Here is a 61,265-nt window from a genome sequence, read left to right on the forward strand (position 1 = left end):
AGTGTTAGTTGTGATATGAAATGAGGGGTGTGTGTGAAAGTGCATTGTAAATGTCTGAAGTCATTTCTTTTTTTTTCAGACAGAGTCTTGCTCTGTCACCCAGGCTGGAGTGCAGTGGCCGATCTCGGCTCACTGCAAGCTCCGCCTTCCAGGTTCACGCCATTCTCCTGCCTCAGCCTCCCAAGTAACTGGGACTACAGGAGCCCGCCACCATGCCCGGCTAATTTTTTGTATTTTCAGTTGAGACAGGGTTTCACCTTGTTAGCCAGGATGGTCTCGATCTCCTGACCTCGTAACCTGCCCGCCTCGACCTCCCAAAGTGCTGGGATTACAGGTGTGAGCCACCGTGTCTGGCCTGAAGTCATTTCTAAGTATGGTGTTGGGCAAGTTCTACCCTTAGGTTCAAATACTCAGTCTGGGTCACATGCAGAAAGAGAACAACATGAGAATTATTTATTTGGCCTCCCACTGTGTAAGGCATTATGTTAGGTCATTAATATTTATAAGCCATCTACCAAGTGTGGCATCTGGAAAGGTAAATAGGCATTTAGTAGGGGATAAGAAACAAGTTTCCCTGCTACCTTTTTTTTTTTTTTAGAGACAGGGTCTCACTGTGTTGCCCAGGCTGAAGTGCAGTGGCACCATCACAGCTCACTGCAGCCTCAAACTCCTAGACTCAAGAGATCCTCCTACCTCAGCCTCCCAAATAGCTGAGACTACAGGCATGTGTCACCACTCCTAGTTAATTTTAGTTATTCATTTATCATTATTATTATTATCATTTTTGAGATGGGCTCTTGCCCTGTCACCTAGGCTGGAGTGCAGCAGCACGATCATAGCTCACTGCAGCCTTGAACTTCTTGCCTCAAGCAGTCCTCCTGCCTTGGCCTCCCAAGTAGCTGGAACTACAGGCACAGGCCACCATACCCAGCTAATTAAAAAAAAAAAATTTTTTTTTCTGTAGAAACAGGGTCTGGCTATCACTTGAGGCCAGGCCTATTTCTAACTCCTGGCCTCAAGTGATCCTCCTGCCTCAGCCTCCCCAAGTGCTGGGATTATAGGCACAAGCCACTGTACCTGGCCAGAGACAAGTTCACAAACATCCTGAGGGTTCAGAGGGGCAGACCACTTCCAAATGTCTGGGTTTTTTGTTTTTTAAGTTGTGTAAAGTATTTTATTTTTAAACTATATTGATATGTTTCAGAAGAAAAAAAATGACCGTATTTATTTAGTCACTGATACATAATTGGTTGTCTTTCTTGGGGACAACATAGAATTTGTTTATTCTTTAGTGGCTTCATATTTACAAAATACCAGTAAAAATAGTAAGGAAAGGGTTCAATCCACACACACCATCACATATTGAATAACTAGCTGAATATTTATCTTCCAGAAATCTGGTAAGCACTGGTTTCTAAAAAACAGGATATGCCAAATTCTGGTTACTAGTGTCTTCATTCTTTATTGGATACATTTCTTTTGTTTAATTGATACATATTTGTACATATGATATTTTGTTACATGTATAGAATGGAATACTATTCAGCCATAAAAAAAGAATGAAATCCTGTCATTTGCAGCAACATGGATGGAAATGGAGATCATTATGTTAAGTGAAATATGCTAGGCATGGAAAGACATATATCACATGTCCTTTTCTTTTCATCCTCTCATTATTGAATATATCACACATTCTTACTCATATGTGGTAGTTAGAAAAGTTGATCTCAGGCCAAGCGCAGTGGCTCACGCCTGTAATCCCAGCACTTTGGGAGGCCAAGGTGGGTGGATCAATTGAGGTCAGGAGTTCGAGACCAACCTGGCCAATATGGTGAAATTCTGTTTCTACTAAAATATAAAAATTAGCTGGGCATGGTGGTGTGTTCCTGTAATCCCAGCTACTCAGGAGGCTGAAGCAGAAGAATTGCTTGAACCTGGGAGGCAGAAGTTGTGGTGAACCAAGATCCCACCACTGCGCTCCAACCTGGGCGACAAGAGTAAAACTCCATCTCAAAAAAAAAAGAGAGAAAAAAAAGTTGATCTCATAGAAGTAGAGAGTAGAATGATAGATACTAGAGGCTAGGAAAGGGGTGTGGGTGGGAGAGGGGAAGAACAGGTTGGTTAATGGGTACCAACATACAATTAGAAGGAAAAAGATCTAGTCACAGTAGGGTGACTATAGTTAACAACAATGTTTTGTATATTTCAACATAGGTAGAAGAGAGAACTTGAAATGTTTCCAACACATAGAAATGATAAATGCTTAGGGCAATGGATATCCTAAATACTCTGACTTGATCATTACCTGTTCTATGCAGATGTCTGGGTTTTATTCCGATGGAGGTGCCACTGGAGGTATTTCAGGCATTTGCACAGAAGTATCCCCCCACCATACCCCCATTCAGAGCTGCACTTTAGAAAGATGAATCTAACAGGGATATGCAAAGTTAAGTAGAAAACAGAGAAACCAGAAGCAGTTAAGAAAGCGTCCTAAGAATTCAGAGTGGAAAACCACCTAGATATCTTTTATGGGAGGTGCATCCTGGGGAGCATCTGGAGAATCTAGGAGGAGCACCCTTGAGGAGCACTCAGGAAGCACTCAAGGGGAACATCTATAACTGGCTGGAAATCGCAGGGAACATATTTTTGCAGACACAGTACGTGATTTGAGCAGGAGTGCTGAAGGAGAAATTGAAGGAGAAACCCCTCTAGTATCACATAGATAACACCTTTCTCCTGTGGAAGGAGCCAGTCTTCCAGAAGCCCCACTTGCGATATGGCAAAGCCAAAGCTCTCATGCAGGACATCTGGTATCATGAGGATCCCATTGGAGCAAATTTGTTTTTCTTTTTTTTTTAGATGAAGTTTCGCTCTTTTTCCCCAGGCTGGAGTGCCATGGCATGATCTCGGCTCACTGCAACCTCTGCCTCCCGGGTTCAAGTGAGTCTCCTGCCTCAGCCTCCTGAGTAGCTGGGATTACAGGCAAGCGCCACCACGCCCAGCTAATTTTTGTATTTTAGAGACAGGGTTTTGTCATGTTGGCCAGGCTGGTCTCGAACTCCTGACCTCAGGTGATCCGCCTGCCTTGGCCTCCCAAAGTGCTGGGATTACAGGTGTCGGTCATCACGTCCAGCCCATTGGAGCAAAATTCTATTCAGCCGACAAATCTGGTCAAAAGTTTTTGATCTGTTCAATCCAAGCTTCAAGTCTACCTGTTAATGCTTTGTGAAGTATATTGAGCTGCAGAAACTTAAAGAAACAGATGAAGAGAAGTTATTTGTAGAAATAGGGAAGGCTTTATTGGCAGAAAGTGTAATTTTAAGATGAGTCAGAGAAGCAAGGACTCAACAGGAAGGTAGTCACGTTTCCTGGACATCTGAACACATGATTTTCAGACTCCAAACTGCATGGAAAGAAAACCAGCCTCAGAAGGAAAGAAGTTCCATGGGACCAGCATTTGGAGGCACCTGAAGAACAGTCAAAAGATCTTGCAGCTCCGTGAAGGGTTTGTATACTGTGGATACTGACATACACACTCTACTCACTAGCTGAATGTTGAGCTGTTTCTAACAGTTGAATTACATAAACGTCTGTTGATCTTGAGGGCATATTTGCCTTCTCTTAGTCCTTACTTCTGAGTTGTCATAAAGCTCGGAATCATGGTTTGACAGAAGCAGTTATGACCTAGAGGATTTATATAAAAGAATAATGAAAACTGAAAAAAAAAAAAAAGAGTTATGTGAACTTTTATGTTAGGACATCATTAAATAAAGAACTCTGGGCCGGGCGCGGTGGCTCAAGCCTGTAATCCCAGCACTTTGGGAGGCCGAGACGGGCGGATCACGAGGTCAGGAGATTGAGACCATCCTGGCTAATACGGTGAAACCCCGTCTCTACTAAAAAATACAAAAAAACTAGCCGGGCGCGTTGGCGGGCGCCTGTAGTCCCAGCTACTTGGGAGGCTGAGGCAGGAGAATGGCGGGAACCCGGGAGGCGGAGCTTGCAGTGAGCTGAGATCCGGCCACTGCACTCCAGCCTGGGCGACAGAGCGAGACTCCGTCTCAAAAAAAAAAAAAAAAAAAAAAAGAACTCTGGGCCGGGCGCGGTGGTCAAGCCTGTAATCCCAGCACTTTGGGAGGCCGAGACGGCGGATCACGAGGTCAGGAGATCGAGACCATCCTGGCTAATACGGTGAAACCCCGTCTCTACTAAAAAATACAAAAAAACTAGCCGGGCGAGGTGGCGGGCGCCTGTAGTCCCAGCTACTTGGGAGGCTGAGGCAGGAGAATGGTGTAAACCCGGGGGCGGAGCTTGCAGTGAGCTGAGATCCGGCCATTGCACTCCAGCCCGGCGACAGAGCGAGACTCCGTCTCAAAAAAAAAAGAACTCTGGCTGGGCACGGTGGCTCATACCTGTAATCCCAGCACTTTGGGAGGCTGAGGTGGGTGGATCATGAGGTCAGGAGTTTGAAACCAGCCTGGCCAACATGGTGAAACCCCTTCTCTACTAAAAATACCAAAAATTAACTTGGTGTAGTGGCAGGCGCCTGTAATCCCAGCTGCTCAGGAGGCTGAGACAGGAGAATTGCCTGAACCTGGTAGGCGGAGGTTGCAGTGAGCCAAGATCACGCCATTGCATTCCAGCCTGGGGCAACAAGAGTGAAACTCCATCTCAAAAAAAAAAAAAAAAAAAGCAAGAAACAAAACAAAACAAAAAAATTAACCAGACGTAGTGGCATGTGCCTGTAATCCCAGTTACTCTGGAGGCTGAGGCAGGAGAATCACTTGAACCTGGGAGGCAGAGGTTGCAGTGATCGGAGATCATGCCACTGCTTTCTAGCCTGGGCAGCAGAGCAAGACTCCATCTAAAAAATAAATAAATAAATAATAATTCCCTAGATGCTTAAAAAAAAAAAAAAGAAAGGAAAAAAAAGAGGTGCATCTAACATCTAGGAAGAGCACGTAGGGGAGCACGTAGTGGGAGTATCTGGAGGAGCAACTCAAGGGCCGCTTGCAAGAGCCTCCGGGAAGCACAGAAGGCATGTGTGGGGAGAGATTGGTGGGGGTTGGGTGTTCTTACCCACTGAGTGGGTGGGCTAGAAGATCAAGAGGTGACAACCTGGAAGAGAAACGGGGCTAGAGACAGGCTGGCTGTGAGCCAGTGGTTGTCGAGGAGATAGCATCAGCCAGGGAAATGCCCCAGTGGGAGAGCCACCCTGAAAAGGGAGGAGGGTGTCTCTCCACTGTTGAGCCAGAGCCAGGAAGAGGGCTAACTGCCATAGAGTGTCCTTTCTTCCCAGCTATTATGTCGGCTCTGCAGGGACCCTCAGACTTGGTGAGTCAAGGGGCTTGTGCCTTCCTGAGCAGCCAGAGGGATCCCTGTCTGAGATCCTCAGACCTGCTCCTTACCTGGCCAGTGCCAGCCCTCTTCCCCCTCCTCACCAGGGGATGGCTGAAGCATGGAAAAGTGGCCCACAGCAGATGGGGGGGAGGGCATGGGGACTCAACGCCTTGGGGTTGCTGAGTCCTGTGAGACCTGTGGCCCCGAGACACCCCACCCCAGTCCTGAGCTCTCGGCAAGGATGCCGTGTGGAGCCCGTCAACTAGCACTCTCGCGCCCCCTGGTGGCCATTCCTGTTGAGGCGGATATCCAGTCAGAATTTGTGGCAATCCAGCAGTTCATGCCTACGTTCATTCATTCATTCGTTCTTGAAATATTTAGGGAGTACCTGCAGGCCTCCGAGGCTCTAGAGCTATGCTCTCCACTCTGGCACCCACATGCGCTCTGAGTACTTGAAGTGCAGCGAGTCCACTGGAGAAGTACAGTAAGTGTGAAGCGTACACTGGCTGTCAAAGACATAGTGCACACAATGTAAAATGTAGTATCGATCATTTTCATATTGATGATACATTGAAATTATAATGTTTTGGGTCTACCATTTTAAAAAATATATGATTACAATCAATTTCGCCTGTTTCTTTTTACTTTTATTATAATGTGGCTTCTAGAAAGTTTAAACTTCTTTATGTGGGTCAATTTATATTTCTATTGGATAGTGCTATTCTAGACCATCAGTTCCCAGACTTTGGGATTTCAAGGACAAGTAAAAGTCCCCCATATTTTTACTACCAACTTTCTACTTTCTTAAATAATGGTGTCTATTTGTCTCTTTCTTTTCTTTTCTCTTGTTTTCTTTTTTTGAGATGGAATTTTGCTCTTATTGTCCAGGCTGGAGTGCAGTGGAGCGATCTTGGCTCACTGCAACCTCCGCTTCCTGGATTCAAGTGATTCTCCTGCCTCAGTCTCTTGAGTAGCTGGGATTGCAGGCATGTGCCACCACGCCAAGCTAATTTTAAAAATATTTTTAGTAGAGATAGAAACCCCATGTTGGCCAGGCTGGTTTTGAACTCCTGACCTCAGGTTATCCACCTGCTTTGACCTCCCAAAGTGTTGGGATTACAGGCATGAGCCACCATGCCTGGCCTATTTATTTCTTTACGTTTTTCCTACTGCCTGTATAATTGCAGAAAGTAATGATGTTTTAAAAAGTAACACTCTCATCAGGAAAGGATGAAAGGGATGGTCATCTTAATACCAGAAATGCAGGAAGCCATGGTCGAAATGTAGATTTAAACAAAAAAACTCACCTTTCACCTTTTGATTATTTTTCCACAAATCATTGAGTGTTTGAGGAGACCCGAGTGCGAGTTCTCTAAGGAGCCTCTTAGGAGTGCATCCATATCTGCGGCTTCTCCCTTCCTGGCCTGCGATCATCTACAGGATAGCCCAGTGTTGACACAGGCTGTGTGCTGCTGCCTGCCAGGTACCAAGCTGAGAACTGTGGACACAGGAAAGGTGAGGGGGTGAGGGATGCATATTGTCTAGGACTGGAGCTGGCACCTTGCTGGTCCCTTTATATACTCGTTATCTTAATTTTCACACACAAATGTTGCTATTCATGTGGCCTGGTGGAGGGAACTTAAGTGTATGGTCACACAAACTGTAAGAGGGGTGGGGCGCTGTGGCTCATGCCTGTAGTCCCAGCACTTTGGGAGGCCGAGATGGGCGAATCACTTGAGATCAGCAATTTGAAACCAGCCTGGCCAACATGGTGAATCCCCATCTCTACTAAAAATATAAAAAAATTAGCCGGGCATGGTGGTGCATACCTGTAATCCCACCTACATAGGAGGCTGAGGCAGGAGAATTGCTTGCACCTGGGAGGCGGAGTTTGCAGTGAGCCGAGATCATGCCATTGCATTCCAGCCTGGGCAACAAGAGCGAAACTCCATTTCAAAAAAACAAAACAAAACAAAACTGTAAGAGGATACCCAGATGGCCAACATGCCTGAAAAGGTGCTCAACCTCATCAGCAATCAGGCAGAAGCAAATAAAAACACAAGGCTGGGTGCAGTGTCTCACACCTGTAATCCCAGCACTTTGGGAGGCTGAGGCAGGAAGATCGCTTGAGCCCAGGAGTTCAAGACCAGCCTGGACTAAATAGTGAGACCCCATCTCTAAAAAATATTTGAAAATTAGCTGGACATGGGGGCATACACCTGTAGTTCCAGATACTTGGGAGGCTATGGTGTGAGGATTGTTTGAGCCCAGAAGATGGAGGCTGCAGTGAGCTGTGATTGCACCACTTGCACTCCAGCCTAGGTGACAGAGTGAGACCCTGTTTCAAACACACACACACATGTGCATGTATCTACTAAAAATACAAAAAATTAACTGGGTGTGTGCCTGTAATCTCAGTTACTCTGGAGGCTGAGGCAGGAGAATCGCTTGAACCTGGGAGGCAGAGGTTGCAGTGAGCCAGGATTGTGCCACCATACTCCAGCCTGGGTGACAGAGCAAGACTCTCTCAAAAAAAATAAAAAATAAAAAATAAAAAAGACTTACTATAAAGCTACAGTATTGGTGAAAGAATAGACAATAGATCAGTGGAACACAATATAGAGCCCAGAAATAGACCCACACAAATACAGTCAACTGATCTTTGACACAGGAGCAAAGACAATATAATGGAGCAAAGAAGTCTTTTAAATAATTGGTGTTGGGGCGCGGTGGCCCACCCCTGTAATCCCAGCACTTTGGGAGGCCAAGGCGGGGGGATCACTTGAGGTCAGGAGTTTGAGACCAGACTGGCCAACATGACAAAACCCTGTCTCCACTAAAAATACAAAAATTAGTTGGGCGTGGTGGTGAGTGCTTGTAATCCCAGCAAGAGGCTGAGGTAGGAGAACCACTTGAACCTGGGAGGCAGAGGTTGCAGTGAGCCGAGATTGTGCCACTGCACTCCAGCATGGGTGACAGAGCGAGACTCCGTTTCAAAAAACAAACAAATAAACAATAACAAATGGTGTTAGAACAATTGGACATCCATATGCCAAAAAGAAAAAAAAAAAAAGAATCTAGACAGATAGACAGATATCTTATGCCTTTCACAAAAATTAACTCAAAATGAATCATAGACCTAAATATAAAACACAAAACTATAAAACTCCTAGATGATAACATGGGAGAAAACCCATATGACTTTGGGTGTGGTAATGATTCTTTAGATATAACACTGAAAGTATGAACCATGAAAGAAATAATTAATAAGCTGGACTTCATTAAAACTAAAAATATTTGCTCTGTGAAAGCCATTATTAAGAGAATGAAAAGACAAGCTTTACACTGGGAGAAAATATTTGCAAAACACATATTTGATAGAGGGCTTGTATCCAAAATATAGAAAGAACTTCTATAGAAATAAAATATAATATAGAAATATAACATAATAGGCTGGGAGCGGTGGCTCACGCCTGTCATCCCAGAACTTTTGGAGGCCGACGCGGGTAGATCACGAGGTCAGGAGATGGAGACCATCCTGGCTAACATGGTGAAACCCCGTCTCTACCAAAAAATACAAAAAATTAGCCGGGCGAGGTGGCGGGCGCCTGTAGTCCCAGCTACTCGGGAGGCTGAGGCAGGAGAATGGCGTGAATCCGGGAGGCGGAGCTTGCAGTGAGCTGAGATCCGGCCACTGCACTCCAGCCTGGGCGACAAGAGCAAAACTCTGTCTCAAAAAAAAAAAAAAAAGGAAAAAGATCCGGACACCTCACCAAGAAGATATACAGATGTCAAATAAGCATATGAAAAGATGCTTAACATCATATATCATTGGAGAGACGCAAATGGAAACAGCAATGATATACCACACACCCCGGTTAAAATGGGCAAAATCCAAAACACTGACAATACCAAATGATGATGAGGATGTGTAGCATCAAGAACTCTCATTCATTGCTAGTGGGAATGTGAAATGGGGCAGCCACATGGAAGACAGTTTGGCAGTTTCTTTAAAATCTAAACATATTCTTACCATATGTTCCAGCGACTGCGTTCCTCAGTATTTACCCAAATGAATTGAAAACTAGGTCTAGACACAAAAAACCTGCACACAAATGTTTATGGCAGCTTTATTCATAGTTGCCAAAGCCTGCAAGTAACCAAGTCATTCTTCAGTAGGTGAATGAATAAACAAACTGTGATACACCATAAAATGAAATATTATTCAACAATTAAAGATAAAAAAGAGCCACCAAGCCATGGCTCTTAATCAAGATCCATGATTAAACTTTTGATCACCCAAGAACCTGGCTGATCACGCCACTACACTCTAGCCTGAGTGACAGAGCAAGACCCTGTCTCAAAAAATTTTTTTAAGTTTTTATTTTGAAATAATTGTAGATGCACACGTAATTATAAGAAATAACACAAAGCCGGCCGGGCGCGGTGGCTCAAGCCTGTAATCCCAGCACTTTGGGAGGCCGAGACGGGCGGATCACGAGGTCAGGAGATCGAGACCATCCTGGCTAACCCGGTGAAACCCCGTCTCTACTAAAAAATACAAAAAATTAGCCGGGCGAGGTGGCGGACGCCTGTAGTCCCAGCTACTCGGAGGCTGAGGCAGGAGAATGGCGTGAACCCGGGAGGCGGAGCTTGCAGTGAGCTGAGATCCGGCCACTGCACTCCAGCCTGGGCAACAGAGTGAGACTCCGTCTCAAAAAAAAAAAAAAAAAAAAAAAAAAAATAACACAAAGCCATGAAAAGACATGGAGGAAACTTAAATGCATTTCGGTAATTGACAGGAACCAGTCTGAAAAGCCTACATACTGTATTATTCCAACAATATGACATTCTGGAAAAGGTAAAATTATAAGACATAGTGAAAAGATCACTCAGTGGTTGCCAGGGGTTTAGAAAGAAAAGGGGAGGGATGAATAGGTGGAATAAAAGGGATTTTTAGGGAAGTCAAGCTATTCTGTAGAACACTGTAATGGTGGGTACATGACATTATGTATTTGTTAAAACCCATGGAACCATACAACACAGAGTGAACCTTAATGTAAATTGTGAACTTTAGTCAATAATGTATCAATATTGGTTTATCAGTTGTAACAAATGTAGCACACTAATGCAAGATGTTAACAATAGGAAGCCATATGTATAGTAGGGAGAGGGAATACATGGGAAATCTGTACTACTTGCTCAATTTTTCTATAAACCTAAAACAGAAAATCTATTAACAAAATATCAGCTTGCCACTGTAGCTCATTCCTGTAATCTCAGTACTTTCCAAGGCTGAGGCTTGAAGGTTGCTTCAGTCCAGGTGTTTGAGGCTGCCATGAGCTATGGTCCCACCACTGCATTCCAGCCTGGGTGACAGAGCAAGATCTTGCTCAAAAAAAAAAAAAAAAAAAAAAAAAAAATTGTATTATCACCACCAACATATGAGAGTGCTTCTTTCCCAACAGCCTCACTGACAGAGTGCGCTGTCATATTTTTACGATTTTTTTTTTCTTTTGAGACAGAGCCTCACTCTGTTGCCCAGGCTGGAGTGCAGTGGCACAATCTCGGCTCACTGCAAGCTCCGCCTCCCGGGCTCACACCTTTCTCCTGCCTCAGCCTCTGGAGTAGCTGGGGCTACAGGCACCCGCCAGGACGCCTGGTTAATTTTTTTTGTATTTTTTGTAGACATGGGGTTTCACCGTGTTAGCCAGGATGGTCTCGATCTCCTGACTTCGTGATCCGCCCTCCTCGGCCTCCCAAAGTTCTGGGATTACAGGCGTGAGCCACCACACCAGGCCATTTTTACGATTTTTAATCTCATGTGTGAATGTAGTTTTCATTTGCAGTTATTTAATTTTGAATGATATCGAACATCTTTTCACATATTTATGGCTTTTTATCTATGTGTGGATTGTCTGTTTATAGCTTTTGCCCATTTTTCTATCAGACTGTTGGTCTTATTTTCTCCTTTTTTTCTGAGGCAGGGTCTCACTCTGTTGCCCAGGCTGCAGTGCAGTGGTGCAATCACAACTTATTGCAGCCTCAACCTCCTGGGCTCAAGCAATCCTCCCACCTCAGCCTCCTGAGTAGTTGGGCCCACAGGCATGCACCACCACACTTGGCTAATTTTTAAATTTTTTGTAGAGGCAGGATCTCCCTACGTTGCCCAAACTGGTCTTGAACTCCAGGGCTCAAGTTATCCTCCCGCCTTGGCCTCCCAAAGTACTGGGATTACAGGCCTGAGCCACCATGCTCAGCCCTACTTTTAAATTTTTAAATCAAGGGCGGGAGACTGGGCACAGCGGCTCACGCCTGTAATCCCAGCACTTTGGGAGGCCAAGGCGGGTGGATCACGAGGTCAGGAGATCGAGACCATCCTGGCTAACACAGTGAAACCCCATCTCTACTAAAAATACAAAAAATTAGGCGGGCGTGGTGGCAGGTGCCTGTAGTCCCAGCTACTGGGGAGGCTGAGGCAGGAGAATGGCGTGAACCCAGGAGGCGGAGCTTGCAGTGAGCTGAGATTGCACCACTGCACTCCAGCCTGGGCAACAGAGCTAGACTCCATCTCAAAAAAAAAATAAAAATAAAAATAAATTAATAAATAAAAATAAATTAAGTGGGGGACATAGTGGCTCATGTCTGTCATCCCAGCAATTTGGGAGGCCAAGGTGGAAGAATTGTTTGACCCCAGAAGGTTGAGACCAGCCTGGGTAACACAGGGAGACCCCATCTCTACAAAGATATTTAAAAATTAGCCAGGCATGGTGACACACGCCTGTGGTCCCAGTTACAGCTACTTGAGAGGCAGGGGTGAAAGGACTGCTTGAGCCCATCATGCGCGTGCACTCTAGCCTCGGTGACAGAGTGAAACCTGTCTCAAAAAGAATTTTTTAAATTAAACTTTTTACTTTGAAATAATTGTAGATTCACATGTAATTGTAAGAAATAACACAGACACATCCTATTGTCTTCTTTACTCTATTTCTGGCAATGGTAACTTTTTTTTGAGGTGGAGTCTCACTCTGTCACCCAGGCTGGAGTGCAGTGGCATGATCTTGGCTCACTGCAACCTCCGCCTCCTGGGTTCAAGTGACTCTCGTGCTTCAGCCTCCCGAGTTGTTGGGATTACAGGTGCGTGTCAACATACCCGGCTAATTTTTGTATTTTTAGTAGAGATGAGGTTTCACTATGTTGGCCAGGCTGGTCTCGAACTCCTGACCTCTTGTAGCTTCTCTTTTTCAGTGATTTCCTGGCTGTTGTTTCCTTCTAATTTTTCTATATGAACTTTAATATAACTTGTTTATATTCATAATTGGTGTTTTCACTGGAATTGTGTTATATTTGTAAATTTGCTTAGAGAAAACTGACATCATAATGATGTTGACTTGTCTGTCCAAGAACAAGGGACAAATGTCTTCCATTTATTCACACCTAGCCTTGTATCTTACAGGTTTATATAGGTTTTGCACATTTTATTTTATTGTATATTTATTTATTTATTTTTTGAGATGGAGTCTTGCTGTGTCACCCAGGCTGGAGTGCAGTGGTACAATCTTGGCTCATTGCAACCTCCGCCTCCCAGGTTCAAGTGATTCTCCTGCCTCAGCCTTCTGAGTAGCTGGGATTAGAGGTGCCCGCTACCACACCAGGCCAATTTTTGTATTTTTAGTAGAGACGGGTTTTGCCATGTTGGCCAGGCTGATCTCAAACTCCTGACCTCAAGTGAGCTGCCGGCCTCGGCCTCCCAAAGTGCCGGGATTACAGGCGTGAGCCACTGCACCCAGCCAGGTTTTGCACATTTTAGGTTTATTCCTAAGTATTTGACCTTTTTTTGTGCTGTTACATATAGAATGTTTGCTACCACTGTATACTCTGACTGGTTGAGATTTGTGTACATGTAGGGCGTTATTGATTCCTGTGTGTTAATTTTATTTATTTATTTTTAATGTTTTCCACTCTGTTTTATGGTACTGAACTGTGTGTTAATTTTATATCCCAGTTATGTTACTGAATTCTTTTGTCTCAGTAACTTTATCATTGACTCTCCAAACACAATTTTAATCCTAAACCTAACTTTCACTGTAATTCTAACCTAACAAGACCCTAACTAGCATCAACCCAAAAGCTAAGTCTGTCATTGATTTTAATCCTAACCCTATTTCTATCCCTAATCATAAATCTAACCATAACATTAAGCCTGACTCAAGCCTAATCTAACTTCTACCTTAAACCTAACCCTAGTCAAACATCAAAGTTAGCACCTATATTAAATAAAACATAACCTTACCAAAACAGAATACAAATCTTAATCCAAGAGCTCTCTCTAAACCTAACTCCCGACCCTAACAACAAATAGCTCTACTAATAAACTTTACCCTAATTCTAACAATGACCCACATCCTCACTCTAATCCTAATTCTGAATTTAACATAATCTGTCACTAACAGATTGGGTGTGTCACTCTAACCACACCCAATCCCCAAATTAGCATTAATTCTAAACCATAACACTAAGCCTAACCCAAATGTAATTTAATCCTAACCTGAACTTCAAACCTAAAACTAACCCTAACCTTAAATTGAACCCTAAACTAACTGTAACCCTAACTCTAACTCCAGCTCTGAGAATCAACTTTACCTCTACTCTACCCCATTAACCTAAACACTAATGATATCCTTAACTCCAATCCTAACTCTAAGTGTAATCCTCACGCCAACCAAATACTAAGCCTAATCATAATCATAAATATAATCATATTGCCAAAACTAATTCAAATTTAACTCTAACACTAAATTAAGCCGCAACCCAATACTAATTCTAACTCTAATATTTGAACTAACCCCAAATATTAACTTTACTATAGTAATGAACTTCACCACATTGCCAACTCTAATCCTAACTCCAACACTATGGTTAACTTTCAATTTAACTGTTAATAATATCACTAAACCTCAGCACTAACCTTTACCCTCATATTAACTCTATCATTAAACAAACCCCGGATTAACAAAACTCCTATGTAAACCCTTACTCTCATTCTGATTCTAACCCCAATTCTACAACTAAAAACAACTCTAGTCCTAATGCTTATTTTAATAACCCTAAGCCCAATGCCAACTCTAGCACTAAATTTATCCTGAAACCTAATACTAACCCCAACAAGAAACAGAACCCTAATTTAAATAAATAATCCAACTCGAAATCTGTCACTGTTTTTTTTCTTTTTTTGAGACAGAGTCTCGCCCTGTCACCCAGGCTGGAGTGCAATGGCTTGATCTTGGCTCACTGCAAGCTCCAACTCCCGGGTTCAAATGATTCTTCTGCCTCAGCCTCCCAAGTAGCTGGGATTACAGGTGCCTGGCACCACACCCAGCTATTTTTCATATTTTTAGTAGAGACAGTGTTTCACCATGTTGGTCAGGATGGTCTTGAACAGCCGACCTCGTGATCTGGCCTCTTTGGCCTCCCAAAGTGCTGGGATTACAGGAGTGAGCCACCGCACCCGGACACTGTTTTTTATATTCTACTGTCTAATCAGATTCAAAGAACTGTGTCATCTGACAGGCGTATTTACCCCTAATTTGCTATGAATGTTAAAATTCTAAAGAGAAATCACATGATGGCTTTCAGAGAGATTAATGTCTATTCCAGGAAGGCCCCTTCTCTGACACCTGGATCTCATTACCAGATCCTAGGCTGCTCCTTGTCATTTCTGGAACTTATCCTGAGTATTTGCAGAGTTGGTCAGACTTTGGGGGCGTAACTCATACTAACCCAAACCTATCGGACAAATGTACAATGCAAATCACCAATTTATTAATTTACTGGGTTATCTTTTGTAGAGCTGTATACAAAATAGACAACCAGCCATTTGTACAACTAGAACTCTGAAGCACAACCTGCAGCCACCTACCCAGGAAAACAACCTAACAACCTTTTTTTTCTTGAGACAGAGTCTTTTTTTTTTTTTTTTTTTTTTATAGATGAAGAAAATGAATAGCTATACTCAGAGGTCTTATATTCCAAAACACACATACCCATTTTATTGCACCTAAAGTTACAAAATGGCTCATTGTTGTGACCTGTTTAATGCCTCCATTTAAGATGTTTTGTTTGAATAAGGTTATTAAGACCCAGGGCACTAATAAGTGAGCGGCAGTAAACCCAGCTACCATCAAAGACACAGATGGAGGGGGAAGAAACCTGCTAAAATTCAACATGGATTCCACTTAGTAATAAACAGAGCAGTAACTCTATACAAGAGTGCATGTGAGGATTCCAGGTGAAATAGGGATAAAATGAAATCTGGGTGTGGTAAACAGGAAGGGCAAGTTAGGCATCACTAATGAATAAAGACAAAATTATATTATGAGCACACTTCACTTATCACAAAGTGTGGGACTAGAATTATCTTTGAAGCCAATCAATGCTTCTAACCCTGTGGTCTTAAAATAAATGCAACCTAATGGTCCTTTAATAGCAAAGTGATTTATAATACAACTGAAGAGATAGGAGATATGATTTCTTTTTTTTTTTTTTTATTATACTTTAAGTTCTAGGGTACATGTGCATGACGTTTATATCATGTATAACTCCCCAATGCAATCCCTCCCTCCTCCCCCCTCCCCATGATAGGCCCCAGTGTGTGATGTTCCCCTTCCCGAGTCCAAGTGATCTCATTGTTCAGTTCCCACCTATGAGTGAGAACATGCGGTGTTTGGTTTTCTCTCTTGTGATAGTTTGCTAAGAATGATGATTTCCAGCTGCATCCATGTCCCTACAAAGGACGCAAACTCATCCTTTTTGATGGCTGCATAGTATTCCATGGTGTATATGTGCCACATTTTCTTAATCCAGTCTGTCACAGATGGACATTTGGGTTGATTCCAAGTCTTTGCTATTGTGAATAGTGCCGCAATAAACAAACGTGTGCATGTGTCTTTGTAGTAGAGTATTTATAATCCTTTGGGTATATACCCAGTAGTGGGATGGCTGGGTCATATGGTACATCTAGTTCTAGATCCTTGAGGAATCGCCATACTGTTTTCCATAATGGTTGAACTAGTTTACAATCCCACCAACAGTGTAAAAGTGTTCCTATTTCTCCACATCCTCTCCAACACCTGTTGTTTCCTGACTTCTTAATGATTGCCATTCTAACTGGTGTGAGATGGTATCTCATTGTGGTTTTGATTTGCATTTCTCTGATGGCCAGTGATGATGAGCATTTTTTCATGTGTCTGTTGGCTGTATGGATGTCTTCTTTTGAGAAATGTCTGTTCATATCCTTTCCCCACTTTTTGATGGGGTTGTTTGCTTTTTTCTTGTATATTGTTTGAGTTCTTGGTAGATTCTGGATATTAGCCCTTTGTCAGATGAGTAGGTTGCAAAAATTTTTTCCCATTCTGTAGGTTGCCTGTTCACTCTGATGGTAGTTTCTTTGGCTGTGCAAAAGCTCTTTAGTTTAATTAGATCCCATGTGTCAATTTTTGCTTTTGCTGCCGTTGCTTTTGGTGTTTTAGACATGAAGTCCTTGCCCATGCCTATGTCCTGAATGGTACTACCTAGATTTTCTTCTAGGGTTTTTATGGTATTAGGTCTAACATTTAAGTCTCTAATCCATCTTGAATTAATTTTCGTATAAGGGGTAAGGAAAGGATCCAGTTTCAGCTTTCTACTTATGGCTAGCCAATTTTCCCAGCACCATTTATTAAATAGGGAATCCTTTCCCCATTTCTTGTTTCTCTCAGGTTTGTCAAAGATCAGATGGCTGTAGATGTGTGGTATTATTTCTGAGGACTCTGTTCTGTTCCATTGGTCTATATCTCTGTTGTGGTACCAGTACCATGCTGTTTTGGTTACTGTAGCCTTGTAGTATAGTTTGAAGTCAGGTAGCGTGACGCCTCCAGCTTTGTCCTTTTGACTTAGGATTGTCTTGGCAATGCGGGCTCTTTTTTGGTTCCATATGAACTTTAAAGCCGTTTTTTCCAATTCTGTGAAGAAAGTCATTGGTAGCTTGATGGGGATGGCATTGAATCTATAAATCACCTTGGGCAGTATGGCCATTTTCACGATATTGATTCTTCCTATCCATGAGCATGGTATGTTCTTCCATTTGTTTGTGTCCTCTTTGATTTCACTGAGCAGTGGTTTGTAGTTCTCCTTGAAGAGGTCCTTTACATCCCTTGTAAGCTGGATTCCTAGGTATTTGATTCTCTTTGAAGCAATTGTGAATGGAAGTTGATTCCTGATTTGGCTCTCTGCTTGTCTGTTACTGGTGTATAAGAATGCTTGTGATTTTTGCACATTAATTTTGTATCCTGAGACTTTGCTGAAGTTGCTTATCAGCTTAAGCAGATTTTGGGCTGAGACAATGGGGTTTTCTAAATATACAATCATGTCATCTGCAAACAGGGACAATTTGACTTCTTCTTTTCCTAACTGGATACCCTTGATTTCTTTCTCTTGCCTGATTGCCCTAGCCAGAACTTCCAACACTATGTTGAATAGGAGTGGTGAGAGAGGGCATCCCTGTCTTCTCACTCTTTTGCCCAGGCTGGAGTGCAGTGGCGCGATCTTGGCTCACTGCAACCTCCATCTCCCGGGTTCAAGCGATTCTCCTGCCTCAGGATCCTGAGTAGCTGGGATTACAGGTGTCCACCACCACGCCCAGCTAATTTTTGTATTTTTAGTAGAGATGGGGTTTCACCATGTTGGCCAGACTGGTCTTGAACTACTGGGCTTAAGTGATCCACCTGCCTCGACCTCCCAAAGTGCTGAGATTGCAGGCGTGAGGCACCGTGCCCAGCCACAACCTCTTTTATCTACGGTAACCAGTCCAGGGTGCCAGTCTGCTATAAGTCAAACTTGCAGGAAGCCAGGTGCTGTCTCTAGTGACAATCCAGGAAGCTAGTAATTGGCACGGTGGCTCACACCTGTAATCCAAGCACTTTGGGAGGCCGAGATGGAGGATCTCTTGAGACCAGGAGTTCAAGGCCAGCCTGGGCAACATAGCGAGACCCCATCTCCACAAAAAATTTAAAAATTAGCCAGGTGTGGTGGTGCTCATCTGTACTCCCAGCTACTGGGAAAGCTGAGGCAGGAGGATCACTTGAGCCCAGAAATTCAAGGTTACAGTAAGCTATGATTGTGCTACTGCACTCCAGCCTGGGCGACAGGACAAGCCCCTGTCTCAAAAAAAATTAGGATCTTAACAGTTTTCAAGTGCACAGTTCAGTGGTGTTAAGTACATTCACATTGGTGTGCAATCACTACATGCATCTCCAGAACTTTTTCATCTTCCCAAACTGAATCTCTGTCCCCATTAAACACTAACTCCCCTTTTCCCTTCCGCCAGCCCCTGGCAGTCACCATTCTACTTTCTGTCTGTATTAATTTGATGACTCTAGGTTCCTCATATAAGTGAAGTCAGACAGGATTTCTTTTTGTGACTGGCTTATTTCACTTAGCATAATGTCCTCAGGGTTCATCCGTATTGTAGCATGTGTCAGAATTTCATCCTTTTTAAGGCTGAATAATGTTCCACTCCACGTATATACCACATTTTGTTGGTCCATTCATCCATCAATGGACACTGGGCTTGCTTCCACTTTTTAACTATTGTGAATAATGCTGCTATAAGTATGGATATACAAATGTCTCCTCAAGATCCCTTTCAATTCTTTCATACATATACCCAGAATTGGGATTGCTGGATCATATGATAATTTTTAAATTTTTTTTGAGGAACTGACATACTGTATTCTATAGAGGCTACTGCCAAATTTTTATTTTTAACTCCTCTTTTTAAGATCTGTGAAGAGCTTCTGTCTTAGTCCATTTGTGCTGCTATAAAAGAATATCGCAGACTTCCAAACACAAAGAAAAGATAAATGTTTGAGGTGAAGAATACCCCAGTTACCCTGATTTGATGATTAATATTGTATACTTGGCTGGATGTGGTGGCTCGCGCCTGTAATCCCAACACTTTGGGAGGCGGAGGCAGGTGGATCACTTGAGGTCAAGAGTTTGAGACTAGCCTGCCAACATGGTGAAACCCCATCTCTACTGAAAATACAAAAATTAGGCAAGCGTGGTGGTGGGTGCCTGTAATCCCAGCTACTCAGGAGGCTGAGGCAGGAGAATCACCTGAGACAGGGAGGTGGAAGCTGCAGTGAGCCAAGATAGTGCAACTGCATTCCAGCTTGGGTAACAGAGTGAGACTCCACCTCAAAAAAAAAAAAAAAATTATATACATGTATCGAAATATCATACGTACCCTCCAAATATGTACAACTATGATATATCAATTTAAAAAAAGAATACCACAGACTAAATAATTTATAAAGAAAAGAAATTTATTTGTCACAGTTCTGAAGACTGGGAAGTCCAAGATCAAGTTGCCACCATCGGGTGAGGGCCCTCTGCTGTGCCATCTCATGGCAGAAGGCAAAAAGGCAAGCGAGCAAGCTAGCCAAGTGCTGCATGAAGCCTCTTTTATAAGAGCCTTAATCCCATTCACTTATTTATCCCATTTGTGTCTTCATCCCTCATTAGGAAGGAGCCCTCATGGCATAATCACCTCCTAAATATTCCATCTCTTAACCTCAGCACACTGGAAACGTCTGAATTTTGGAGAGGATACATCCAAATGATAGCATTCTGCTCCACACACCCCCACTTATGTCCTTGTCACATACAAAATGCATTCATTTCATTCCAGTAGCCCCTAAAGTCTTAACTCCTTCCAGAATCAACTCAAAAGTCTAAAATCAAAAGTCTCATGTAAATCAAATATGAGTGAGACTCAAGGTGTGATTCTTCCGGAGGCAAATTGTGCTCCAGTTGTGAATCTGTGGAATCAAACAAGTACATGTTTCCAAAATACAATAGTGGAATAGGCATAGCATAAACATTCTCATTCCAAAAGGGTGCAATAGGAAAGAAGGAAGGAGTAACAGGTCCCAAGTAAGTCTGAAACCCAACAGAATAAATAACATTAAATCTTAAGACTCAAGAATAATACTTGGCTAGGTGTGACAGCTCACCCCTGTAATCCCAGCATTTTGGAGGCCAAGGTGGGAGGATTTCTTGAGTCCAGGAGTTCAAGACCAGCCTGGGCAACATAGTGAGAACCCACTTCTACTTTAAAAATAAATAGGTTGTGTGCAGTGGCTCACACCTGTAATCCTAGCATTTTGGGAGGCCAAGGTGGGCAGATCACCTGAGGTTGGGAGTTCAAGCCCAGCCTCACCAACATGGAGAAACCCTGTCTCTACTAAAAATACAAAATTAGCAGGGCGTGGTGACGCATGCCCGTAATCTCAGCTACTCAGGAGACTGAGGCAGGAGAATCGCTTGAACCCAGGAAGTGAAGGTTGCGGTGAGCAGAGATCACACATTGCACCCCAGCCTGGGCAACAAGAGCAAAACTCTGTCACAAAACAAAACAAAACAGAACAAAATTAGCCAGTCATAGTGGTGGGTGCCTGCAATCTCAGCTACTCGGGAGGCTGAGGCAGGAGAATCGCTTGAGCCAGGGAGGTGGAGGTTGCAGTGAGCCGAGATGGTGCCATTGCACTCCAGCCTGGGCGACAGAGGGGAAACTCTGTTTCAAATAAAATTTTTAAAAAATAAATAAATACATAAATGTTAAGTAAAAAATAAATATATAATTTAAAAATATTTTTTAAAAATTAAAAAAGAATAATCATCTTCTTTGACTCCATGTCCTGCCATCTGAACACAGTGGGGCAGGGGTTGGGCTCCCAAGGCCTTGGGCAGCCCTGACTCCATGACTTTGCTGACCACAGAACACGTTCATGTTTCATGCATTGAATTTTCATGCTCTGCTGGTGACTTCACAGGTCTGAGATCTTGGGGGCAGCCCCACTCCTATGTCTCCATTAAGCATTGCCCTAGTGGATGCTCTCATCTGTGGCTCTCCTCCTGCAGCAAGTCATTGCCTGGACCCTGAGGCTGTTTGAGGCATCTTTTGGAATGTGGGTGGAGGTAGCTATGCTTCTACAGCTTGTGCACTCTGTGCACCTGCAGAGTTAGCACTATGTTGATGACACCAAGGCTTACTGCTTGTGTCCTCTTGAGTGGCAGCCCACTTGTGGTGTGGCAACTCAGCCACACCTGAGCCCACTTGAGCCACAGCTGGGGTGGCCAAAGACTGCTGTGCGAGAGTGGGGAACAGAGACCTGAGGTGGCCCTGGACAGCAAGCCCCAAGGTCCCTTGGGCATCTTGGACCCCTCCCTTGAAACTGTTCTGCCCTCAAGGCCTTATCACTCTAAGCCTGTGACGGGTATGGCAGCCCTGAAGATATCTGGAATGCCTTCAAAGTTACTCTCCCGTTGTCTGGATGAATAGCACCTGGCTTCCTTCTAGCCATACTAATCTCCTAATTAAATGGTTGCTTGGTCACACCCTTAGTTTTCTTTCTTAAACACACTTTTACCCTTAGTTTTCTTTCTTAAACACACATTTTTATTCTTTCTATTCTGACCAGGCTGAGAATTTTCCAAATCTTTACATTCTACTTCTCTTTTAATTAAAAACAGTGTCTTTCGACCGGGCGTGGTGACCCACGCCTGTAATCCCAGCACTTTGGGAGGCTGAGGCGGGCAGATCGCGAGGTCAGGAGATCGAGACCATCCTGGCTAACATGGTGAAACCACATCTCTACTACAAATACAAAACGTTAGCCGGGCGTGGTGGCGGGCACCTGTAGTCCCAGCTACTCAGGAGGTTGAGGCAGGAGAATGGCGTGGACCTGGGAGGCGGAGCTTGCAGTGAACTGAGATCGCGCCACTGCACTCCAGTCTGGGTGACCGAGTGAGACTCTGTCTCAAAAAAACAAACAAACAAACAAAAAAACTCTGTCTTTCATGTTTCTCTGTCTTTCTCTTATCTCACAGTTTACTATAAGCAGGTAAGAGAAGCCACGCATCATCCTAAACATTTTGCTGCCTAGAGATTTCTTCTGCCAAATACCTTAGTTCATAGCTCTCAAGTTCTGCTTTCCATGCATTAAGTCCTAGGACACAAACACAGTTCTGCAAAGTTCTTAGCAATTGTATAATAAGGATGGCCTTTCCTCCAATTTTTAAACAAATTTTTTATTTAAAAAAAATTTATTTTTGAGATGGAGTCTCGCTGTGTTTCCCAGGCTGGGGTGCAGTGGCATACTCTCAGCTCACTGCAGCCTCCGCCTCCTGGGTTCAAGTGATCCTGGGACTATAGGTGCACGCCACCACGCCTGGCTAATTTTTGTATTTTTAGTAGAGACAGGGTTTCACCATGGTGGCCAGGCTTGTCTTAAACTCCTGACCTCAAGTGATCTGCCTGCCTCAGCCTCTTGCTCTTGGTACCACCCCACTCTTGGTACCAATTTCTGCCTTAGTCCATTTGTGTTGCTATGACAGAATACCACAGGCTGGATAACTAATAAAGAAAATAAATTTACTTCTCATAGTTCTGGAGGCTAAGAAGTCCAAGATCAAGGTACCAGCATGTGGTAAGCGATTTCTTACCGTGTCATCTCATGGCAACAGATAGAAGGGCAAGAGAGCAAACCAGCCAAATGCTGCATGAAGCCTCTTTTGTAAGGGCCTTAATCCCATTAATACCGAAGAAGTCCTCATAGCATAATCACCTCTTTTTTTTTTTTTTTTTTAAGACAGAGTTTTGCTCTTGTTGCCCAGGCTGGAGTGCAATGGTGTGATCTTGACTCACTGTAGCCTCCACCTCCTGGGTTCAAGTGATTCTCCTGTCTCAGCCTCCTGAGTAGCTGGGATTACAGGCACCCACCACCACACCCGGCTAATTTTTTGTAGTTTTAGTAGAGATGATGTTGGTCAAGCTGGTCTTGAACTCCTTGCCTCAAGTAATCCCCCTGCCTTGGCCTCCCAAAGTGCTGGGATTACAGGTATGAGCCACTGCACCCGGCCAACCTCTTAAAGGCCTCACCTCTTAATACCAGCACATTGGCAACACCTGACTTTTGAAGGGAACATAGTCAAACCATGGCACTATCACTTTCTTAATAACACATATTTTCCAGACAAGTCCTGAACAGTTGGGTGGTCACAATCACCTAGACTGGCCTGGCCTTCCCAAGCCTCTGTGTCATTCTCTAGTGCTCAGCCTCTTACTCCACACTTGCTCCTGTCCCACCCATCCATGTGGCTTGTCACTAGCCTCATTCATGAGAGTAATGGGTTTTCTTTTTTTTTTTTTTTTTTTTTTGTTGAGACGGAGTCTTGCTCTGTCGCCCGGGCTGGAGTGCAGTGGCCGGATCTCAGCTCACTGCAAGCTCCGCCTCCCAGGTTTACGCCATTCTCCTGCCTCAGCCTCCGGAGTAGCTGGGACTACAGGCGCCTGCCACCTCGCCCGGCTAGTTTTTTGTATTTTTAGTAGAGACGGGGTTTCACCGTGTTCGCCAGCATGGTCTCGATCTCCTGACCTCGTGATCCGCCCGTCTCAGCCTCCCAGAGTGCTGGGATTACAGGCTTGAGCCACCGCGCCCCGCTGAGAGTAATGGGTTTTCACACCCAGAGGCTGCCTGCTGCCTCTGTGCTCTCACCTCCACACCCAGCCTGTCCTTGCAGCAGCTGTGGCCAATTCCTTTCTGCTCTGTCTCCCTCTGCTCAGGCTGGGGTCACAGCAGTGTGGTGGGGTCAGCCTTGTGTGGGGAGGAACACTCAGCATAGCTTATTGCTAAGGAAGAGCTGGGAGGTTTCTGTCCTGTTTTGTTCACTTGGAAAATGTATTGATTGCTTGGTGGCACATTTTTCTGATAAACAGGGCATGGATGGTGTATGGGAACTGGACCTGGGGAAGCTAACCCCACACTGCTATGATATGGACCCTGTGATGAGCAGCATTTCTCCATCTGCAGGATTATTCTTCTGTTTGCTCAGCTCAGTGAAGATTTAAACTGAACAGATGGTCATGTTCCTTCAGATTTTCTTTCTAGAATATTCTGACCTTTTTTAGCCTGTAAGGATTTTTTTTCTCCAAGCAAAAGTAAAAGCAAGAGTATATCTTGGTTGCATTGGGTGTTACAAAAGTGATCTCTGCAGGTCTCTGAGTCTTAGGACTTCTCCCAGCCCCTGCTCTGTGGGAGCCAGTACCCTTGGACTTCTCTACTAGCTGCTGGAGGTGGAGGCCTCACGTCACCGATGAGGCCTATTCCCACCCCATTATATGCATGTTGACCAAAGCCAGGTTAAATTTTCCAGGTCCAGCCTCAAAAAATACCATCTCCCAACTGACAGGGATGGAGGCAACTGTTTTGGTTAGCTTAAGGGGCAGGTAGGAGTCAACAGAAAGCTGCCTACCCCCACCCTGTGGCTTATCTTGGCCCTGAGTGGCCTTGGTCCAAGGCTGCTTATTTTAGTCCAGGATGGAGCTAGACTCACACCCTGATGAAATATTGCCCTCCTGCTGAGAGCTCAGCACATGGGGGAACCATGGGAGCACAGACAACCCCTGGCCTACAGCCACTCTGTGCCCTGCCACCGATAAACTGGCATGACTTGGCAGCATTCATTGTAGCAATTTGGGGGAAAATAGGAAAACACCTACAAAAACAGGGTAGAAACCCCCTGCAATACCACCAGCTGGACACAAAGCACTCTCAATGTTATATATTTTTTTCCTACCTACACAGAGAACGGATACTACGACAGTTTTGTTTCTGACTACCCTGGCCTGCAGCACCTCTCTCCAGCCCCTCCCAGCATCTTCCCTAGATCCATCTCATGCATCAAGGTGGGGTCTGGGCTCCTGGGAGGGACAGTGTGTCATAGGGCTCTCTGTGGCCTCCAGCTCAAGTATCTTGTGAGCCTGCAGCAGAGTGACAGCAAGCCAGGGGTTGCTGCTCCATCTGTTCTTCAGGAACTCCGGGGGCTGAGCATCATTTTAGACCAGGACAGAGCTTCCAGAAGACATGGCTGCATTCTAGGGGAGGGGCTGGTGTGGGCAAAGCTCTGTCCCTTCTAGGGCTCGGCAGCAGTTTTTGGAGAGGATGAGTTCGTCAGTGCCCACCTGTGGTGCATATGCACCCACATGGCTGTAGGACCTGCTGTCTGCCCAGAGCGCTTGCCCCTCCTCTCCCACACTGCCAGGCAGGGAGGGGGTCGCAACGGACAGAGGCCAAAGCCAGCTGTTCCCTGAATGGAAAAGGAGCACCCTGGTGACCACTGGAGAATGGCCCACAGTCCATGAATTAAAAAAAAAAAAGGGGGGTTGTTGTTTGGGGGAGGCTGGGTGTGATGGCTCATGCCTGTAATCCCAGCATATTGGGAGGCCAAGGCAGGTGGATTGCTTGAGGCCAGGAGTTCAAGACCAGCCCAGCCAACATGGTGAAACCCCGTCTCTGCTAAAAAATGTAAAAATTAGCTGAATGTGGTGGCACATGCCAGTAGACACAGCTGCTCGGGAGGCTGAGGTATGAGAATTGCTTGAACCTGGGAGGCAGAGGTTGCAGGAAGATATAGATTGCAGTGAGCCAAGATCGCACCACTGCATTCCAGCCTGGGCGACAGAGTAAGATTCTGTCCCAAAAAAAAAGAAAAAGAAAAAGAAAAAAAGAAAGAAAAGAAAAAGTGAGGCGGGGGCAAAGAATTTTGAATAAACATTCCTCCAAAGACGATATATGAATGGCCAATAAGCACACGAAAAATTGTCCAACATCATTCATTATTAGGGAAATGCACATCAAAACTGCAATTAGGTAAGACTTCACATCCTTTAGGATGGCTATTAAAAAACAAACAAACAAACAATAAAACCACTTTGGGAGGCCAAGGCGGGTAGATCACCTGAGGTCAGGAGTTCAAGACCAGCCTGACCAACATGGTGAAACCCCGTCTCTACTAAAAATACAAAAATTAGCCAGGCATGGTGGCGGGCACCTGTAATCCCAGCTACTTGGGAGGCTGAGGCAGGAGGATCGCTTGAACCCAGGAGGCAGAAGTTGCAGTGAGCCGAGACCACACCATTGCCCTCCAGCCTGGGCAACAGAGCAAAATACTGTCTCAGAAAAACAAAACAAAACAAAACAAAAACACCAAAACCTCAGAAAATAACATATTGGCATAGATGTAGAGAAGTTGGAACCCCATATATTAGTTGTGGGAATGTAAAATAGTGCAGCTACTTTGAAAAACCATCTGGTGGTTCCCCAGAAAGTTAAACATAGAATTACCATTTGGCAGCCGGACCCAGGGGCTCATGCCTGTAATCCTAGCACTTTGGGAGGCCGAGGTGGGCGAATCACCTGAGGACAGGAGTTCGAGACCAGCCTGACCAACATGGAGAAACTTCATCACTGCTAAAAATACAAAATTAGCCTGGTATGGTAGCACATGCCTGTAATTCTAGCTACTTGGGAGGCTGAAGCAGGAGAATCGCTTGAACCCAGGAGGCAGAGGTTGCAGTGAGCCGAGATTGTACCATTGCACTCCAGCCTGGGTAACAAGAGCAAAACTCTGTCTCAAAACAAAACAGAACAAAACAAAAAACAAACAAACAAAAAAAGAATTATCATTTGACCCAGAGGTTCTACTCCTAGATACATACCAAGAGAACTGGAAACATGTGTCCACACAAAAACTTATACGCAAATGTTCCTAGCACCACTGTTCATAATAGCCAACCCAGATGTCTATCACCTGATGAATGGATAAACAAAATGTGGTGTCTCCATACAGTGCAATATTATTTGTACATAGAAGAGTGAAGTACTGTCAGATGCTACATTATGGTTGAGCCTTGAAGACATTATGCTCAGTGAAAGAAGCCAGACAGATGAGGCCATATATTGTATGATCTCATTTATACTAAATGTCCAAAATAGGCATAACCAAAGAAACAGAAAGTACATTAGTGGTTTCCAAGGGCTGAGGGTAGGGGTAGGTAATTACTACCAGGTAATGAAGAGTGATTGCTGGTGGATATGGGTTTCATTTTGGGGTGATGAAAATGTTCTAAAATTAGACAATGGTGTTGGTTGGTTGCACAACCTTATGAATATACTAAAGATTACTGAATTGCATGTTTTCAAATGGTAAGTTTCATGGTGTGTAAATTACACTTCAATAAAGAAGCAGGAGTGTAAGTGAGGATAATTAAAACAATTACATCTAAGCATTTTTTGAGGGGAGACCAATTTAACTTTAAATGTAAAAAACAAAAAGAGAAAAGGTCACCTTTATGGTTCTGTTTCTTCATCTGCAAAACGGAGACAGTCACTCCTGCTCCCAGAGCTGCTGGGGGACTGGACGCTACAGTGAGGGAAGCCATCCCCCAAGCCCATGTGTAGGATCTCCTCTTCCCGCACCCTGGAATAAGGATCTCCTCTGTGTGCGTGTCATCGCATGCCATGTCATGTAGTCCTCGTACCAATTTGAGGGGAGGGTTCTAGTAAACTCGTTCTGTTGATAGGAAATGTGGATAGACTGGAACAAGTGGGTAGAAGGTGGACTCCAGTATAGGCGCTGTCCAACACAAGCCAATGATGCCATCCCAGTGCTTAGGCGTCACTCCCCATCTGCAAAGTGAGTATGTTGGTGCGACATGGAGGGCGTGTGCCTGCATGCGTGGTCACAAGTCCTGACCTCACCCCGCTCAGTGCCTCAGGCAAGTCATGGAACCTCTGTTTTCTCACCAGTAACTAGGCAATGATGGTAACTCTCACCTCAAAGGTATTGGGTGGGGGATTTTTGCAAAGTGCTAGAACTACGGTGCTTTGTGTTTCTATTCACTATAGTGAATGCTATGTATGGGTTTGTCAAAGTGGTGTGTGATGCATGTGAACCTTCTGTCACCTTCCCCTTCTTAGCATGTCATCCCATGTCTTGGGCTGGATCTCAGGACCCCAAGAACCACCTGTCAATTATGACTTTTCCCTTCGAGGCTGTGGGCATGAGCAGGCGAGTGCCCACCAGCAAGCTGGACCCCAAATGTGTCTCCCACTCTGGACTTGACAACCTGAAGTTGTCACTTGTCACTAAGGCCCTCCGCTCAGCCTGACAGTGGAGCTTCCTAAAGATCTGGGGGAGCTTTGGGCTCTCCTCTCACTCCCAGTGCACTAGGGAGGAGAATATGGACAGGAAGTGGGCAGATACTGCTGGGCTCTCTGATGAGGTGACCTGCAGAGGGCAGAGGACCCACCTAATGTCTAGGACTGTGTAGGATTGTGTGGTTGAAAGGTACCCTTCATGTCTGATTGCTCTGTGAGGGAGGTGCCTGGCCCATCCTGAATTCACTTAAGCCAGGGACAGACTCCGGAGTTGGCTGCGTGGAGGTTTCTGGGGGCTTTTGGGTTGGGCTAGGAGACAGCTGCCCTCCCCAGGGCAGGAGCAGCCAGACGTTGACCTGCAGGCCGGAGGTGACCCTGAGCCCCTGGCCATTCAACAGGAGAGGCCCCAGAAAGTACAGAGATTGGACGTCCCAAACTGTCACATGCCACACAAAGGCCCTGGTGGAAGACGCGACTCTGCCCACACAACAAAGTGGCAAATCAAGCCAGGGTGCTCTCTGAATTTAGGTTGACACATACGAAGGAGGAGAGCACAGCTCTGGGGGCACAGAGAACACCAACTGATGGAAAAGAGGAAGGAGCTAAAGGGCTGAGGGCTGAGGGGATTGAGGGGGCTGAGGCAGCTGAGGGGCTGAGGGCTGAGGGGCTGAAGGAGGCTGAGGACTGAGGGCTGAGGAGCTGAGGGGGCTGAGGGCTGAGGGGCTGAGGGCTGAGGGCTGAGGGGGCTGAGGCTGAGGGGCTGAAATAGGCTGAGGGCTGAGAGGCTGAGGGCTGAGGGGTTGAGGACTGAGGGGCCTGAGGGCTGAGGGGCTGAGGGGCTGAGGGGGGTGAGGGGCTGAGGGGCTGAGGGCTGAGGGGTTGAGGACTGAGGGGCCTGAGGGCTGAGGGGCTGAGGGGCTGAGGGGGGTGAGGGGCTGAGGGGCTGAGGGGCTGAGGGGTTGAGGAGGCTGACAGGCTGAAGGAGGCTGAGAGCTGAGAGGCTGAGGGCTCAGGGACTGAGGAGTTGACGGGGCTGAGGGGGGTAAGGGCTGAGGGCTGAGGGGCTGAGGGCTGAGGGGCTGAAGGGCTTTGGGGCTGAGGGGGCTGAAGGGCTGAGGGGCTGAGGGGGCTGAAGGGCTTTGGGGCTGAGGGGGCTGAAGGGCTGAGGGGGCTGAGGGGCTGAAGGGCTGAGGGGCTGAGGGGCTGAAGGGCTGAGGGGCTGAAGGAGGCTGTGGGCTGAGAAGCTGAGGGGCTGAGGGGGCTGAGGGCTGAGAGGAGTGAGGGCTGAGGGGCTGAGGACTGAGGGGCTGAGGGCTGAGGGAGATGAGGGCTAAGGGGCTGAGGGGTTGAGGGAGCTGAGGGCTGGAGGCTGAGGGCTGAGGGGCTGAGGGCTGAGGGAGATGAGGACTAAGGGGCTGAGGGGTTGAGGGAGCTGAGGGCTGAGAGGCTGAGGGCTGAGGGGCTGAGGGCCTGAGGGGCTGAGTGGCTGAGGGGCTGAGGGGATGGGGGATGAGGGGACTGAGGGATTAGGGTTTGAGGGGGCTGAGGGCTGAGTGGCTCAGGGATTGAGAAGGCTAAGGACTGAGGGGCTGAGGGCTGAGGGACTGAGGGGCTGAGGGACTGAGGGACTGAGGGTGCTGAGGGACTGAGGGACTGAGGGGCTGAGGGACTGAGGGGCTGAGGGACTGAGGGGCTGAGGGACTGAGGGACTGAGGGGCTGAGGGACTGAGGGACTGAGGGGGCTCAGGGGGCTGAGGGGATGAGGTATTGAGGAGGCTGAGGGCTGAGGGGCTGAGGGCCTGAGGTATTGAGGAGGCTGAGGGCTGAGGGGCTGAGGGCCTGAGGGCCTGAGGGGTTGAGGGGGCTGAGGGCTGAGGGGCTGAGGGGGCTGAGGGACTGAGAGGACTGAGGGGCCGAGGGGTTGAGGGGCTTAGGGGCTGAGGGCTGAGGGTTGAAGGACTGAAGGGTTGAGGGAGCTGAGGGCTGAGGGGCTTAGGGGTTGAGGTAACTGAGGGCTGAGGGGCTGAGGGCTGAGGGCTGAGGGGCTGAGGGGCTGAGGAGCTGAAGGGGCTGACAGGCTGAAGGAGGGTGAGGGCTGAGGGGCTGTGAGGGATTGAAGGTGCTGAGGGGCTGAGGGGTGAGAGAGCTGAGGGCTGAGAGAGCTGAGGGCTGAGGGGGCTGAGGGAGGCTGAGGGGCTGAGTGGGGTTGAGGGTGCTGAGGGGCTGAGGGGCTGAGGAGCTGAGGGAGGCAGAGGGCTGAGGGCCTGAGGGCTGAGAGGCTGAAGGCCTGGTTCCATGAGGGCCCCAGAGGGGCTGGCGGAGCTGCTGAAGGCTGAGGCTGAGGTTGGCCTGGAGAAGAGGTGGTCAGCCCGGGGGCTGCAGGTGTCTCCCGAGGCCTCCCTGTGGCTCTTTCTGGGGGCACAGGCCCTGCTCCCGGAGGCTGGGAGTTCTGGCTGCAGGGCCTGTCCCACAGTTACCAGGCTCCAGAGGTCAGTCCCAGCGCCTCAGACACCCACATCCAGCAGGGACAGGGACAGGGACAGCTCGAGGCTGGGATAGCGTCAGCCCTGGGCCACGGCGGCGGCTCAGCGGCACATCCCGTGACAGCTCTAGGGGCTGCTCCATCTCCAGGAGTACTCCCCAGCCCTGCCTGAAGATGAACCCTAAGCCTTCCCCAGTGGCCAGGTAGGAACAAGGCCAGGAGCCCTGTGGAGAGGAACAGGGGACCACTGCGTGGACGGGGTAGGCTGGGGCACAAAGGCACTGCTTCCTCTGGAGAGCGCTTACTTCGAGAGCTCGGGCTTCTATCCCCAGTCGGGGCGCCGGGCCTCCTGTAGTCGGGGCCCCAGCGTGTGAGTGGGGCGCGGGTGGACCTGACCGAGGAGGCGGCCGGAGACCCTGCGGGTGAGGCGGGAGCGGCGAGTAGGCGGGTTGATTCAGAGGGTTTATTTGCAGCGCGGGCGGGGCGGACAATCGGCGGCCTCGGGGCGCGGCGGGTGCGGGCGCTCAGCGGCTGGGCCAGAGCAGGGTGAAGGTGCCGCGGGCGCAGCGGAAATCGGGCTCTGGCTGCTCCGGCCTGGGCTCCACCGAGACGAGGCGCCGGGCCCCGCGCTGGCTCAGCGGGATGCAGTCAGAGACGCGAACCTCCAGGGCGCGGCCCTCCCTGCGGCAGGAGGAGAGGTCAGGGCGGCCGCGCGGTCGGGACTTCGTGCCCGCCACCGCCCGGCCCGCACTCACCCCTGGCAGTGTGCGGCCAGCACACCCACCAGCTCCCCAATGCGGTTGTCCAGCGGCGGCCGGGAGCGGTGCAAGCACACCACGAGGTCGTCCTGGCCGCGGGCGTGCAGCACCACCAGCTGGTCTCCTCCGCTGGTCACGCTCAGCCCTGTCACCTGAGCGGAGCGCGGGGTTAGGGTGCAGCCGCCTCAACCCGCACCCCAGCCTAACCGGACTCACCCCCTCCCCAGGAAGCATCTCCCGAACCCCCAACCTCACCCGGGGAGACCCGCCCTCGCCAGGGCCACCAGCCCCCCACCACCCTCTTCTCCCTCTCGGGACCCTGCTGACAGGGGGAAGGTTGGGCGGGACGCTGCACAATAGGATTTTCTCCAGGACGGATAGTTCTAGATCCTTGCTGTCCAACAGGGCCGCTGCTCACCTGTGGATGCTGAGCCCTTGCATGTGCTACTGCCTGGAGGAGCTGTTTTTAGTTCTAGGTCTCTCTCACTACATTTAAACAACCACTCCGGCTCTGGGCTGCGGCATTAGACAGAGAGGCACTCACCGCCCTTTCTATTGGGACAGTCATGGGACCCCTGAAACTGTGGGAGACCCCGAGGTAGCCTGGCCTTGATCCCTGCCCCCGTCCTGTGGGAAAGAGAATTTATGGGAACAGCAGCTGCTAATGAAGGGAGCAAGTAGGCCACAGAGCTCGGCAGAAGGTTCCAGAGTGGCCGGAACCGTATCCCACAGGAGGCCCTGACATTGTGGTGGGGACTCAGGTCCCAGAATGCCCAGGTGGGAGAACCCCCAGTTGGGCACAAGTTGGGAGAAGGGACCATTTGGCTTGGCTAGAGTGTGAGAATGTGGCGGACGGTCACTGGGCTGGTGGGGATCACAGGATGAGACCTTTCACTCTGTGGGCGTGGGAAGCCACTGCAGGGTTTTCAGCACGGGTGCCACCATCGCTGAGTTTTAGGATGGTCTGGGCCATCACAGGTAGACAGTGGGGGAGAAGACTGAGGCAGGACTCTGAGAAGCCCAGCAGTGCCCCTCACAGATGCTGCAGGCTACCCCCAACCCACGTTGCTCACCGCCTCAAGGGGCACTGCCCGCATCACCCGGTACTGCCGATCAGGGTCCAGCTTGTAGAGGTGCCGGTCTGTGAGCAGGAGGGCCCTGTTCCGGATCTTGTAGAAGCGGTTCACCTGTGGGAGAGGTGGCTTGGCCCAGGCTGGTGCTGCCTCGTCACCCACCAGGGCCCGAGGCCCCAGCAGTCCCTACTGCCTCCCCTCCCGGCTGTCAACAGTTTCCAGAGTGTCAGGAGCAGCTGGGCCTGGGCTGGGGTTGCCTCCATTTTCTCCCAAGTGCCCCCCCAGAACTCTGCACCAGCTTCTAACCTTGCAGACATGGCTAGAAAAGAGCACAGCCCTGAAGCTATCCTTGTCCCTTGTCTAACCTTACGGATGTGGCTTGAAAAGAGCACAGCCCTGAAACCATCTTTGTCCCGAAGTGTCTTTAGTCGCTGAGCAAACAGGCTTGATGCTGTGGGATTGTCAGTGGCCTGAGAACAGATGGAGGGGAGGGGGCGCTGGTTGGGATTGAGTCACGGGACCAGACTCAATTGATGGCAGCTCTCTGTGAATCAGCATAGCTATCCTTCATCTCAGGAAACTGAGTCACACAGACATGTGCGTGAGCTGAGCAGCCCTGGATTTCCTGAGGGCACAGAGCCCTTTTGTATTGACTTCTAGGCTGCCTCTGAGCCTGGCCCTGCTGTCATCCACACCCACCCCGGAAGGCCACTGCTCCTTGCAGAAATCCAGGTTGATACCTTGCAGAGCTCTGGTAGGGGCTGAAGTGCAGGGCCTCAGACAACCCCAGGCCTGGGAGAGGACATCTGAGGGGACCTGGTCACAGCGTTAGCCAAGAGCCCTCTTTGGCAGCCCACCTCCCCTGGCAGCCCTGGACTCGCCTGGCACTTACAGAGGACAGGTAATCTCGGGCCCAGGCCCGCCGGCAGCCCCAGTCCTGACGAAGCCCTTGCAGGGCCCCCATGGCGGCCACCTTGGCCTTGATCTGGGCCATGTCTGAAGGGGGGATGTTCTTCACCAGCTGCCGGGCCCGCCACCTGGGAGAGAGCATGCAGTCAGACAGATGCTGGCCATGTGTTCATGTGCCCACTGAGCCACTTCTCCATGGAGGAAGCCAAGACCTCAGCCTGGCACTGCCAGCTTTTTATGTCCCAACCTCTGCCGGCTTCTCTGGTCTCAGACCCTTGTGCCTAATGCTTGTTCCTGGAAGGTGACCCAGAGACCAGCAGCTGCCCAGCACCCTCCTGTTCTGAGCATGCTCTGTGCCCATCTTTCTGGAGAACTCTTGCTTGGCCTTCAATAAGACCCCATTCAGATGCAGAATCCCCTTACTTCCCAACCCTGACGGGCTCCCCCCTGCAGGCTGCAGCCCTGGACTTTGAATGCCCACCACAGTACCCAACATGGTCAGGGCTCTGCACCAACTGTGGCACACGGGCAGTCAGCTAATGTGGCACAGCATCCCCCTTCCCACCTATTAAGGGGGCTGGTGTGTCTCCCGTCCAGACACTGCAGGGCGGGTATGATGGGTCAAGGTGTTCAGCGGATGCCGGCTGAATGGAAAGTGTGGTGGGCTGAGAGTAGTACCTGCAGAAGAGTGCGTGGCAGGTGTCCTGGAAGGGCTGCAACACAGCAGGGGGCAGCGGCCACACAAGGTCACGCCCGTAGAGCGGCGGCTGCCTTGCAGCCTGGAATCGCCGCTGCAGCTCAGCCAGGTGAGCCCGCACCTTGTGTCTCCGGAACCAGCGCATGATGGTATAGATAGCCCTCAGCCTCCGGCAGCGCCACCTCGCCAAGGTGCCCCGCCATGCCTGGGTGGGCCAGGTGGGATGGGATACGCAGTCAAATTCAGCCAGGCCCTAACCCTTAGCCCCAAACCTGGCCCTAAGCATTTATTAAACACTCCCTGGCCTGTCTCCATCAAGCAGAGACGCCTGTAAAACTTACAAGTGTGTTTGTGGCCCCTGGGACACAAGCTTTCCCCACCCCCATGGTGGATGTCTGCCTGCCCTGCCCACCTCACCTTCTGCAATAGCAGCACAATGATGGGGATGAGGCGGGCTCGGCTCTGCTCCAGTGTGACCAGTGTTCGGGGTGAGCGGATGAACAGCTTGCTGTGGCCAAAGGCCACGTCCCCCTGCAGCCCGTGCTGCTCCAGGAGAGCGCTCACAGCTGCCTTGTCGGAGCCCAGCAGGTGGTTGGGCCATGTGTATTCACAGGTCATCTTGTACCTGTCACCACAGGACAGGGCAGTGTGACCCAGGCCTCGGGGAGAGATCATGGAGCCCACCCTGCCCACCCCACACCTGGGGAGATGGCAGGGATACAGTGTGTGTTCCTGGAGCACTTATGACACCTGTGCACATGTGTCTTCCCATACACATGTCCTCACATATATGTCCTCACACAGCTCTCATACCCATGTTCCCACCTGTGTGTCCCCACATGCGTGTGCTCACACACATGTTCTCCCAGATATTTTGGTGTCTTGAGGCCAGCAGCGTGCTGGTTCCTGCTTGTATTGATGTTTGTGACGTGCTGTCTGGGGACCCTCTGCTCCTACCCCTTGGACTCCACACAGGGACTCGGCCCATGGAGTGATGGGTGTCAGGTACCAGTACCTGAGCAGGAATCGAGAGTAGGGCTGGCGGGAAGCGAAGCCAGCCCTGCGGACCCTCACGTTCTCCAGCAGCCCCAGGTATGCGACCTGATGGCGACAGTGGTTCTCATCCAGCTTCCCAGCCACCTTGTCCTCATTGGGCTTGATGCAGCGGACGTAGAAGGGCTCCTGCGGGGACAGAGGGGACTTGGAGAGGGTCTGCGCCAGCAGCACTGTGCACCCTGCCCCACACCAGGGGCTTCCCAACCCCTCAAGGTCCCAGGCCAGGAGGACAGTCAGGAACAAACAAGGGTAATCAGCAGAACAAGGGCCCTGGAAGCCCTAAGTGCTGGGCAGAGGCCAGCAAGGCCAGGTTCAGAGCCAGGTTCCAGCTCCTGGTCGGGCAGGTGGGTATGGCAGGGGCAGGAGCAGGACCACTCCTCGCCACATCTGCCTTCCTTTTCTTCTTCCAAAAGGGGCTGACATCTCTGGATGTTCTGTTGTTAAGCTCATCTCACGCTAACATGTCCTCTCCCTGAACCTTCACGTGTTCCCCCTCTGACTTTGGACCCAAAGCTCCCCAAGAAAGCTTGTGTTTTCTGTCTCTCTGGCCCCACCTGCCAGAAGAATCCTGGGTTTTTGCCAAGAGCTGGGCTGGGTCAAGCCAGTCTCCCACATGGTCTCCTCAAACCCCTCCCTGCTCAAGAAACAATGGGGCAAAGAGAAGCCTGGGTTCCCCATGATTGAGCAAGCCTCAGCCCAGCCCCTGAGGCCCCACATCTCACCTGTGCAGTAGGCGGGGCCCCCTGCTGGAGCAGATGTGGCTCATACAGACAGCACAAGAACCCTCCCCCACTACTATGGTGTACAGACAGAGGTGGTTGGGACCCTACTTGGCACCGAGGGCACAGAGAGAAGGATCCAGAACAGCCAGAGTGGGAGAGGGGTGGAACATACCTTGGAGGCAAGATTCTCCACCAGGGCCACCATGGAGTTCTTGAAGAGTGTGCCGGCCGTCAGGGGGCGCTTGGTCACCTCTGTGATGTCCTGCTGCCCATCTGGCCACATGGCCCGCAGAGTGGGGTCTGTGCTACAGACACAGGCCGAATTCCCAGCCATCCTCAGGGAGAGCAGCCCTGCCCACCCCCGTTCTGACGCTACTCAATGCCTGACCCTAAAGTGTCTGGGGCCCCAGGGCCCTGGCCCTCCCTATGGTGCCCAGCAAGCTGTGCTCACCTGTTGTACAGCAGCCGCTTGAAGTCCTGGAAGAGGAAATCTCTGTTCTTGTCGATGAAGCCTTCCACGGAGTACCTGCCAGAAGCCAGGGCTGGTGAGGGAGCAGGGGCGGGGGCTGCCAGGCCAGAGTGCTGATGACTCCAGCAGCCCCCAGGGCCGAGATGACTCTCTTCCCACCTGCCTTTGTTCCCATAGGTCAGTCTCTCTTCCTCCCTCTGCCTTGGCTCCTCTCCTTCCCCCTCACACCTGCTTTTTCTTTCATCACCTAAGACGCCCTCCCTCAGGAGACATTTCTCTCCTGGAAGATGAATCGAGTGGTTAAGCCCCCAACTCCGAAGACAAATGTTCTAGCACCGAGTCCTGCATCTACCACATGCATGCTGTGTGACCTTGCCTAAGCCACTCAACCTCTCTGTGCCGCAGCGTACATCAATTGCTCAGAACAGTGCCTACCGAGTTTTGATAAACATCAGCGACTACAACTATAACTAGGAACTCCTGAGTCCTGGGCCTATTTTGATCTGTGGACACTGAGAGCCTCAGAATCACTGTCTAGTTCTTGGACTGTTAGAAATGTCAGTGCTAAATCTTGGCTCCAACTGCAGCACCTGTGAAGCCTCAGGGAATGGATTTTTATTATTTTTTATTTTATTTATTTATTTTTTTTGAGAAATAGTCTCACTCTGTTGCCCAGGCTGGAGTGCAGTGGTGTGATCTCAGCTTACCACAACCTCTGCCTCCCAGGTTCAAGCAATTCTCATGCCTCAGCCTCCCAAGCAACTGGGATTACAGGCACATGCCACCATGCCCAGATAATTTTTATGTTTTTAGTACAGATGAGGTTTCGCCATGTTGGGCAGGCTGGTCTCAAACTCCTGGCCTCAGGTGATCCACCCACCTCAGCCTCCCAAAGTGCTGGGGTTACAGGCATGAGCCACCTCATGCAGGCAGGGCGTAGATTTTGCGAACAGATACAGGTAGATGATATTGGGCTGCTTTGTCGTTGTCATCTACTCTATTTCCTCTCCTTGAGAAGTTCTCATGAAACACTTGTACCTCGCTGTGAGTCACTTTAAATCGTTTTGGGATGTGGCAAGCAACACATAAATTAATAGCCATCATGACAACCTCTGAAGGACACCTGGGCTTTGGCACTGGGAGCGTGGTCCAAGTATGGTAGCGAGGCCTCACCTGGGAGCTTGTTAGAAATGTAGAATCTTGGCCCATTCTGCACCGTCTGTTCCCTCCCTACTCCCACCTCACCAGCCTGCAGCCCCCCACCCCACAGATGCTAGTATAGGGTTGGGCCCAGACATGAGACGTGAGTATTTTTTAAAGGCTCCCAGAAGAATGCAGCCATGGTTAATGACTATCCTCAAACCCTGTTTCCGGTTCTTCACTTGTGAATCTGCTGTCTGGCATGTTTTCAGTGTCTTAAAGGGGTGGGGGTGGCAGAAGGGGCCATAACACCTGTCTCCCAACCACTCTCCTGAAGCACTCCTGCTCCATGACACATGCCATGGTGCCTGTGGGAAGACCAGGGATGTGGGTGGGAGGGGGGCCTTACGTGACATCCCCTGCATAGTGCTTGATCCGGAAGTCTCGGCCAAACTCCATGGTCTTGTCTGTGGGGCAGAGCTATGGGGACAGGCTGAGGTCAAGGCACAAAAGGTGTGTGTGGGGGGTCTGTATGAGGGGATAGCCCTGCTTCCCCACCTCCAGGACAGAGAAGGTCGCCACAGTGACAACAATGGCACCAAAGCTGGGTCCCCACCCAGTTCCCACGAGGCATGGGCAGTGTGGTGCCTATGGGGCAGGTCCCACCCGCCCACTGTGGTGGTGCTGGGACAGCCAGGGGCACCTGGCGGCTCGTGTAGTGTAGGTGATGGCGGTGGTGTGTGTCCAGGGTCTGCAGGAAGATTCGGTCAGTGATGGTGCCGGCAGAGCTGCAGGCCTCGTCCAGCACGGCCAGGATGCCACGGTGGGGCCGCTCCACCAGATCCACAATGATGGCGTTGTTGAAGTACTCAACCTGGGGCAAAGGCAGCCAGCAGGGAGGCTCCCAAAGCCTTTCAGGCCACCTCCCCTCCTCTGCCCCACACTCAGCCACCTGCCAGGCCAGCCCGGGCCCCTCCCCATGGGCTGAGGCCCCTCCACACCCTGCCGCCTGCCCTCCCCCCAGGCCATAGTGCTCACGCTCTGCCAGGCGATGCCCTCGCGCTCGTACTCCTCCTGCTCCTGCTTCAGGATGAGCCGGATGAATAGCTGCTGCAGCTTCTCGTTGCAGTAGTTGATGCAGAACTGCTCGAAGCTGGGGGTGGGGTGGGCCTTTCAGAGGGGAGGTTGCTGCTTGTGGTGTGCATGGTAATGGATGGCCGCTCCCCCAAACATCTCTGCTAATGTTCATCAAGGGTTCTGGTGCCAGCACCCCGTATGACTTCCCTGTGGCTTACGCATCCCTGTGCTGGACTCCTCCTTTACCCCACCCACACCTCCTGCATGCGTGTTCTGGAGTGGACTTAGGAGTCACAACCAGGAATTACTCATGCCCTGTAATTCTGCCTTCCATCAGGGCACCAATGGCCAGATGGTGCAGGTGAGGCAGGCCTGGGAGGCATGAGCCTTGGGCCCAGGGACAAGCTGGGAGAAACCCAGACATTCCTGCTGCCCAGCCCCAGCTGAGCTTTCCAGGACTAAGTGGGCAAAGCTGCTGGGCATCAGAGGTGGAGATGTGACTGGCTGGCCACCCACCTGTTGACGGGAAACACCTCGAAGCCATAGATGTCCAGCACACCGATGACTGTGTCCTTGCCATCACGCCGAGGGTCCCGGCCTCGGGGTTCCATGACACTGTTGATCCTGTTCACCACCCACTCAAACAGCCGCTGGTACACCGCCTGGGAGATAGGAACACCCTGCTTCCTGCTGCCTCTGGCCTGGCCTCCCCCATGAAGGCCTCCTGGGCTTCCCTCCCTGTGCCTGCCCCAAAGTACCTTGGCACAGGCATCCCGGGCGTAGCTGGCCTCAGCTGCAGTGTGGCCCTTCTCTATGAGTTCCCTGCCTCCCGAGGCAACTGTGCGAGCCAGCAGGGAGCGGAGCACGAGGTCCCGGGGTGTGGCTGTCAGCTCAGCCACATGGTCCACCAGTGTCTCCTCGGCCACTGCCACGCCCTCCTTCTGCAGCCCACCCTCCTCTGTCTCCACAAACTCGATGTTTCCCTGGTGATGGGAAAACCATGAACAGTCCAGGCTCCATGTCCCAAAGGAGCCTGGACAACTTTGGACAGGAAGGAGGAATGAAAACAGGGGACATGGATGTGGTAGAGTACAGCTCCTTCTCAGAACAGCGTGGTCAGCTGCTCATCATGGGCACAGACACAGCCAGAGATTGGGGGAAGGGGGCACGGGTACACCAGAGTCTTTGCCAAGGTCTCAAGTCCAAATGGTATGTGAATGACCCCATGGCATCCTCCCAGCAGCTAGAGGAACCCTGCATAACTTACTCCTCATGCCCCTTAGAGAAAACTGAGGCCAAGAGGCACTGAGTAAATGCATCCAAAGCCACACAGCTCATGACTGTGTCTCAGACTAACAGACAGTCTGCATGATGCTCAGCTTTTACTGTGCCTGGCTGCCCTGGCCCTAAGAGTGGGCTCTGGACCACGTACCAATTGAGCTCATCACTCAAGCAGCTCAGCTTCTGCAGGAGAGGCAGTCAGCCTAGCACATTGCTGGAGAATCTCCAGCCAATCTCCTCCTCCTCCCTGGGTGCCTCCCAGCTGGGAAACCCCTGTCGGGAGGTAGCCCTCCCAGGCTTCTGAGCCAGGCTCACCAGGTGCAATATGGCAGCCAGGATGCGATGCACAGACTCCACCTCTTCAGGACTGAAGCCGATGACCCTCATGGCCTCGGTCACTGCCTGGTGGCTCTGCTCATCACTGTCCAAGGCCTAGGGTAGAAGGGATTCATCACTCCAAAACCATACTGGGCCCAGGACACCTGTCCTTGAGGCTTGATTCCTCCATCCTAGGCACCTGCTCACCCTTTTCCCCTGTCCCCTTCCTGAACCCTGATTCCTCCGGCCTAAGCACCTGCTCACCCCTGCACTCTGTCCCCTCCATCAGCCATTTTTCCTCGGCCCCGAGCACCCTCCCCACTCACCCAAGCAGTTCATTTTACCCTGGCCTGTGCTGAGAGCTGCCCATTCCCTGCCACCACACTTAGGCCCTGACACTGAGCCCAATTTGAGCCCTTGGTGCCCCTCACACTCACGCTGTGCACAGTCATGTTGAGTCCTGCTCCCTGGCGCGTGAAATTGTATACAGCAGGGTTTCTCTCCAAGTGCAGTTTATGCAGCTGCTTGTCCTCACTGCCTCTCAGCAACTAGAGGACACAGACATCCTTTAGACAAATAAGCTCCCAAGATGTCCCCCCGTACACACACAGGGGCAGGAGAACAAACAGACTTGTGCTTCCTTCCAGCGTTGAACCAACAAACACGGGGGAAGGTCGGACAGTGTGAACACTTTCTGTGTGCCAGTGAGCTCCCCATTCAGCTGTTCAGTGGGTCAGGGAGTTCCACTTCAGTGGGAGCTATGACTCCACCATGAAGACACTGTTCTTGTGCCAGATCTCATCTTGGTGGGGAGCTCAAATCCTGTGGAGACATTGCCCTAGATCCAGGGGGATCCCACCTCACTGGGGAGCTCAGAGTATATGGAGACACACCCGAGTCCCAAAACCTCCCACTTGAGTGAGGAGGAAAGAGTCTGTGGAGAAACCGCAGAATCCTAGGGAGCTCCACTTCAGTGGGAGCTCAGAGTTACTGGAGACTGCCTCTGTCCCAGGAAGCTCCCACCTCAGTAGGGAACACGGGTTCTGTGGAGACATTGCTCTCCACCCAGGGAGAGCCCATGTCCTAGGGAGCTCAGCATCTGTGGAGACACGACCGGTGCCGCATGAACTCCCACCTCTGCAGGGAGCTCAGAGTTCATGGAGACAGTGCCTATGTCCCCACTTCACTGGAGGTGGTAAGAGTCTGTGGAGATCCTGCTATTATTCCAGAGAATCTGTGGAGATGCTGCCCTATGTCACAAGGGGCTCCCACTAGTGGGAAGCTCAGATTCCACAGAGACAATGGTCATGTCGCAGAGAGCTTCCACCTCAGAGGGGAGTGGAGAGTTTGTAGAGACACCATCCATATCCCAGGGAGTTTCCAGCTCTGTGAGGAGCTCAGAGACCACAGAGACACTGCCAGTGTCCTAGACAGCCCCACTTCATGGAAGCTCAGAGTCCGTGTGGACACTCCTTGTGTTCTAGAGGGCTCCCCCCTCAGGGGAGCTCAGAGTTCTTGGACACTGCCTGATTCCCAGGGAGCTCCACTTCAGTGGGAGCTCAGAATCCGTGGAGTGATGCTGTCACTGTCCCAGTGAGCTTCACTTTGGTGGGAGTTCAAAGTTCAAGGAGATATAGCCCCTGTCCCACGGGGCTCTTACCTCAGAGCAGAGCCCAGAGTTGGTAGAGACACTGCCTGTGTCCAAGACACGGCCCACCTGAGTGGGCATTCCAGAGTCTGTGGAGACAGTGCTTCACGTGTCTCACTGAGTTCCCACCTCAGTGTGTAGCTCAGAGTCCTTAAAGACACTGCCCATGCTCCAAAGAGCTCCATTTCATGGGAGTTCAGAGTCTGAAAAAACTCTCTGTGTCCCACGGAGCTCCCACCTCAGTGGAGACTTCATAGTTCATGGAGACCTTGCCCAAATCCCATGGAGGTCCCGTCTCATGGGGAGCTCAGAGTCTGTGGAGACCCTGGCAACGTCCCAGGGAGCAATCCCCTCAGCCGGGAGCTCAGAGTCATTAGAGACACTGCCCATGTTCCACCGAACCTCCCCTTCAGTGGGGGAACTCTGGGTCCATGGAGACCCTGCCCATGTCCCAAAATCTCCCTCTTCAGTGGGGAGGTAAGAGTCTGTGGAGATCCTGCCAGAGTTCCAGGGAGCTTCATTTCAGTGAGAGCTCAGAGTCTGTGGAGATGTCCTCTGTGTTCCCAGCGACTCCCACCAGGGGCATGTTCAGAGTCTGTGGAGACACTGCCAGTGTCTCAGGGAGCTTTTACCTCAAGGAAAGCTCAGAGTCCACAGAGACACTGCTGGTTTCCCAGTGAGCTCCCACCTCAGCGCAGACTCACTGGTAGCACTGCAGTTTCCAGGGGGCTCCCACCTCAGTGGAGCTCAGAGTCCTTAGAGACACTGCCATGTCCCAGAGAGTGTGACTTCAGTGGGAAGTCAGAGTCGTGGAGACACTGCTGTGTCCCAGGGAGCATCACACCATGGAAGCTCAGAGTCCTTAAAGGCACTCGTTGCATCCCAGGAAGCTCCCACCTCAGCAGGTGGTTCATAGTCCCTGGAGATCCTGCCTGCCACTCAGGGAGTTCCTGTCTCACGGGGAGTATAGAGTCTATGAGATACTGTGCTTGTCTCAGGGAGCTCCCACCTCAGTAAGAAGCTCAGAGTCCATGGAAATACCGCCTGTGTACCAGGGAGCTCGGGCCTCAGAAGGTAGCCCAGATTCTGTGGAGAAACTGCCGTGTTCCGGAGGGCTCCCGCTGCACTGGGGAGCTGAGAGTTGGTGGGGACCATGTCTGTGTTGCAGGGAACTCTTAGCTCAGTGGGGAGCTCCAAGTCCCTAGAGACACTGCCCCAGTCCCAGGGTGCCCCCAGTTCAGTGGGGGAGCTCGGAGTCTGTGGGAACACTGCCAGTGTCCCAGAGGACACAGTGGGCAGCCCACAGTTTGCGAACACACCACTGGTATGCCAGGGAGCTCCACTTCGGTGTCAAGCTCTGAGACTGCAGAGACACTTTGTTTCCAGGGAGCTCCCACCTCAGTGGGGTGTCAGAGTTTGTGGAGACAGTCCCTGGGAGCACTTATCTCAGAGAGGTGCTCAGAGTCAATGCCCGTGTCCCCAGGAGCACCACTTCAGTGTTGAGCTCGATACCACTAGAGACACTGCCTGTATCCCAGGGGACGCGCACCTCAGTGGGGAGCTTATTGTGCACAGAGACACTTTATGGGCCCCAGAGAGCCCTCCTCTGGAAGTGCTTCAGATAAAGGGGACATCCTGCTTTCGTTCCCCGTAAGCTCACACCCTCTTGTTTGTGGGGTGTGGGGTACTAGTTGGGGTGAGTGTGGAGGGGAGTGAGGACGACGGGCTAGGTGGGGTTGAGTGGGCAGAGAGGAGGAATTGGGGTAGTGACAGACGGGCCACAAGCTGGCCCAACTTTCTGCCCTCCCTTTCCCCACCCCATTGTTCCTCCTCCCCCTACCCTCAGGGCTTACCTGGTAGAAGGCGTGGAAGTTTCTTTCACCCACGTGCTGCTTGAGGACCCGAGACTGAGGAGAGAGGGGCAGATGGACTCAGGCCTGGGGAGGAGTCTGACCCTGGGAACCCCATCTGAGCGTTCCCAGGTGGAGGTCAGAGAGCCCTGACTATGAGGACACTGAGGCCCAGAGAAGGGCCACAGGGAGAGAGAGCCCAGCCCTCCTAGGCTGCACCATTGGGATGGGTACCTTCCCAGGCCTGGGATGGTTCTCAGCCAGGGCTCCCCATGGAGGTCTCCTCAGCCCACCTGCCCACCTTCTCCAGTAGGTAGCTGTGGATGTGTCCTCCGATCGGGTCCCCCTTGAAGTCGAAGTTGATGTCCATGTACTTGCCAAAGCGGCTGGAGTTGTGATTGCGGTTGGTGCGGGCATTGCCGAAGGCCTCTAGCACACAGGTGGACTTGAGCAGCACGTCCTTGACCCTGTCAGGGCAGAGGGGCTGGGGCTCAAGGCAAAGACTTCCTATCTGGGGAAGGCTGCCCCTGCCCCCGAGTCTTCCCAACAGAAATCACAGCATCGCAGGATAGGTTCCTCTGAACTTGCGGAGAGGGAGCCAATGGCCTGGCCTCTCCCAGTGTTGCCTCTGAGGTTGTATGATGGTCACTTCACCTCTGAGAGGCTGGGAAATGCACTTGCCAGGCTGGCTGTGCTCGGCATGGTCTGTATAGCACTGAGGTCCTTGTTTCTCACAGCCACCTCTTCCCCTCCCAGGCCTCAGCTGCAGCCTGGTGAGGAGGGGCTGTTCTGACCATTGGGCCTTAGACCTCCAGCTGCAGGGGTGGGCAGTGATGCTGGCCATATGTGCTCAGGAACTGACATTGCTTATCCCCCTGAATCCCATCTCACTGCCTCTTGACAGGAAGAGACAGGCGCTGACAGAGGAAGCTGCTTCCATGAGGAACAGGTTTACTGGTTTCAAGGCTCCTGGCCACCACCCACACAGCCATCTGGCATGCTTGGCCATCTTGGCCAGGGCCTGCCAGCTTCTCCAGGTTTCCATGGAATCCGCCTGCTGCCCTGTCCATGAGCCATTTCAAGCATCTCTGGGTTCTGCTGCACTTCTCCTTATCCTACCTGTGGCTGCTGCCTCCTCCCAGCTGGTAGCCTGGGTCCCTTGGCTGGGTCTCATCCACCCAAGGAGAGGTCCTTGGCATGGGTCACCCTGTCTCACCTCCAGGTGTGTTGGCGTTATCTGGAAACTTCCCAAGTTCCCGCTGAACTTGACCTGAGCTAGACTGCAGTTGCCATCTCTCGCTCCCCAGAGTCAGTCCTTCTTGCCACACCAACGTCCCTGGCCTGCCATGCTGAGGCCCAGGGCTGCCCGTTGCTGCTCACCTCTCCACCTCAGCCCTCTGGCTTGGGTTGGTGACGGCAGCGATGTACTGCATGATGTGCTTACTGGCTTCTGTCTTCCCTGCCCCACTCTCACCTGCCGGAAAGACCAGAGTTGACAGAATCATCCAGGTTCGATCTCTTAGCCCAGCTCCCTGTGCCCACTCACACCCCTAAGACTGGCGAGATGGGGTCCTAGGGCCCCCATCAGGACACAGGGCACAGGAGATGCTCTAATGGCCCTCCCAAATGTTCACAAATGAAGATGTCGAGGGTAGGAGCCTGGCTGCAGGGACAGGTACCTGAGATGACGATGCAGGTGTCCCTGGACCGGTGCTTCATCGCCTTGTAGGTGGCGTTGGCCACAGCGTAGAGATGGGGTGGCCGCTCATAGAGCTCACGGCCCTGATACCTGGCAATGGCCTCAGGCCCATACAGGGGCAGCTCCTGGTAGGGGTTCACGGATACCAGCACCTCACCAATGTAGGTGTAGATGCGGCCCTTCTCGAACCTGGACACAGCAGGGGCAGACAGGCCTCAGCACTGACAGGCTTACAGGCACCCACAGGCCTCTCGCCAGAGCCCATATCAGGGCCTGGCCCCAGTAGGCCAGCACTCCCACCCCAAGGGGCTGAGAGTGGAGAAGCAAGAAGGGAGCAGGTGTTGACCTTGTGTCTCCCTGGTGCCGTCCTGGGTGAGCTGAGCCACTCAGAGCCTGTCCCTACTGCAGCATAGAGTTTAGGGTCCACAATGGTCTCCCCAGGGGTCCCAAGGTCACTGGAAACATGACCATCCATTTTGCAAAGGAAACAGACTTGCCCAAGACTGCACTGGGTGCTGTGAGTCAGAGCTGGCTCCTGGGGTGAACCCCACAGGGCAGATGGGGAGATGGGGTTGAGAAGGAGTGACTGGGCTGGGAGGGGAAGGAGGGGCCTCTTCGGCTGTTTCCTGTCTCAAGGCCTGGGCGGGAACCCAGAGACAAAAGGGGACCCCACCCAGCCCCACCCAGATGACAGGGAGGGGGTTGGGGCAACAGTGCCCAGCACCTGATGTCGTTGTCTTTGCACCCCCCACCCCCAAGCCTGTGGCCAGTAGCTGCTGCCTCTCCCCTGGCACAGCCTCAGACTTCTTGACCCTTCCCTTCACAAACTTGGTCACCAGTGTGGGTGGATGTCTGCCCTTCTCTTGACCTTTCTGCCCCTGGGAGGAGGACTGGCAGGCCTGCCCCTCAGACCCATCTCCCTTTCGTGTGTGGTACCCACCCTTCCCTGGATGGCCCTGTCTCCCAGCAGCCTGTCCTGGGTGGGCCTGTCCTGAGGTTCCTCTTTCTCCACCACCTCTGACATGGGTTTTCCTGGGCCCAGCTCCTGTCCTCCTACAAGCTGGGGATGAGGGCACAAGTCACCCACATCTCCAGGGCTCAGTGTTCTCATCATCAAAATGGAGAGGACAGTGTTTCATAAGCTCATTTTATAAGAATGAGGTAGAACAATGCACACAAAGGCTTAGCTCATTTCCTGGCTAGCCCTCCTCTCTTTGGGCCAGGCTCGTGGTCTCTTGACTTCTGTGCTTAGTGGGGCTCCTGGTCCCCAGGCTCTCCCCAGGGAGCTTCCCGAGCACACAGCAGGCAGCCTTCTGCCCCTCCATGGGAGTCCTGGCATGAGGCCCAGCTGCCTGCATGGCCACCCTACTGTGCCATGCCCCCACCTCCCGGGCTTCTCCCTGCCCTCCACCTGCCCTCTTTGATGGTAAATTGAGCTCCAATATCGCTTCTACCAACTGTGCATGGATACTCCATGCACCCCAAAAGAATGTCACCTCAACCTGGTGGGAATGTTTGGACCCTAGGGTGGAGGCTGCCTGCTTCATCTCAGTGTCCTCAGGGCTCAGGCCAGGCCCCATGGCCTGGCCCCATGAGATGCATCGAGGGAGCATCAACAACTGGCTGGGAAGTGGCTGGAAAGAGGTGCCCCTGGTCCCTGCTGGAAAGAGTGCCTAGTACCTATCTGTCCAAGAAGTGTCATGCCCTGGCCCCCTCGGGCAGGAAAGAAGGGGCAGAAGACACCTGGACTGTGTGGGAGGCAGGGGTGGGTTGGGGTGGTGGGCAGATCCAGTGCTGACTTGCCGGCCCTGACAGGGACAGCTGCTTCCTTGTCTGTTCCTGTCCCCTGGGGCCGTGCTTTGAGGCGCTCATTTTGGCCCTATCGGGTCTGGTTGGGTGTGCGCCACTGCCCCCTCCCTTGGACAGCAGCATGCCTTCCTTTTTCCCTCAGGTCTCTGTGAGGACGCAAGGTGGGAGACCCTGGAGGAGGGGAGCCAGCGCCTCCTGCCCTGGGCCTACCTGAGCTGCAGGTTCCTCATGAAGTCCTCCATGGTCACTTGGTCCAAAAGCACAAAGTCAGGTTTGCCACACTCAGGGCCTTCCTCGTCCTCCATCCTGCCGGCTGGAAACACCTTGCTTCACCTTCCTGTGCCTGCCAGCAGGACAGTGAAGGAGAGGGGAAGGGGAAGGAAAGGCTGGGGGAGGCCCCACCGCCCCCGCCCTGCCTCACCAGCCTCCTCCAGTGCTGGTGTAAAGTAGGAAGTGGGTTCTGGTCCTGGGAGGGGCTGCCCTCCCCACTTGCCACTCCTTCCCCCTCGAGGTGCTCTAAACCCTGCTTCCTGTCCTTGCGCCCCAAAGGGAGGCTGTGCCTAACGGTCTGACCCGCTTGCATGCCAGGGCCGAGGGGCCGGATGCTGGGTCCTCCCTGCTCTGGAGGGTTCTCTGCTGGCCTCCTTCGGAAGCTCCCTTCCACCCACAAGCAGGAGACAAGACTCCGTGGGTTGGTTTCCAACCCTGGTAGCACGTTAGAGTCACTTGTGGGAGTTTAAAGAAGGATTTTTTGACGTGATCTTGGTTACCCGGCTGTGCGTGTCTGTCAAGTCAGAACTGAACACTAGATGCAATTTACTGTATGTACATTGTACATTAATACAAAAATGAAAAAAGATACTAATGCCCAGGCCTTTGGGGTGGGGGCAACAGCCTTCTTTGAAGTGTGAAGGCCACACTGGGGTGTAGATGAGCAAAGCTTCTTGTGTAACCTGCCAAGGGCCAGTGGTCCTAGCACTGCAGTTCCCCACCCCAGCCATGGAGGAGAGACGGAGGACCCCAGAGCATCCTCTGCATAGGGCTGGCCTTCAGTGGGACCCCTAACTGTCCTCTGCCTTGTAATTGCATCCAGCTGATCCCCCATAAACCGCAGTGAGGACCAGGCACATGCCTGCAGCCCTGGGGACCTCATCTCAGAGCTGCTGTCCCTGCGCTTTGAAGATGAGGCAGCGCATTTGGGGAGCGGCTGCATTTGGGGAGTGGCCAAAATCTCCAAACACTGCGTTCCTGACACTTGGTGCCCTTCTCCTGGAAGAAGTGGGAGGGGTGCAGTTCTCTTAGCCTCCAGGCAGACTGCGGAAAGTTCTTTCTCATCCCAGGACAGACTGGGGCAGGTCACACCCATCCTCTAAGAACACTGGGGCAATTCTCTCATCAAAGGTCAAATGGACACAGTTCTCTCTCATCCTACAAATAGACTGGGAACATTTCTCTTTCACCCCTGCCCTCATACAGGGAGGTCAGAGGGTGGACTCCAGAATTCCCAAACTTCAGTCATTCATGTGCTGCCTTTGAGATTTGTTGTACTCATAAGCACTAGTTTAACTATTGTCTTTCAGTCACCCCATTTTTCAAACTTCGAAGTAATGGATAGGCAAGTTAAGGTTATTTTTTTCTCTCAAATACCTTACAGTGAATGCATTCCTGATAAAACTGAAAGTATCCAAGTACCTAATAAAACTGAGTCATGCACCATCTGCGATAAGAGACCACTGGCCTGAAAAATCCCCAAATTTGTAAGTGGGCAGCCTCTGGCTCCACCCTGGGCCAGACCTGGGGCTCCTCTTAGGCAAATTGAAATTCAGTCCTTCCAAGCTCTGACAAGTGTGGTCTCCTCTCCACCCCCAGGCTCTTGGGCTGGTGCTTTTGAAGGGTTTCCCAAACCTACACTCAAGTCTGGGAATTCTCACCCAGACTCTTGCCAGCTCATCTCCCTTTTCAGTTTCACTTCCCCAACCCCCAGGGAGTCAAGCCAACCAATGGAACCAACATGGCTGTGTTCCAGGAAAACGTTAAGGACACCGAAATGTGAACTTTGCAAACTTTTCATCTCTCACGTAATCATACTATTTTGGGTTTCCCCCCTGCCACTAACCACTTAAAAATGTCAAGACCACTCTTAGCTCAGAGATTTGGCCAGCGGGAGGAGTTTGCCCGCCTTTGCTTTAGACGCTGCTGGTTGCAGCGTCTTGGTAGTTTGCACAAATTTGCCATGCATTGCCTCATTTGATTCTCATGACCCATGTAGGAGTTACTGTTATTTTCGTTTTACATCTATTAAAACTGAGGCCAAGATGACATCACTGCAAAGGAAGTTCCCTCCTGGGTCAACAGACCTCTGGGCCCTTCTAGCACTGAATTCAGTGGGTCCTACTCAAACCCCAGGGAAAGCCAGTCAGTCAGAATCATGGCCTGGTCCTCAGAAGCCAGGACAAGTGGTAGCTCTATCTGCTAGGGCATCCCCAGGGCATGCTCCTTACAGGGTCTGACTGGTAAAACAGGTAGATAAACAAAGGCAGAGGCTCCTAATGGAAGGACAGCAAGGAGGGGCCACCACCAACTCAAGCCTGGCGGGGGCTGAGGAAACCATCCTGGCCCTGGTGAGTTTTACTCTCATTATCTCATCTGGATCAGTTTCACAATACCTCCCTCCACCAAGGCTCCTACTGCTGCACCTATAGTCCCCTTGTCCTCACCCTCCACGATGCAATCTTCAAATCCCAGGCTTGCTCTGTTGGTGCTGACCTTGCAGCAAATCCCCAGCCCCAGAAAAATGTCCCCTTTCAGGGGAGTTGCTTTCTCAGCTCTACACAACTGCACCATAACTTAGTATTTGTATTTAAAATTTTTTTACCTCATCTGAGGTGCTACCATTGGACTAGTTGTAGGAGAATGGCTCTACCAAGGCACATACTCTCAGAGGCCACAGGCCACACAGCTCAACTGAGCCTCCTGGAACTCAGCGGGGAGGCCTGGGAGGCGCTGCCATAAGGCCAGCTCCACTCCCCGTTCCATCCCTCTGGGAGGCTATCAGGAATTGCTGTCTCCTGGGATTTTTTTCTAAGCAGGGATGTGAGGCTTCCAGTTCATACCCCACTCCCTCCATGGTATAGCTGCAGACTAGACAGTCTGCTCAGCTGCAGTCTGGAATTGGCTCCTCAACAAGGGTAGATGCTGTGCCTCCTGCTGCAGGCCTCTTTGGGTGCTTTTCCATTCACTGTCAGTAGTAAATTGAATGTAAGTCACTGGAGGCCGGGTGTGGTGGCTCACGCCTATAATCCCAGCACTTTGGGAGGCCAAGGCAGGTGGATCAGCTGAGGTTAGGAGTTTGAGACCAGCCTGACCAACATGGTAAAACCCCATCTCTACTGAAAATACAAAAATTAGCTAGGCATGGTGGCATATGCCTGTAATCCCAGCTACTTGAGAGGTTGGGACAGGAGAATCGCTTGAACCCAGGAGGCGGAGGTTATAGTGAGCTGAGATCATGCCACTGCACTCTAGCCTGGGTGACAGAGCAAGACTTCATCTCAAAAAAAAAAAAGAGTGCTGGGCACGGTGGCTCACGCCTGTAAGCCTAGCACTTTGGGAGGCCGAGGTGGGTGGAGCACGAGGTCAGGAGTTCCAAGACCAGCCTGGCCAAGATGGTGAAACCCTGTCTCTACTAAAAATACAAAACTAGCTGGGCATGGAGGTGGGCGCCTATAATCCTAGCTACTTGGGAGGCTGAGGCAGGAGAATCACTTGACCTGGGAGGCAAATGTTGCAATGAGCTGAGATCATGCCACTGCACTCCAGCCTGGACAACAGAGACTCCGTCTCAGATTAAAACAAAAACAAAAACAAACAAACAAAAATCACTGGTACTTTAATGGCTCTATTTGTCAGGCTTTGGCCTGCTGCAACATTCCTTGACAACATCACCAACACCAACCTGGGGCACATCACACATATGAAGGGTGTTACTTCCATAACTCGTTTGAATGCTTAGGTGAATACCTAAGACTATCTGAAGAGACAGGATGTCTTATGGAGCCAGCCATCAAATGTTTCTGGAAACCACTCAGGATCTCAAGGTAAAGCTCCTGATGACAGTGCCTTTGTGCACCACCACCCCACTGCAGAATTCAGCCAGTTGGCCTTGGCTTGTGAACTCTCACCGCAGTTTGCCACTGTCAGTTGAAACTGGTGGCACATGCACATAAGGTGATCAGAGTTCCAAGTGGCTATCTACAAGCATGAGCATTGAGAATGGTGAAATATTTGGGGATCCCTTGGACTTAGCTGACAACTCCTTCAAGAAGACGCAGGGTTTTCCTTATCTTTGCTTATGGAAAGAAGAGGCAGGACTAAATCACATATTTAAATCCATATTTATTAAATAGCCCTTGTTTTTCATTCAGGAGATACCAGAAGGGCCCAGGTCCTGGTACACAGCAAAGCTTCTCATTCTGGAAGCAGACAACCTGGCACCCAAACCTAGGGCCAGAGATCTGTCAGACCCACAGCCCAGGCCCAGAACTGGAAATTCCTGACTCCTTCCAGAAGGGCAGCAAACAAGGTTTCAAACTTGCTCAATTAAGGTGCCAAGACTTGCATTCAAATTCAGTCCACTCATCAGCAGGTGTATTAACACAGGCAGGCCTCATCTGTAAAAATGAGATGAGAAACACTTCACAGACCTGTTGTGAAAATTAAGTGACATAATTGACACAACTAGGGATTATTACAAACCCCTATTGCCATCAGCGGCAACAACAGAACTGAACCCTACTTACCAACTCCTGAACCCACTCCCACCGTGAGCTGAGAGGCCTGTGACCAACCTCAGTGGCAGCCCATGCCCTTTCCAGGGGCTGAAACACTGGCCACTGACCTAAGGTTACTCCAGAGAAAAGACTATATATGTTGAAACCAACTCATAAAAGCAGTAAAATACCACCCAAGAATCAGGGTTCATGAGTCCAAACACTAGACAACTGTTTGTCCCAAAACAGTCTTGTGAGCTCGATGACAATGAACCTTTCTGGGATTCAATCACCTGACTTACAATACCGGAAGGTCAAAATAAGGCGACGGTTTTTGAACTTTTTCTTAGCCAGGTGATTCTAAATAAAACAGGAGTGAAGTGACTTGCTAGGTCAGACCTTCCTGCACACTTACCCCTGCACAGGTTCCAAGGAACAGCCTAGCAGCCACTGAAGGTATCTTCTCTCAGGTCAGGTCCCCTCTAGCTCCGGCATCTCGGGATTGCTGCTGTAGAAACACTGAGGGATGGCAGGTACTCTTGTGCCATGTGCTGGGTCAGGGACACAGAGTGGAGCCACTGGTGAGAGGTGGCTATCAGGAACTGGCAGCTAACAAGGTTGCCTCCCAGTTTCATGGACACTGGTAGAAAATACAAAATTCCTCGATTAGCGACAAGGGACTACTGATTATTCAAAGCAATAGCAATAGCCAGAGCATCAGCATTTTCTACCACCCTCCCAAGCCCCAGTTCCCATAGGGAAGTCAGAGGCACCTGCTTAGGCCATTGGACTACTACAGGAAAGGAGCGCAGGACTCTACCCTTTCACAACACACAGCAAGAATGCCTGCTCTCTGCTCTGGAAAAAGGTACTACCTCGTATGTTCCAAGGCTGTCTGCTGCACAAACATCCTTGAAAAGGTAATAAGGAAAAGGGGTAGCCAGTGCTTTACTCACAAGATTGCTTGAACATGAAACTCAACGAGGGACCTCAGCAGGCCTGGGGTGTTCAGCAACTGTTCCTGGCCTGAAAAGACAGAATCAGCTGGAAGCCTCTACCTTTAAGAGAGGCGACCCCACCACCCAAAGGAACACAGGAGCTGTGCTGCTTGTGCTATGCCCAAGCCAGCAACACTCTTCCCATCCCAGTCAATTCTTGAACACACCTAACACCAAGACAAGAACTTGAAGGCATCCATCTCCTTCCCACCGGCTTCTATATTCCACTCAGGCTGCAGGATTAGAGAGGCCTGGCATCAAACCCTGATCTGCTGGTTTGTGGCTGGGCAACCCTGGACACATAATTCTGATCTTGGGCCCCTCATGTGTACTAACTTAAACACAACCTCATGGTGATACCTCAAATATTTAAAACAAGAATTAAGAGGTCTGGCACAAAATAGGTGTTCAACATTAGCACCTTCCTCTCCCATGAGTTTTTCCTTTAAGATGAGTACACATTGACCTCACCCTCCACTAGCTCCTGGGGCACTCAGCCCCCCCTGCAGAACTGAGACTTTGGTTCTCTTTGCTTTGCCTTGTAAATATCCTGCTCATGAGTCTCTCAGGGCAGGACTCTTCCCTGTTATTCCTCTCCACTGTTTCAACTCCTACCCTTACCACCTCTCTTGGCTTCATCCTCAACTTTTATAAGACTTTTAAGTGTATAATAAAATAAAATTTGTACTGAGCCTGGAGCATAGCAAACACTCAGAATTCCCTTTACCTTTCACACCAGCATCGTCCAACACAACTTCCACAGTGACAGAAATGCCCTCTAATCTGTGCGGCCCAACATGGTAGCCACTGGCCACCTGTGGCTACTGACCACCTGAAATGTGGCTAGTGTGAAAATTAAACTTAATTTAATCATGCATACCAAGTAGGCTACCACATTAGATGGGGCAGATCTATACAGGCCCAGCTCCATACAAGACACAGATCCAGGATGGAGCAAGTCATTGTCTGAAATTTCTATAACCTTGCTCTGGATGGAGCAGGGCAAGGCCTCAAACCGTTTCAAAACTGTTCTAGCAAGCACTGAAGGAATGCATAGGGTCACCGCAGACCCAAGCACGCTGGAGGCTTGCTACCCTCATTCACCCAAATCCCCCACACTCAAGGAATCTGGCAGCCCACTCTCACTAAGCACCAGTCCCTGCTGGAGGCTGTGGGAAGAGAACAGGGTTCAATTAGGAACCTGAGCTTGGTTCCAGGAGCCCAGAGCTACTGATGGCTCTCAGGGAAAGATCATTTCTGACTAAGGAAGAAGAGAAGGTATCTTGGAAGAGATAAACTTATTAAATAGATCAGACAACACGAACTAAATTTCCACATTATTCTATGACACTACAATTCTAGCATGGCTCTTCACTGTGACCAGAAACATCTTTATCATCATGTAGCTAATATAAATGCAGCCTTTTCCCCTTCATTTTTCTCTCATGTATCTTACGGCTCAGAAATCACTTCCGAACGAGTAAGCCAGGACACATGAAGTAGATTTCATTTTCCCCATGAAATAATGGTTCAGAGAAAACGCAGGCCTAGTTCCAGGAAGGCAGAGTTGGGGTCTCTGCAACGTGATTTACCGGGGTATCTTGCCAAACAGTTGCTGTGACAGTAAGCTCTTCCACTTTGAGACCATCACCTCAGCCAAGGTTCCCACCTAGAAGGGAACAAATGCAGTTAGCTCCAGCTTGTGCCTCTGAACCATTATTCAGCTCTAGCTCCATGCAACGCCTGGCCCACTCTACAGCCTCTCTTGAGGCACGTCTACACGCCACCCCATGCCTTCCGGTGAGGTCCCTTCAGACCACACGTCTCATACCGCCCACTGCGGTCCACCCAGGTCATGCAGGAGAAGCCCCATTTCTCTGCTGAAAGAGAAGCACGAGGTTACTTATCACGTAACCCCCGAGTCTCCTCCGGGGAAAATGTTCCGAACGCGCTCAACCCCCTCTTGCGAGGAAGTAGCACGTGTAGTGAAGGCTTGGGCTCCAAGAACCACCAGTGCCCCCACTCCCTGTGGCCCAGCCTCCCACGCCGCCCGCCACTCGACCCGATCCCCCAGGACCCCTACCTGGGCTCAGGAATGGTCAGGCAACACGCGAGGCCCAAGATTGCGGTGGATGACTATGCTGCAGAAGACCGCGCCGCGGCGAGTACGGAGTATGGAGTACAGTCGCCGCCAAACAAGACTGACGCCGCGCGCTGCGCCGCGCACCTCGACGTCACAGATAGTCCCGCCCCGAAGCCGTGCGCGGTCCAGGCCACAGCGTTTGGGGCAGATTACGTCACGCTGCTGCGGGCGCTCGCTTGGCGGGGTCCGCTGGGCCGTAGAGTTTAGGGTCCTGGGGCTCGACCGCGCTGCGTCCTGAGGCGTCAGCGGAGTCTCTCGACCGCCCTCTGTTACCCTCCTTTAGTGACCAGAAGGCTGGAGTTACGTAATCTGCCCCTGAAGCTGAAAGGACGGAGGCCTGACTGCGTGGCCTGGAGGGGAGCGTTGAGCCCCTAATGGGTGGTGCCTTCCGGATGCGGCCGCACAGGAGCGGCCGGGCGGAGTCCAAGCACGAAGTGGATGTGGAGCCTTGGGAATGAACAGGAGCCTGCCGGTGGGAAAGATGATGCAGGTGGAAGGGCAAATACAAATTATACATAGGGTTTGATTTTCCCTGCGGAAAATAAGGGACAAGAAACCATCCCCCCTCCCTTTTTCTTTCAAAATTTCAGCATCTCTCGTTTCCAAATGTATTCAAGTCTTTTTCTTCTATGGCTAGGCTCAACTCAGGAATGTTTCTTGGGAGCCATCTCCTTGAAGTGTAATTGTTGGTTGGGTGCGGTGACTCCCGCCTGCAATCCCAACACTTTGGGAGGCAGAGGCGGGCGGATCACAAGGTCAAGAGATCGAGACCATCCTGGCCAACATGGTGAAACCCTGTCCCTACTAAAAGTACAAAAATTAGCTGGGCATGATGAAGCGTGCCTGTAGTCCCAGCTACTCAGGAGGCTGAGGCAGGAGAATCGCTTGAACCCGGGAGGCGGAGGTTGCAGTGAGTCGAGATCGCGCCACTGCACTCCAGCTGGGAGACAGAGCGAGACTCCGTCTCAAAAACAAACGAAAAGAAAAGGAAAGAAAGAAATGTAATTGTTAGGGGACGAAAGGGCCCAGAGTCCAGTTTCTTAGGAGGACAAAGCCTTAACTTGTCACCTGACTCCAAATTGCAAAACCTACATAATGTGATGGGCTATCTCTACTTAGCTGTATCCAAAAAGTGAGTTTCTGTCTTTGTGTTGCCTTTAGCAGGTTGCATGTGATGTACGGCATTACAATCTAGTTTAATACTTATTCAATAATGGTTTTCTGTCTCTTCTACGTTTGTGGAGAGGTTTCATGGGTTGGGAGGAAACTGCCGTCCACCCCCCACCCACCCCCAGGCAGAGGAAAGCACATTGAAAGGTCCTGAAATTGGGAAGAACATGGTTTGCTGGTGATACAGCTAAGTATTACAGTTTGTAGTGTTCTGGAAGGGTCTCAATGAGGAGCGGGAGATAAGGACTATGTGTTCAAGGGTCTTGAATGTTCAGGCTAGAAAAGTGAGAACGAGGTTCTGTAAGTAAAAGCAGAGCAGTGCTTGAAACTTGTATTTTACGTATAGCACGTACTAAATACCTTCAGTCACCTTACAGTATACAAATTCCATACTTCACTAAATGTCAAAACCCTAACGGACAGATAAGGCAGAACTATTACTTCCAGATTACTAACATGGAAACTAAGGCTCACCCAAACAAGTTAAATGGTTTGTTCAAGACCTCCTACAACAGCCAGGGCCTGGTGCAGATTGTCCTAGCACAGGGTTCTCTGGTCTGTCCATTCTGCCACTCCGCTATGAGATTGTAATGGCCCAACAAGTTCACCTTGCCTACTGCCTAGGCTGAACCCATTTATCAAGACAGGGGAATTGCAATAGAGAAAGAATAATTCATGCAGAGCCAGCTGTGCGGGAAACTGGGACTTTTTTTATTACTCAAATCAGTCTCCCCAAGCATTTGGAGGTCACAGTTTTTAAGGATAATTTGGAGGGTGGGCGGCAGCCAATGAGTCAGGAGTGTTGATTGATCGGGTCAGAGATGAAATCATAGGGAGTTGAAGCTGTCTTGTGCTTGAGTCAGTTCCTGGGTGGGGGCCACAAGATCTGATGAGCCAGTTTATTGATCTGGGTGGTGCCAGCTGATCCATCCATGGCAAGGTCTGCAAAATATCTCAAGCACTGATCTTAGACTTTAGTGATGTTATCCCCAGGAGCAATTTGGGGAGGGTCAGAATCTTGTAGCCTCCAGCTGCATGACTCCTAAACCATAATTTCTAATCTTTTGGCTAATTTGTTACCCCTACAAAGGCAGTCTGGTCCCCAGGCAAGATCGGGTTTGTTTTGGCAAAGGGCTATTATTGTCTTTCTTTTAAACTGTAAGTTTTTCCCAAAGTTAATTCAGCCTACACTCAGGAATGAACAAGGACAGCTTGGAAGTTAGAAGCAAGATGGAATTGGTTCGGTCAGATCCCTGTCACTGTTTGAGTTATAATTTTGCAATGGTGGTTTCAAGATGAAAGAGAACTGGGAAAGTAAATAGTTACGAAGGGCCAGAGAATGTGTGTTACTGAAGAAAGTGGGCTCTTCTAAGGAACTGAAAGAGAAGTGCTTTTTAACAGAGTGATAACCCCAAAAAATTCACTAGAGAAGAGGGGATGCGGCTGGGCGCGGTGGCTTACGCCTGTAATCCCAGCACTTTTGGGAGGCTGAGGTGGGAGGATCACCTGAGGTCAGGAGTTCAAGACCAACTTAGCCAACATGGTGAAACCCCTTCTCTACTGAAAATACAAAACTTAGCCAGGTGTGGTAGTGCATGCCTGTGGTCCCAGCTACTCAGGAGGCTGAGGCAGGGGAATGGCTTGAACTCAGGAGGCGGAGGTGGCAGTGAGCCGAGATGGCACCACTGTATTCCAGCCTGGGTGACAGAGTGAGACTCCGGCTCAGAAATAGCCAAAAAAGAGCCAGGCGTGGTGGCTCATGCCTGTAATCCCAACACTTTGGGAGGCCAAGGCTGGTGGTTCACCTGAGGTCAGGTGTTCAAGAGCAGGGTGACCAACATGGTGAAACCCCATCTGTATTAAAAATACAAAAAATTAGCCGGGCATGGTAGCACACACCTGTGATCCCAGCTACTTGGGAGGCTGAGGCAGGCGAATTGCTTGAACCCGGGAGGCGGAGGTTGCAGTGAGCCGAGATTGTGCCATTGCACTCCAGTCTAGGCAACAGAGCGAGACTGTCTCAGAAAGAAAAGAGAAGGGGAGATGCTTACTTATTATCAAAGTAATTAGAGGCCAGACGTGGTGGCCTGTAATCCCAGCGCTTCAGGAGGCCCAGACAGGAGGATCGCTTTAGCCCAGGAGTTCAAGACCAGCTTGAGCAACATCACAAAACCCGTCTCTATGAAAAGCTTAAAAAATTAGCCAGTCATGGTGGCGTCCGCTGATAGTCCCAGCTGCTGAGGAGGCTGAGGTGGTGGGTAGATCACTTGAGCCCCAGAGGTTGAGGCCTCAATGAGCTGTGATCGTGCCAATGCATTCCAGCTGAGGTGACAGACCAAGACCCTGTCTCAAGAACGAAAACAAAAACAAAACAAAAAAACAAAAAAAACTAATTAGAAAGGATGCCAACACAAAAATCACATAATCAGTTTAATGTGATTATGCTGGGAAACTACATGAGACTGGCACAAAGAGAAACATGACAGCAGTATTTTAACTGCTTATCAGAATACTAAAAATAACTTTCTTCAAACCCACATCTCAAATGAGTAATTCCATTGTTCTTCCAGGCCAAGTAGTGACGCAGGATATTTTTCTTTAGTTCAGCTAAAATCTGGGTTCTTGTCTCCCAATCAGGAAAAATTAGGCACATGGACACATTGAAGGGTCAGAATTTATTAAGTGAAAAGAAAGCCCTTAGCAAAGAGGCAGTCCTGCCAACAGTCTCCCACTCCACAGATTGAATACCAGGCCACCACACTGGAGCTGAAGAGGTCCGGCTCCTCCCCTGCATAAAACGTGAATACCTGGTGGCTCCACCCCATTCCCCCAGTGCACATGTGGGCCCCTAGTCTGAGCCACTCCACGCTGATTGATTTCCCTTACTACACATGTGTTAAGGGATGGAATTTTTCACCATAGGCATGTTTAGGCAAACCCCCTGTGCATAATGAGCTGGATGGCATTTGGCTGTCTCCTTTCTCTATCAGTAGCATATTTAGGGAAGGAAAGATGAATTTTCTTGCTACCCTTCTAAATTCTCAGCTAGAGCCCTTGTAACAAAAGATAGATTTTTTTTTTGTTTTGAGACAGGATCTCACTGTGTCTCCCACGCTAGAGCACAGTGGTGGTATCATGGCTCACTGCAACCTCCACACCCCCAGGATCAAGTGATCTTCCCACCTCAGCCTCCCAAATAGCTGAGACCACAGGAGCTTGCCACCACACCTGGCTGTTTATTTATTTGTTTGTTTATTTATTTTTCTGAGACAGAATCTTGCCTGTCGCCCAGGCTGGAGTGCAGTGGCGCAATCTTGGCTCACTGCAACTTCTGCCTCCCGGGTTCATGCAATTTTCCTGCCTCAGCCACCTCAGTAGCTAGGATTACAGGCACCCGTCACCATGCCTGGCTAATTTTTGTATTTTTATTTGAGGCAGTTTCACCATCTTGGCCAGGCTGGTCTTGAACTCTTGACCTCGTGATCCACCTGCCTCAGCTTCCCAAAGTGCTAGGATTACAAGCGTGAGCCACTGCACCTGGCCCTAATTTTTTAATTTTTAATTTTGTAGAGACGGGGTCCTGTCATGTTGCCCAGGCTGATCTCCAGTTCCTGGGTTCAAGCAATCCTCTTGCCTCGGCCTCCCACAATGTTGGGATTACAGGCGGGAGCCACCATGCCCAGCCCAAAAGATTAACAAGAGAAAAACAAATGGAGCTATATTAACATGTATACTTTGCATATACATGTGAGATGCCCAAGAAAATGAGTAGTTCTCAAAGGAGTGGCTTAGAATTCAGGTTTAAGTACCATCTTCAGCTAAAAACAAATAAGGGAGTGAGGAAGGCCAGTTTTGGGAAAAAGACACAAAGAAGCACAGAAAACAAGTTGCTGCCTTCTCCACTGATAAGGGTCTCTGGTGATTTAGAGTCATCTTTCTCTTCCTGGTACAGAGAGGGAGACACCCTTATGAAGAGTGTAAGCGATTTCTTCTAAGACTAAATTTATTTTTCTTTTTTTTTTCTTTTTCTTTTTATTTATTTATTTATTTATTTATTTTTATTATACTTCAAGTTCTAGGGTACATGTGCATAACGTGCAGGTTTGTTACATATGTATACATGTGCCATGTTGGTGTGCTGCACCCATCAACTCTCAGCACCCATCAATTCATCATTTATATCATGTATAACTCCCCAATGCAATCCCTCCCCCTCCCATAGATTTATTTTTCAAAGGGTAGCTTATGCTGTTTTCATAGCTTCTGTTTCTCAAAATTATCAGCTCAAAATAATCCTCATGCCAATAAGGCATATTTTGGGGTGGCATATTCTGGTCTCCTACATATGTATGCCTGAAAAGAAAATTAGCAATTTGGCTCTGGAAGAATAAACAGTGTTAGCTAATGAGATGTCAAAGTGGAACTTGCAAGGTTGCTTCCATTGGGGGCCACACAGTGTGGCTGTATTTCTGAGGGGTCATTCTGATCCAGAGTTGATTTGGTCCTTCATGATGTATAGGCCTGGAAACTGGATATTAAAATTCACTGATAATTCACTCTAATCAACTCTAAAGTGTCTTTCCTTCACTAATGAAGTCTATATGGTTTTATCACATGCACAACAGTCGAAGTGTTGCATGTCATACATCAAAGAATAACTCAAGAGAAGGCCAGGCGTGGTGGTTCACGCCTGTAATCCCAACACTTTGGGATGCCAAGGCGGGTGGATCACAAATGGGGTCAGGAGTTTGAGACCAGCCAGGCCAATATGGTGAAACCCATCTCTACGAAAAACACAAAAATTAGCTGGGCGTGGTG

At 50.1% G+C, this 61,265-nt stretch overlaps 1 protein-coding gene, 1 long non-coding RNA gene and 1 other non-coding gene across 4 annotated transcripts; all 3 read right to left on the reverse strand.

The window, feature by feature from the left end:
* Nucleotides 1–31,308: 31,308 nt before the first annotated feature.
* MYO1G (myosin IG) lies at nt 31,309–47,820 on the reverse strand. 2 transcript variants are annotated; one of them, XM_033194086.1, is made up of 23 exons: nt 47,789–47,814; nt 47,578–47,680; nt 45,539–45,747; nt 45,240–45,333; nt 44,161–44,326; nt 43,863–43,916; nt 40,799–40,909; nt 40,359–40,475; nt 39,521–39,745; nt 39,279–39,424; nt 38,724–38,838; nt 38,389–38,559; nt 38,095–38,165; nt 36,528–36,602; nt 36,249–36,381; nt 35,314–35,480; nt 34,716–34,923; nt 34,280–34,503; nt 33,585–33,729; nt 33,058–33,162; nt 32,693–32,806; nt 31,617–31,771; nt 31,309–31,542 (listed from the first exon to the last, which is right to left on the reverse strand). In XM_033194086.1, the coding sequence occupies exons 2-23, from the start codon at nt 47,670–47,672 to the stop codon at nt 31,386–31,388; spliced, it is 3,057 nt and encodes a 1,018-aa protein (XP_033049977.1). In that variant the 5' UTR covers nt 47,673–47,680; nt 47,789–47,814; the 3' UTR covers nt 31,309–31,385. The 2 variants fall into 2 exon arrangements, with proteins under 2 accessions (XP_033049977.1, XP_033049978.1); XM_033194087.1 differs by lacking the exons at nt 45,240–45,333; nt 45,539–45,747 and having other exon boundaries at nt 47,578–47,820.
* A 3,925-nt stretch (nt 47,821–51,745) lies between these two features.
* On the reverse strand, nt 51,746–55,649 carry LOC117073318. Its single transcript, XR_004433200.1, has 5 exons — nt 55,218–55,649; nt 54,727–54,803; nt 53,093–53,162; nt 52,552–52,776; nt 51,746–52,037 (listed from the first exon to the last, which is right to left on the reverse strand). It is a non-coding gene; the product is annotated as an uncharacterized LOC117073318 (long non-coding RNA).
* Nucleotides 54,095–54,227, reverse strand: LOC117073873. Its single transcript, XR_004433423.1, has one exon. It is a non-coding gene; the product is annotated as a small nucleolar RNA SNORA9 (small nucleolar RNA).
* Nucleotides 55,650–61,265: the final 5,616 nt, after the last annotated feature.

The sequence above is a fragment of the Trachypithecus francoisi genome, unplaced genomic scaffold (genome assembly GCF_009764315.1).
Source record: "Trachypithecus francoisi isolate TF-2019V2 unplaced genomic scaffold, Tfra_2.0 Lachesis_group4, whole genome shotgun sequence".
Lineage (NCBI taxonomy): Eukaryota > Metazoa > Chordata > Mammalia > Primates > Cercopithecidae > Trachypithecus > Trachypithecus francoisi.

Bases quoted from the DNA above. Each gene is read 5' to 3' on its own strand.
- MYO1G (XM_033194086.1), bottom strand. From the start codon at position 47,672: ATGGAGGACGAGGAAGGCCCTGAGTGTGGCAAACCTGACTTTGTGCTT. The intron at 39,746-40,358 runs GTGAGCCTGGCT...TCCCATCACCAG, and splicing joins TGGCTGCCATATTGCACCTG to GGAAACATCGAGTTTGTGGA. The intron at 38,839-39,278 runs GTGGGTGGCCAG...CCCCACCCCCAG, and splicing joins GAGGTGTTTCCCGTCAACAG to CTTCGAGCAGTTCTGCATCA.